Source organism: Lycium barbarum, chromosome 8 (assembly GCF_019175385.1).
Source record: "Lycium barbarum isolate Lr01 chromosome 8, ASM1917538v2, whole genome shotgun sequence".
NCBI lineage: Eukaryota > Viridiplantae > Streptophyta > Magnoliopsida > Solanales > Solanaceae > Lycium > Lycium barbarum.
Window position 1 is genome coordinate 132,450,948 of NC_083344.1, and position 65,552 is coordinate 132,516,499.

At 32.2% G+C, this 65,552-nt stretch overlaps 4 protein-coding genes across 4 annotated transcripts; 2 read left to right on the forward strand and 2 right to left on the reverse strand.

Moving 5' to 3' along the window:
* Positions 1–4,715: 4,715 nt before the first annotated feature.
* Positions 4,716–7,066, reverse strand: LOC132607566 (transcription factor bHLH106-like). The gene is made up of 2 exons (XM_060321592.1): positions 6,682–7,066; positions 4,716–5,540 (listed from the first exon to the last, which is right to left on the reverse strand). Exons 1-2 carry the CDS (start codon positions 6,967–6,969, stop codon positions 5,088–5,090), a joined length of 741 nt encoding a protein of 246 aa, XP_060177575.1. The 5' UTR covers positions 6,970–7,066; the 3' UTR covers positions 4,716–5,087.
* Positions 7,067–20,772: 13,706 nt separating this feature from the next.
* LOC132607567 (probable auxin efflux carrier component 1b) lies at positions 20,773–24,571 on the reverse strand. The gene is made up of 6 exons (XM_060321593.1): positions 23,014–24,571; positions 22,262–22,511; positions 22,097–22,182; positions 21,852–22,009; positions 21,691–21,767; positions 20,773–21,235 (listed from the first exon to the last, which is right to left on the reverse strand). The coding sequence occupies exons 1-6, from the start codon at positions 24,125–24,127 to the stop codon at positions 21,169–21,171; spliced, it is 1,752 nt and encodes a 583-aa protein (XP_060177576.1). The 5' UTR covers positions 24,128–24,571; the 3' UTR covers positions 20,773–21,168.
* Positions 24,572–40,447: 15,876 nt separating this feature from the next.
* On the forward strand, positions 40,448–45,090 carry LOC132605518 (uncharacterized). The gene is made up of 3 exons (XM_060318649.1): positions 40,448–40,862; positions 43,597–43,826; positions 44,658–45,090. Exons 1-3 carry the CDS (start codon positions 40,484–40,486, stop codon positions 44,934–44,936), a joined length of 888 nt encoding a protein of 295 aa, XP_060174632.1. The 5' UTR covers positions 40,448–40,483; the 3' UTR covers positions 44,937–45,090.
* Positions 45,091–56,069: 10,979 nt separating this feature from the next.
* Positions 56,070–58,555, forward strand: LOC132607569 (uncharacterized). The gene is made up of 3 exons (XM_060321594.1): positions 56,070–56,565; positions 57,314–57,543; positions 58,086–58,555. The coding sequence occupies exons 1-3, from the start codon at positions 56,184–56,186 to the stop codon at positions 58,362–58,364; spliced, it is 891 nt and encodes a 296-aa protein (XP_060177577.1). The 5' UTR covers positions 56,070–56,183; the 3' UTR covers positions 58,365–58,555.
* Positions 58,556–65,552: the final 6,997 nt, after the last annotated feature.

A 65,552-nucleotide genomic window follows, 5' to 3' on the forward strand; every position in this document is an offset into this window, starting at 1 on the left:
TTTCAAAGCAAGAATCAAAGTTGTATTAAATTTGTATGAATATTGTATGAGAGTTGTATATAACGTTGTTGTAGTTGTATTAGATTTCCAAAAACCTAACATGAACTTTATACAAATCTTATATAGTTATGTTCATATTTCATACCATGTTTATACAGTTTCCATACACGAAAAATGTGAGAATTCTAAGCTTTGAGCGAGATATACATACTTCATACAATTTTCATACACAAATTTTGAGCCAAATATTTAAGCCTTGGCGAGATATACACATTTCATACACAAAATTTTATGGCGATACCACTACATAATTTCTTGTGGCGAAAAGAGCCTATTTGTTTTAGAAACATGTGAAAATATTTTCTTGAATCTTCTTTAGTTTTGTAATATACTAATATTGGACAAGGTACCTTTTTTAACCTAACATGATTAAAAAAAAAGCATTTCGGTCTTTATTAAATATATATATATTTTTTAAATTATTTTTTATTACATAGCGAGGGAGGGGTAGGAGAAATAGGGGAGGAGAATACAATGTGGAGATTCGAATCCTCACCAACAAGGTGAGAGTTCAGACAGGTATTCAAAATTTTCTTTTGTTATTACTTGAACTTAATTGTGCGACACAGCAATATTCCAACCGTCTAGAAGGAATCTTGAAACAAAGCTTCAGTAATAGCGTATCTTATATGTACTCATGTTTATTTGAAATGTTTCAATTATGTTTCGATTGCTTGGGAGAAAATAATCTCTCTTTTTCTGGCAAAATAAGTGGCTCGCAAAGAATGACAAAAGGCTATATTATCAGACGTTCTGTGGGTGATGATTTACATCCTCCGAAAGGCTAAATTATCATAATAAATTTTTATTCCTTTTCTCTACTGACAGAATCTTTCTTTCAAGTCATACAGATGCTCAATGCTCGTTTTAGATCATAGACTCTTTTTCTATTTACTAGTCCAGTGAAGCCCGTGTTGAACCCGGGTCCAAAATCAAGGTAATAATGCATTTTATAGGTTTTAATTGAAAAACTAATAATTTGTGTACGTTTCTTAGGCACAACTCTTTTAAGATGATAGCTTCTTAATCATGTATTATTCATTTTTCAAGTTTTTAATAACATAATTAGATAATTTACCGAAAGAATTGTTATAGGAAAGCAAGTTTGCTAGGGAATAAACAGATATTAAAGAGACAGAGATAACTTGATGTTTAGTAATATAATTTAAAGTAGGCAAAATGATTTCAAACCGACTATAATCATAAATTGAAAAGGATATTTTAATATTTTATGATTTGTGAGCATATAATTTCTAGTTAGAGGCAGGAATAGCATATTTTGATATTTATTGATGAATTACTCATAATTTCATGTGACAATGGTTTATGCTAAAACAAATATGGTGATTAAAGTCTAGGTTTAGATGAAATTGAAAAAGAATTGAATCCATTAACACAAAGTTTAAGAATTAATTTAGTTTGTCATTGACTCATTGATGCTTTATTCTTAAAAGAAAATTCCCTTACTCAACCAATTAAGGATTACTTGATTTCTGACAATTTAAATTGTTTGTAAGAAAATAAGGATGTTATTATTATCAATATATTGAGGAGTTGATCACTTGGTAAGCATCTTTTCCTCTTTTCTATATCACTTAATTAAACAAATTGAATAAAATTTAAAGTTTTTTTTTTACTTTCCAGGATTTTAATCTATTAATGGTTAAGAAGTTTTAAAATTTATTTTCTATTGTATAATTGTATTATATCATTAAATCTAACTTTATATTTTTAGAATAATTTCTTTTTACTAAAAATAAGATCAAGAGAAATTTAGTGGTGATTAAGAATTACTAAAGAAAATTTAATCGACCAAGTGCTCTTCTAGTACCAAATGAGTTCTTCAAAGTTATTATCATCACCATTTTAGATTATTTTTGTGAAAATTTATTTTTATCAGATTACATCATCACTTTTGACAACTTTTTAAGCATTTTTAAAGGGCTCAAAATTGATTATATTTACCAAATTGATTATGTCAACCTAAGTAAAAATAAAATAAAGCAGGGGCAAAAATAAGACATAGAAAAAATATATGCTATCAAAAAGGGTTTGAATCTGGATTTAATGGAAATATAATTGGGTACTTGAAGTAATAATAGTAAATTCAAGGGTAATTTGAAAGAGCAAGTCATTTTGGTTGGGACAATCAAATAGTTACAATGTAACTAAATACTACAAAATTCATTATATTGTACCTTATATATAGTAGTAATATAAGTTCACATTTAATTAAAGGCTTAATATATTGATTGTCCCTTTAGACACTCGAACTACAACTTATTCCAATTGAGTACCTCAACACATGATAAAACTTTTATATAGACATTTTCGGTCCAAATTTTGAATTTTATTTACTCGTGTTCTGAAGCGTCTATTAGATAGTTATGTTAACCGCACAAAATATGTCATATTCGGTAATTACACACATTAGCCTCAATATTAAAACATGTTTGAGGTTTTACGGCTTATTAAGGCTAACACGTAAAATTAAAGGTGGTGACATATTTTTAAGTGGTTTAGCTTATCAATGTAATGGACAACTAAAGAATATGTACAAAATTTTTCCAAAATTTGAATAGGAAGTGTCTAATTGAGAACATGTATCATGTGTTCAGATGCTAAATTGAAACATGCAGTAATTCGAGTGTATAAATGAAATTTACTAATAAGTTTAAGATATTATCAATATATTAATCCTTAATTATATGCCATATAAATTGAACAAGAGAATACATGTTATTAGTATCATCTAAACAAACAAGCAAAAAAATGCTAAGGAGTAAGAAGCCCATCATGTGCCCTTGTAAAAAGGTCTTAAATAATTACTCCATTGTCGAAGGTGTATATTGTATGGAACACAAAGTGGCACGCATTCAGAATGTGTCAGAAAAGTGTGTTTAAAAATGAAAGAAAATTTTAGAGAATTTGGACACATAGTTATTGAGAACATTGTTGTAATAATTGTCTTTCTCAGAAAAGTAAGGCCGACAAGCAGCACGCTTAGGCGGCACTAAGCAGTGCGCGGCTACAACAGTGTACTGCTTTCTATAAGTAATAAGTGATGGCTATTTTTTTTCAATCAGAAGAGTTTTAACTCATACTACAGTATAAATAAAATTTTATATAATTACATCACCTTGAAACTTTGGGAGCAACTAAATAAAATTTTATCTTTTGTAATTTATAGGTTACGGATTTGAAGGGGAGAATTAGCCATTAATACTTACATTAGAAAGTCAAATAAAAGTTAATGGATATCCTCTTTTGTAATAGTTGTTTATTACTTGGTTTTCTTTTTATTTCTTTTATAACTTATGGATATTTTAGATCACAGTTTAAAAATCTCTTTTCATCAAATTAAAAATTTTATGAGAAAAGTTCGCAACTGTCTAAATATTTTAAATGTTATGATAAATTTAGCCTATAATCTAATGTTTTGCTGGTGAGATCGAGCAATATATGAACAAATGTTACATCCAACTCTAATGACGTTGAAATAGCAATTTCCCTAGGATTATATTTGTACAACATTTAATGTCATGATATTTCTTTAAGTTCATAAATTTTAAAAGTCTTTTTGATATGTTTTAAACTTCGTACTCAATCAAACAGATTTACATAAAATAAAATGATGGACAATTGGTTTTGGAGGTAAAAAGTAGTAGTTTATAATCAGTAGCGGATCTAGAGCATAGTTACGTTTATGAGTTTACGGAAACCCAATAATATTTGTGCATATCATGTATTTTTATTAAAAAATCCATTAAATACCTATAAATGCATGTCTATGAACTGACTTGTTTTGTTTACTAATTTGAGATCGTTATAGAAATTCATAAAATTTAAATTTTGAATCCGACCTAGCTTATATTAGTATTAATTGCTGTATAGGTTTTTCCCAACAAAAATGCTTTGCACTGTCTTAAGAATCTACGTTGATTCCCAAAAGAATGTTTACTCTCGTGAGCTTTTGTGCTGGAACTAGAATCTCATGCTGTCTACCTAGATTCTTCTAGTTTTGCTCAGTTTAAAAATCCAAAAGAAAAGAAGAACTAAACTCGAACGTAATTATAGAGTTTTGAATGCATATTTAAATTAAATAAGCATATGTCTGTGTGTTACTTTTAATAATTTAAGTTTTTAATGAAATAAATCAAACCTTCAGCAAATACGACTTATTTTATATTTTATAGTATTTATATTAGAACCAAAATAAAATTTTACAACCGCCTCATTTAGCCAAGATTTATGTATCACGATAGTATCATGCTACAACCTGCCTAAAGAAAAAAGTTGATTGAAAGAAAAAAAAAAAAAAAAAAACTCCATTAGACTGAGACTTGATAGGTTTTAGTTGTACATTATTATTTTTCACAGTGTTGGGCATAGACGAGATTAAATAATCAATGAAAACACAGGGTCAAGAAAGGAACTTGAAAGGCGCAAGGCATAATTCAAACCTCATTCATCGAAAAATTAATTACATTAATATATATATGTCAAAATTATTTTTAATTTTTATCTAATAGATGTTCAATTATCTTAACTTTTTCGCGTATAAATTACGTCTTTATATTTTAAATACTTAATGATAGTTGTGAATTTGCCAATATTTGAGGTCCTTAAAAAAACTCTTCTTCAACAATGAAGTATGAAGATATAATAAATGGCAAGCTTATCTCCCTTGCCGATCGTCATTCATAGTTATATCAAGTGAAACGATTACTTACATTTATCCTTAACCCTGGTCTAAACAAACCCTAATTAGTTGGTTACTATTACATATCCAAACTCTTAAATTACTCACGACAACATATAAAATATAACATATATAGCGCATGCATGGACCTATCCAAATAGCGCATCCATGAAAGAAAAATCAGCTGCACCCCAGGAGTGTAATATAGATAACTTATCCTGACACAAATATTAATGGCTGATTGATATCACGACTCGAACTCGTCACTTACAGATCACACTAAGGCTCCCCTTCGACAAAGCATCCATGGAAAATTAGTTGTACCCTACTCATTTCTTGTTTCTTGACCTAATACTCTTCTTCGCCTTTTAGACCGTTCACCAGTACCATAACTTGAACGTTGAACTATAGACCTCAAAGCATCTCTCAAGAACAAAAGCGACTCATCACTAGTACTATTATTACCCTTACGATCTGCAGCTAATACAATAACGTTACGAATTCTCCCTCCTAATGTGACCATTTCAGCTCTTAGAGGACTCAATCCGAGCGATTTTAGGGTTTCAATTAGGTCAGGGATCAGATTGAATCGATCCTCGCAACAAAGGGATGCCTTAATGAGTAATCTTCCATCAGCTAAAAAATCATTTGATGAGAGCACAGTGATTTCATCAGTTTCAGAAGGGAAGTTTGTTTCAAGTTGTATGATTTGTGAAGTTTGCTCTTTGAGCTCCCTCACACGTTGAACCACTTTGGCTAGTAAAGAAGCTTTATCTGTCTGTAAAATAGAAAAGAAGAGTTCAAGTTATATATACGGCAAATATTAAAAAAAAATACGTTGTCTGCAGGTAACTTCAACCTATTTATTTTCAGAATTACAGAAACTCAAACTCAAAAAAGAAGTCCCCTAGTTTAAGTCTTTTGCACTAACGGTATAAAGCATATTTACACAATCAGGTTGCTAAAAAGATAATTATAGGTTAAATTATACTTAAATTTATTACAGTACATATAACTTAAATATTAAAAATAACACTAAAAAGAGAACAAAAAAGAAGAATAAAAGAGATGCCACGTTTATTGTTTTTTTGTAGAAAAGTGAAACTACTTTCCCAATATATCCCATTTATGTACTTTAGATAGAGGCTTAAGGAATCAAGATCGAGTTTGAATATCCCTTCTTCTGTTTTTTTTTTCTTCCTTTTGGCATCTTACTACTATCATCATTTTAATTGGTGGTCATTAGAAAGACTACTGTATTCTAATAAATCAGAATCTTTAAATCAAAAAGTGAGAAAGAAAAAGAAAAAAAGAAGAAAAGCATATGAAATCATGATTTTATTGTTGTTCATATATAGCCACAACTCTTGAGATGTAGATTTTATTCAATATGAAATGAGTAGATTCGAAGGAAACTTTTGTAAAGGAATAAACTTAAAGAATATATCACCAAAAATTGCCTTTATTAATAAGGTTAGCCGAAACTTGAAATATAACAAACCAAAATATTCAAAGGGCGATTATAAAAGTTAATATCTTGAGCATAAAAACTATATAGAAAAGGAAATAGTCGAAGCTAAAAAAGGAAAATTTCTTTTTGGAAATTATCACTCAGTAATATACCAAATAAATAGATAATTTGCCCACTATTTCCACAAAAAAGAAAAAAGAAAAAGAAAACATGTTTTGTACAATTTTACACCAAACTTAGCAAGGAAAAAAAAAAGAAAGAGGAAATAAATTAACAATGGACAACTTCTGTGGCTAAATAGAAAAATCCGTTGCTAATCCTATCTTACGATTGATGGTACGAATTATAAAAAATATTGTTACATACATGTACAGGCTAATTTAAAAACAGATTAGCGATGAATTCCATAACTAATTCTTGTATAAACACGGAGATACAGAGAAATTACCTTAGAATTGCAGGAAAGTAGGGTTCTGAGCCTTTCAAGATGAGAATTAATCTTCTCTCTTCTTCTTCTTTCAGCTTCTTTATGATTCTTAGCTCTAGCCTCTGGGGTAGTACTCTCTATAGTTTCTTGAAATTCCACATGATGAGGGTAAAACGCGGAACTACAAAAGCCTTTAAGAGTTGGAATACCAAAACCATATTCTCCCATCATATTATTATTACTTGATGATATATCTTTGGCCAAATAATGGCAAAAATCCAAGTTTTCTAGCAAGTCTTCTTGTTGCATGTTGTTTTTTTGGGCGTGGGGGATGGGGTGGGGAGTGGGGTTTGTCTTCTAAAGAGAGAAAGCTTTCGGTGGGAATTTTAGATAAAACGAATAATGGAAGTGATTGGATAAGAAATATGATCATGTCTAGGGTTTTGATAGGACTTCTCTTCTTATCTTTTACTCCCTCCTTTCCATAATAAGTGTCATTTTAGCCAAATTTTTTTATCCCATAATAAGTATCACCTTAGGAAATTAAGACATAAATTGACGAGTTGTTTCTAATTTTACCCTTAGACAATAAAGTAACATCTAAATGATGATTGGAAAAGCTACATAGTAACTTGATATTGTTGGAGTCTCAATATCAAAAGGTTTAATTTTTGTGCATGCTCTAATCAAAAGGTAAAAGTAATTTATTTTTATTATATACCCGTAATTTGGTAGACTTTATATTGCATTATTGATTTTTTAATATGCGTGTTTTTTGTTAAGGTGACGCTTATTATGAGACGGAGGGAGTATTTCTTTTGTTTCATGTGTTAATTTGATTGAATACAGGGCCGTTTGTTCAAGAAAAAGTAATTTGATTGGACATAGGGCCGTTTGTTCAAGAAAAAGTTTTTCTTTTCCAAAAAAGTTTTTCAAAAAAATATTGGTTATACATTAGATTGGGTTTTTTGAACATTTTTGGAAATGAGTTTTTCAAAACAATCTTTTTGAATTACAAAATTATTATAATTTTTTTTTTCAAATTAAATGCATGTCAAACAAAAAAAAAACTTCAGGATTCAAATACTCTTTCTCAACTTAACGCCTACTTACACTAAAGGTATGAATAATATATCAAAATATCTTTAAAATTTTATTATTTTAAATATGTCATGTGGAGTATTTAGATTAAAAGGTACATTAAGTAATCAAACATACATTTTACAGATTAGAAAAATTAAAGGACATACTGAGACAGAAAAAAAATATCCTTTTGGTTGTTTCTTTTCGTTTGAGTTGTGGTCACATGAAATGATGACATGAAAGCCACGCGGTTTTATTTTACTTGAAAAGATAACTTTTTATTTTCTTCAATCTGACCAAGAAAGAGAAATTGGACTCTTATCATCGTTAACCAATGTGTTGTTTTTAATTGTGAATTGGTGTTCTCAGTTATGTTTGTAACATGCCTTCATGTTTTTTTCCGTTGTTTATGACTTGTTGGTACTGTTTGAGTTAAATTCAAATAATTTCAAGCACTTCGAATTAGTATTGAAGTTCTAGTGTCACTGCGATCGCGGAAAGGGAATCGTGAGCACGAAAAAACATGATTGGGCTTCTGGTGCGTATGTAGATAGGAGTTTGCGTTAGCAAATATTCGTCAATTCGAGCTTTCCCGTGAAAGGCGTCATGAGATTTGAAAAGAAGGACAAATTTGAACTCATAGAAGAAGGAATATCGAGAGGAAAATTCTAGAACATCTTATTTTCCGATGAAAACTGACTAAGTCCAAAATATTCAGTGTCTTAAAATGGGCTCTAAATTGGGTAACATGTATAAAAAACAAAGAATAAAACCAATACAAGTTTGGGATATATTGACAACACACTTCAAGCAAACATTTCTGAAGTTAATTTGCTTTTATAAATAATATGCCAAACTTCTTACATTTTGTCTGAAGGCTTGAGTATATGTCTGAAGTTTGTAGTTCAGACACAAATTTTACAACTTTAGTCCCGTAAGTTAGAAGTTAATTTTAAAGTGGCTAACCTTACAAAATTTATATACTTCATATATGGCTTAAATAGCGGTCCTCAAATAGGCTATCTTACATGCCTCTATTTAACTATCCGACTACCCTACCAAATTCATTTTTTTTGCGCGGATTGCCCTTCATTTGGGGTGGTCTTTAAATTTTGCCCCGCAACTTGTGGTCTTTAAATTATGCCCCTCATATTGCTGGTCTTTAATTTTTGCCCTTCGCATTGCAACCCCGAGCGTTCACGCAGAAATCATGAGGTTCTAAGTTTGAACCCTCGCTCAAGCATAAATTAAAAAAAAAAATTGCAAGGCAAGGTTTGGGTCGCGTGTATGCCGGGCACGACATATATTTGTTGAGGAATTACTACATTTATGCCGGACTCGGCATACTCATGCCTTATGGGCAGACTTGGTATAAGTATGCCGGGTCTGGTATAACTTTGGTAATTCCTTAACAAGTTTATGCCGGTGGGGGCATACTTATGGACAAACTTTTAATGGGCAAACTTTTATGCCGGACCCGGCAAAAACTTGTGAAGGAATTTCCAAAGTTATGTCGGACCCGACATACTTATGCCAAGTCTACCCATAACGCATAAGTATGCCGGGTCCGGCATAAATTTGGTTCCTTCACAAGTGTATGCTGGTGGGGGCATAGCGAAATTTAAACTCTGCCTTGCGAATTTTTTTAAAAATTTTGACTATATGGGTGTTCGAACCTAGAACCCATAGATTTTAGCCGAAAGACAAAATTTAAAGATTTCAAATATGAGGGGTAAAATTTAAAGACCAACCAAAAGAAGGGCAATTCGCTGCCCTACCAAATTTGTATGAATTGGTATTTAACAAAGGCTTCAATTTGGGCCTCTGAACTTGGGCTTGCATTCCATAACCCCAGCACCCTTCAACAGCGCCCCCCCCCCCCCCCCCCCCAAAACCCCAAACCCACCAAAACCAAACACACACACAGTGAGAAGAAACAAAAAAGAAGGGGAAATAGTAAAGTTGGGCAGAAATTATCGAATTGAACCGCGAATTTTGGCAATTCGAGATTTGGTAATTCAATATTCGGTACAATATTTGAGAGTAAAATTTTAGAATTATGGGATTGGAGGTTGAGTTTTGTATGAAATATTAATACCGTTTGTCATTCGGTGTTTTCCGAATACCGGATTATTTATTGAATGAAGGCCCACCCGATATTATAACTCATATATCAAACACTGACAAACCCATCAATAGACAATAGTCATCCTAAAGAGACCTTAGTCCTTAATTAGTCGCAAAGATCGATTTATGCAGTACCTCACGAAGTTGAGTTTTTGGAATCATGAGAAGGTGGAGGGTATTTGGTGGAAAATGCTTCTTTTGTGGATAAACCTGAGGAAGAAGACAAAGAATTGGTACATTCAGGGGAATCTAAATTGAGAATTATTAAATTGAAAGATCGAAAGAGTAAAGGAGATAGATTATTAACAAAGTGATGAATAGCTAAGTTACAGTTATGTGAACGTTGCTGAGGCCAAATGCTGGTTGTTGAGAAGAAGCAGAAGTCATTAATATTGTTATAGAATTATGGATACAAAGATGAGTCATTAAGTTTAATTTGTGTTTTTGAGTTTCTCGGTGTAATGGTGGTGCATGCCATGTTTCCAGAGTACATTAGGCTTTAACTATTATGTTTTTAAATTTATATATTGATGGAAAGATTTAGAATTTGTGTTTACAAGTTATGCTGTCCAACTTTAATACGGTATTAGCGAATACCGTATCGAACTGAAGTTTGATTTATCAATTACCGAATCGAACCTTTTTTGTTCGATATTTGATATTTACTTTCAATTATCGATTACCGAACCCGAAATTTAAAAATACCGAACCGAATACCAAACGCCCACCCCTAAAAAATAGGCAAGTGCTTTTCCTTTTTATTTCTTAAATTATTACTTTTTATAACTTATCCCTAAGCTCAATGCCAACTATATATGTGTGTGTGAGCGCGAAATCCCAAAGTTTAATTAGACAAAGAGATTATAATGAGGACATCAAATCAAGCGCATATATGGTATAAAAAGTTATCCATTTGCGCTAAATCGTTCTTGAAGTTAATCGACGTAAGAGAAGAGTCGTTTGTTGTACTCTTGATGAAAGTGGAAGTTGGCCATCCAATTGACCAAGATCTAAATGAAGTTCAGTGCATATATGTGCATGCATAGCACTAAACAAAAATGAAAAGTATAGCCAAAAGAAAATGCCTAAAAAAAGGAGGCGGTTGACTTTCATTAATTTGAGACAAAAAATTATACACTATAGTTAGGTTACATATATAAAACTTATTATGGTCATGGATCAAGTTGGATTTAAGTCATTTTAACTCATAATCATCGCTGAAAATATAACTCTTTATGAAAGTGGAAGTTGGTCGTCCAATAAACTAAGAATTTTACGAAGGTTTTATGTATTTGTCGGCAGGTATTAACATTAAACCATGAAAAAATAGCCAATTAAAAAGTTGAGAAAAGAGGAAGTGATGGCTTTCATTTGACAAAAGTGATACACTAAACAGCGTATATAACATATGGCCACAAGAAAGTTGGAGCAAATGTATAGTTTATACTATTTGTATATTTAAGTAGAGCATACATTTGCTAGGAGATAGAAACCGTTGAGTATATAACTTTCATTTTTTATTTCGGCTATTAAATTATATTATTTCCATATGCTATATATAAGCTATGTAAGAAACATGGTCTTATATTATAATCTAGTTTTAGTGTACGTGTGTATCGTATCAAGCAATAAATATATACATATATTATTGGAAAACAAAATTTGACGTTATATAAGTGCAATATCTATTTAAATGATGAAATAAATGTTCTTATATTGATAATAACTTAATTCAGTATCCTCTGAGCATGTAAATATGATTAATTTTGTTATTATTTGTATCTCACTGTGCAACTTTGTATGAGTGATGTTGTTGACTTATGTCTCTTCTGTCATTTTGACAGCTAAACATCTATTGGAGTTTCATACTTTTATAATAAAAATATAGATAGAGTTTCTAATTTATACCAAAAATAAAAAGCAGAAGAAATGTACCAAATTAGGATTAACCATTACTCCCTCTAGTCCATTATACTTGTCATGTTTGTAAAATTATTTTGCACACAATTTTTTTTTTTTTTAACTAAAAGAATAATCTAAAATTGTTCGTAAAAAAAATTGTGATGACCTCAAGTTTTTTCTCTTTCAATTTACCCTGTTCAAAGCAATCCCACTCGATGATATAACAAAAATGAAGAGTCCTAAGTCACATTTTTTTGCTCATAAATTTGGAGTAGAAAATGATTAAGATTGCATTCACTTCTGATTTATGAACTAAAATCTAAATCTGGATTAAAAATATTTTCGTTATTATATAGCTATCACAATAGAAATGAAGAGCCATAAACCAGCTCTTAAAATTTGGAATAGAAAAAAAAGATTAGGATTGAGTTCCCTTTAGATAAAAATCTAAGTGTGAATTAAAAATATTTTTGTTATTTAAAGTTTTTTTCAAGCTATTTTTTTTCATGATAGCATAAAAATCTTTACACCATTATATTATTCACTAAAGCGTAACAAAAGAAAATTTTCAAATTCTGCACACGAATAGCGTAAATAAAATCTACACAAAAATCCAATTATGTCAATTGTTAGGTCACTAAACGTAGAATTAAGCACGGATTATAAATTATTTTTTAAAGAAGACTCATAATGATACTAATATTTATTGATCAACAGCAAAGTTAAAAGCAGAGATATAAACCTCTTTGTAATATTCATCCTCTATACTATGAAAAGGATAGTACCATTTATGTAAAAACAAGTCACATGACTACTCAAGGAGTCAAGGGTGATGCTAGTAAAGCCTTATTTAGAGGCCCCAAAAAAATTTAATGATAAAAGTTATGATTTTATTTCTCGTTAACAATATTGGAGATTGTAAGAAAAATATAAAATTTGTATAAAAGAAAGAAAGAAAGAAAAAATATTTACTTTTTAACAGAAATATTGAACTTTGAACTAAACTATTCAAATCTTCAATATTAATAAATACTCTTTTTACGATTCAGGACTTAGAAAACAAGACGAGGAGTGCTAGAATTAAATTCATTTCAGTTCAGTGAATTCTCAATTTTACGCCCAATTATACGGACCGTATAAAATTATACAGGCTGTATTACCAACCGTACAAATAAATACGGACTGTACTTTTGGTCCATATCGAGGCATCAAAAAATCTCAGCTTCTAGAATTTGACAATCGAAGCACGGTCAGTTTATGCGGACCGTACATTTATGTACGGGGCGGACATAGGACCGTATGTTTATATACGGGTCGTACATTGTGCCTTTACAATTGCCGACGCGGGGAATGGTATCAATACATGCTTTCAGCCTTTTATTCTATTTTCATCATTTTAAGCCCTAGCGTAAATGTTCTCCCCTCCAATCATTCTAATACACCAAGGTAAGTCTATTCCAAGTCTTTCAAGTGAATTCTAACACATATTCATGAATTCTAAGTAGAAATCCATTGTTCCTAACTTAGGGGTTTTCAAGAAAACCCATCTCAAGGATTCAAAGCTGAAGCTTTTGGATTCTTCTTCAAGTTTAGACCTTTTCTACAAGTTTTGGAGCGATTAAGGTATGTAGGTTTTCTATCCACGTGAGAGAACATCATTGTTCTTCCCCACGCCACGTTCATCCATGAAAACAAAGTTTCATAAACCTAGGGTTTCTATTTCAATTCATGATGATCTTAAGTTAAATGTACCATGTTCGTACTAATAATTCGTTATTGTATTCTTGATATTCCATTTCGGTTATTGGGATTCCGTCTGTAATCCATGAATACCCATGCTTTGCATTCCATGGATTCTTAAATGCAAGATATGAACTATTATGCCTATCTTCATGAAAATCAACATGCTTTCCATGTTTTTATACAAGTTATATTATATACTTATATTCATGCTATATTATACTCAAGAGTCATGTTTACAAGCCATGTTTATGAATCATGTCTACAAGTCATACTTACAAGTTATGTTATATAAAACCATGGGCTCAGATGCCACCCATATCCATGTTCATGTTATTGGGAGTAGCATAGGTTTACCAAGATGGCTCAGATAGCCTGAAACTACGTATGCCAACATAGGGTAAGGGTCGATCCGCCCAGATTAGGACGACACCTTCATACAATTGAATTGGATCCTTTCGTGTCATGCTTATGTCTCATACTCTGGCAAGGTGTCGGGCTGCTCTGCTGGTCGGGCTAGGTACCAGACTCCACATACCCATGTGCTAATTCCATGTTGTCGGTTATACTACGACTTTCCCACAAGATACAGATATGCATATGTACTTAAAATGTTTTTACTCATATTATAAACTTATTCATGTCAGATGATGCTCATGTTCATGTTTAGCTTACAGTTCAGTTTCAGTTATATTATTTCACGTGGCATGTTTATTTCATTCAGTTGCTTTACATACCAGTACAATTCAAATATACTGACATCCCCTTTTATTGCCCGGAGCCTGCATTTCACAATGCAGGTATTGATTTACAGGATGACACATCAGCTTATTAGGACATTGCTCGCATCAGCTTTTGGTGAGCCTTATTCCATTTGGGGTGTTATCTTTACTTTATTTTCATATTAGTTATGCAGTCAAGGTATGCCGGGAGCCTTGTCCCGATAAACAGTTTAGCAGTCAGACTCATGTCAGAGGTTTCATTAGACTAGTCAGTTATGTCATGTCAGATGTTCAGTTGAGTTAGCCTCGTTGGCTACATTATTATATTTCCGCATTCATTATATAATTGTATTTTCAGACTTATGATTATTGAACTCCATGTTTTCACAAGTCATGCATGTTTAACTTATATTCCGCATCAGTTTATGTCCCATGTTGGCTTAGCAAGCCATGCGGTTCACTCGATCACATGCAGCAAGGCACCGAGTGCCGTGTTACATCCAGGCCTTGGTCCGGGGCATGACAGTAATGTATTAAAAACGCATCGCTAATATCTTATTAACTTGAATTAATCACTACTATTATAAATAACAATATTACTATGTGAAGTAAAAGCTAATACTACATTAAATCAACAAGTATGAAACATAGAAACAAAAAAAAAAACACACACACACACTAAATCTTTGTGTATGTATATATACTTAAGGCCTCAAATTAAATTTTGGTCTTAGGCCACTAAATTTATTGAAACACCCTTGACAAATGTTTCTGGCCATGTAGGTCCCATGTGTTTCAGATTGTTCAAGACACTAAATTTTCTTCTTAAGTAGATTGTGCAGTAATAGCACCTGCCTGAGAAGGACCAAAAGTAGAGTGTTTATCAACACATTGTGTCGTTATTCAAGTAAGATAATAATCAATTGCATTTTGTTGACAGGATGACTAGATCAAACATATCCTTCAGGTTTAAAGGGAAGGGGCAGCATAAATTGTTGACAGAATGGCCAAATCAAACAGATCATTCAGATATAAAGGGAAGGGGCAGTAGAAAGAAGTGCTGGAGAAGAACAATGAGTACTATTGTGACATCTGTGAGACTTACCCATAGGAAGTCAAAACATACATTTTGTACAGAACTCATAATTTGCAAGGGCAAGTCTACTAATTTAGGCAAGAGAAAGAAACCCGAGATTTTAAATGATTGTTGTGCCGAAATAGACACTGAATGCTGAATTACAATTTTAGTAAATAATAATAAAGAAAAAGTATCAAGTAAGAGTGATAGAAGTGAATTAACCTTAGATACTGCAATTCTTACGAACATTTTATAATAGAGGATTTGAGTAGTATCAGAGTTTGAGATAATATCTTCAAATTAATGATTATGATCAAGCTTAACGGGATATGCTAGGGGATAAGAATACGTAATTAAATCAGTTTAAGATAAACACATATACCTTACAAGTAGGACCTTTTAGTTATTTTGCACTCTGTCCATTCCAAAATAATTGAATTATTGGCGTAAGCACACCCATTAAAAAAATTTAATTAATGACATTAATTAAAGGGTCATTTGATCAAATTACCCTATGTGTTTCCCTAAACTTTTCTTTAAGTTTAAAATAATGAGTATTGAGATTTGGAAGAAACTAGTAAAAAGAAGGATAACTTTGAAAACATTTAATTAATAACCTGGACTTTGAAAAATTCACTTATTTTAGACTAAAAAAAAATCATTTATTTTGAAATGAACGGAATAATTTATAATTGAATGGATACATATTCAGTTTTTTTTCTAGGAAGGGACAGGACTAAAAGAAGAAAAAAACGAAGAACTCCTAGTATAAGATTTACCTACCCATGATTTTAGGATTTAATAACATAAAATTTAGTTAATTTTGAATTCCTAAATATTAGGAGAATAATTTAATATCTATTTCTAGATGAACATTGGGAAATTAATAATTTACAGTTTTTTCCTATTGTGAAATCTATTTTTAAAGGGTAAAACAATCTAACAACATTTCACTTAGGATTTTCGTGCTTATATTATATACTGATTAGTTAAAGATTTTAGGTTTGATGATATATAGTTCATAAAGTTAAGACCAAATAAGTGTGGTAATAGATTATTGGGCCGTACATTTTATGTGCTTGGTGAATTTAGTGTGCCGGTCATTTGCACTTTTGTCCCTATTTTGTGTTGGTCTTTAATTTTTCCTCCTCAAGGAAATAACTATTTTGCGGAATATAAATTTATATTTTTGCATCATAATAACTTATAAATTATGCTTCGCGTCCTTATAGAACTTATGATCCTCCAGGCATAACTAAGTTTGATTTTAAATGACAAAAATTAAAGACCATCCTTATAGAACTTATGATCCTCCAGGCATAACTAAGTTTGATTTTAAATGACAAAAATTAAAGACCATCCTTATAGAACTTATGATCCTCCAGGCATAACTAAGTTTGATTTTAAATGACAAAAATTAAAGACCATCCTTATAGAACTTATGATCCTCCAGGCATAACTAAGTTTGATTTTAAATGACAAAAATTAAAGACCAGACCAACAGAAATTAAGGACCAGTCCATTTGAAGGACGAACCGTGCAATATCTTCTAGTATTGACTCAGCTCAGTGAGGCCTATAATTGCCTACAAAAAGAAATAGGAAAGCGGCGTACAACTTTTGTCCCTAAATAATTACACATTAATCTCTAATCATACTTAATGATAAATTAGCAATGAATTATAAAAAAAATTATGTCCGGTACAGGCTATTTAGCAATGAATTTCGCAGGTAATTTTTATTTTTTTCAGTGAATGGAATGTCCCACTAGAGTTTCATTACTTACATCTAGGGCCCCTTTTTAGTCCTTAAATAAATACGCTATCAGACTTTTTTTCATAACATCTATTACTGCATGTGCTAATTGTCCTATTGACCGCCATATTTTGGAAGGATAATAGAGAGGAAGACCTGATCCTTTATCAATCAAAGATATGACTCAAATAGATACATAAATATCCTTATTAATCTAAATTTATTTTTGTGACTTAATATCATCTTTGATCTTAGTTTATTAAGTTAATATTCTGAAAAATTAGTGTAGATTATGACTAGTTAAATTCATCGTTTTCAAAACGTTGCAAAACTACTATTAGTGGCAGACAAACTTTTTACATCTAAACACAAATTTGTCGCGGATAAAACTTTTACGAGTTAATTACGTGATAGAAAATTATAATAAAAGAACTTCAAAAGGTGCACAATGTAGTGGCGCATGTGATATGAATAGTTTAATTATAAGTACTAGTATTATCTTTTAACTAAACAAGCTGGAATAATCATTTTGTTCACTAAGCATGATCAAGTCGAGAAGATTAATTTCAGTGTAGTACTTTAAAGCCATAAAGTGTAGTACTTTAAAGCCATAAAATCTAAGGCAAAAATAAAGATTACAATTTGTTATTAGCAACTATTGACAGCCACTTAGAATTAAACTAAGAAATAGTGTACTAAAAAGGATTTCTTTTTTGGCATTAAATAATTATTAGGATCAATAGCTTTTGTGGATATCATGTACTGTACTGTAGTTGTTTAATATGATGTCACTTTCGTATAATTAGTGTTGCATGTAGCTATGCCGGATATACTGTATGCTTTACCTGAAAACGTGGGGTGCCTTTTGATTAAACTGAAATGATGGGTGATATCGTTTGCCTTTATCTTTTTTTTAACCAATTGCCATTAATTATATATGCTGCAGCCAAAGAATATTTATTTATCATTAATCAAAGATTTTCAATTCGACATCTTAAAATAGAGTCCAAGTTAATACTCTATTATTTTTTTGTCATTTTAATAGGCGGCCTCGTAATATAATTCAGTTTTAGGTCATCAGCATTGTCAAGTCCCCTGTTCATACGTCTAAGAGACTATTAATGTTCTTTATTTATCTTTTATCTTTTTTTTTTTTTAACTGCCGCTCGATGAAAATTGTATTTCAAGGCGGTCGAGACATTCTTGCTGCAATGAGTTAGCCAGCAATACGTTCCTTTGGAGGCCAAAGGTCCCCACTGCAGGTTGGCAAACGGACGACACACGCATGTATCACTTCTTCTAGCCCGAATTCCGACTAAAAGGCGTTTACTGCACTTTTCAACCTAACAGCAACGATAAATTGTATGAATTAATAGTTTCTCTCATACTGAATTAGTATTTCGATACTATATCATCAACAGTGTAACACTAACCTACTGTCTCATGACGGTCTAAGTCTCCAAGAGACGACCAATTCAATTGCGGTGCGTGTATGCAAATTCGGCTTCCTATTTTGTGTTAATTAACTTTGATGTAGTTGTGCGATATTACAAAAGATAATAAACTTATAAAGGTATAAATGTATCAGCTCACAGATTCTCATTTCTTTGCCTAAAAACAAACATTGGTGAAGTTTGACGAACAAATTTATAAAGATTAGCTTAAGCTAGCTTGAAGTTTACAAAAAGATTGGTAAAATTACAGATAATTTTTCCTCCTTTTCCACAACATATGTCATCTATGAAGTTTGTAAAAAGCTGAGCATATGGGCACGAGTTCATTAATATGTTGGGTACTTGGGGATTATAAGCTTATTTCAAACATAATAACGTGAATAAACAATATAACTTGCATACACCAGTTTTTATTTTTATTTTTATTTTGCAGAACTTGGGACAAAATATTTGATATATTACACTTCATGAATATTTTTCATTTGCTAAAATTCAATACCTTTGTTAACATAAGAAGTAACTTATACAAGTATTTCTCATGCAACTTTACCAAGATGACCGCGTCAATTATGATACATCTTAGGCAAATTCTACATAGACAAGTATGAGATATTCCGTCCGTCCCATAATAAGTGTCACTTTAGCCAAATTTTTTTGTCCTATAACAAGTGTCACCTTTGGAAGCCAAGACATAAATTGACTAGTTTTTTTCAATTCTACCGTTGGATAATAAAGTAGTAACATCTAAATGATGATTGAAAAAGCCACATAGTAACTTAATATTGTTGAATTTCCAATGTCAAAAGCTTTACTTTTTGTGCATGTTCTAATCAAGAAGTAAAAGTAATTTATTCTTCTTATATAGGGCTAATTTGATAAATTTCACATTGCATTATTGCTTTCTTAATATGCGTGTTTTTGGCTAAAGTGCTAATTATTATGAGACGGAGGGAGTAATCAATATATAATGAAGCAAATTAAAAACTTAATGACGTGTTTTAGAGCGATACAACTTAAATTCAAAGTTAATAATATCACTAATAAATGAATTCTTACTATTTCTAGACCCTAGCCGCCAGTTGTTGGGGGCACAGTTGTTAAACTTTATTGCAAGCAACTAGTACTACAAAATAATTACTTGAACTGTCTGAAAATAGAGGTTGTTCACTTATATGGAAACATGGGGCGGTATAATATCTACAAAAAAAAAAAAAAAGAGGTAGATATGAACCCAAAAGAGAATTAAATGCACAATGAGATTTCTTTCTGATTCTTCAAGTTATGTAGTGTAACTCAGAATTCAGAGCCTCCAAAATTTAATTCTTCTGAGAAGATCCTTAACTCAAGATTCACTAGGACTGGAACAGAATTCAAAGAGAGACGAATTATGATAATATAACCATGCAAGTCTCTTTTAAAAATTCAATATTCGAAATTCATTAATCCGACTAACTAAACTAATCCACCAAAGGAATAAAACTCTCTTTTATCAAAAGGTTCACTTTCATTATCATCTAGAGTTGTATTTTCACTTAGTTTACGTTCATTCTTTTACCCTATCATTCATTGATCTAACTAACTCGACTAATCCACTAAGTATTAGAAAATAAAGATAAATTTAATAAAATAAAAATATTATTTAATAAAAAAAAAAATCATTTATAGTTGCTAATAATGGTGGAGATGCTTTTTAGTGGAGGTGGGTGGGGGATTAGTGGGTGGGGGTGAGTGGTGGTGGGAGGGTTGTGGGGGTGATGGGTGCGATGCGTGGGGGTGGTGCAATGGGTCTAGGGTAGGGTGGTGCAATGGGTGGTGGTTGCGGGTAAGGTAGATGGGTGGTGGGGGTAGGGTGGGGATGGTGAATGAGGTGGTGGTGGTAGGATCGTGGTTGGGGTGGGGTGGGGGGTTGGTATAGAGGGTTGGGTAGTGGAAGGTTGTGGTGGGTGGTGGGAGTGGGGGTGGGGTGGATCCAGTGGTAAACATTATCCATACAAAATACCTTTATCTTGTTTAATAAAGTTTTCCATTCTAGTCGCTATTATATAAATTGTTTTTCACTTAGACCTAGTTTACATCTTGTTCTTTTTCACACCAAACAAACATATAAAGCAACCGAATAAGCACACCAAACAAACATATAAAGCAACCAAATAAGCACACCAAATACAGACAGTGATATCTTTAAGCATCTTCCCACCTTTATAAGCACATTAACCATGCAAAAGAAAAAAGAACCAGAAAAAAGCATTCCGTTTTCCCACAGAAATTGTGTTTAATTAGGTTAGTAGTAGTATCTTTTTGAATCCTTCAAAATAAATGGTACACCTTAGACGATGGATGGCAACCTAAAATAGAAAAATGAACTTCACTTTTTTCAGGGAAAGGAACAAAAGACATGTAGGGCTAGGATAACACAAAAGTTCAAAAAAGGAGGAGACAACAAAAGAATTCCACTAAGACTCCTCTATTGGTTGTGCCCAAAAATTGACCATACACAATTCCACTTTGCTTTCATTCTTGTCTCTACCTCTCTTACTTTTTCTGAGAATTCATATACTGTTAGAATCCAAAATAATCCCATGCCAAAAAGGGTCTTTAGTTTTTTCCTTTACAAAAAACTTCAGTAGCTTGGTTCTTGATCATCAGGTTCAAAGCCCCAGCAAAATGTAGTAGACCAAAGTGATAGGAAGAGCTACTAACATACCAAATATAACCCTGCAAAATTATTAAAAACCAAGATTTATTAAAAAAATAACATTTCAAGTTCTTAGGCAAGAATTCTTGATTTACATTCAACAAGACCCTCAGCAAGAAAAGTAAGAAAACTAAGTTGCCGACCGGACGTGAATTGAGTGCTATTTAAAAAAGAAAAATAGTATTTGAAGTTGAACTTGTGTTTGAACATGCATTCCACTTGAAAAAAAGTTTGTAGTTTTGCGAATGGGAACAATTTGCACTTGAAAAACTGATCAAATCTTCAAAAACTAGCGAAAATATCATTCTAAACTAGCGAAAATATCATTCTAATGTGTAACCAAACATTGTTTTGAAAATACTTTTTGAGAAAAAGGACAAAATTCATGTCCAAACGACCCCTAAGAAATGTGGATTCAAAAATGTTATTATTCCACATTTCTTGATAAAACAGGAAGTGTGTTTCAGAGCCTCACCCTGTGCTCAATATATCAGGATGGACACCATATTCCTTGGCAAAGACAAACGGAACAATTCCCTGAGGTAGAGCTGCCTGAAAAATGGAATTTTTGCAAATTTATCAGTTAATATGAGTGGCAATAAAGCCCGTTTATGTTTAAGTAAAGTTCTTGTTTACCTGAACGATAGCAATATGCAAAAGGGCACCTCGAAGTCCAACAGCAATGGAGGCCGCAGCCATAACTGCAGGACCAGTAAGAAATCTCACAGCCATTGAGAAGATAGCAATCGTTTTTCCACAAGCAATGATTCTAGGCGACAATGCCATGAACAAACCTGTCGTTCCATGAAAAATAATAAGTTCAAAAACTAACATTTTCCAATAAAGATTTATTCTTTCAAATGGTTGTTTCACAAACATACCAAGACTAAACATTGCCATTCCAAGACCAGCATCAGAAAGAATCGCTATTGATTTAGCTATAATAGCAGGCATTTGAACATTCCACCTGCAAACGATTGGCATTAGTTGTGAGCCTATTTATAGCCAAAGTCATACAAACTAAGGTAGTTTTTGGTAAAACGTACCTGAACGAGACCAAGGACCAAGTAAGGCCAATGAGGCTTGAGTAAGTATTCGGGTTCCTAATAAGTTTTCGCCAAACCATAATCAAAATGAGCCTTGTCATGACACTAGCTGGTGGCATGGCAGTAGCTTTGGTCTCTTCTTGAGCAATCTTTGGACGGAGCTCGGTTGTAGAGCTCGAACGCACCACTGGACCTTCCTGGTTCTGTTTGTTTCCAAATGTGAACTCTTCTCGGCCAAATTCATCATAATCTAAGAAGAAAAAAAAATCATTCAATCAAATGAGTGGGAGCCAACTAGTTTGGATTTATGCATAGTTGATCAACTGATATACTTAAAATTACCAGACATGATGAGGGAAATGGGGAGTTACAATACAAACTCAACCAATTTCCTATGTAACATGAGAAGACAAAAGTAATACACAAGCATGTCTGTCTCATGAAAAGACAAAATATGGCCATAATTTCAGGAATTGGGTATGCACGGCTCCAAACTTATGCCTGAAATAAGAAACTACTAATAAAAGAAAACAACTAATAAGGCAAAATAACATAACAAACTCTAACCCTTCAACACTCAACAGATCTATTTCATCAAACACAAATCTGTCTATTGCATCAGATTATAAAAGTCACAAGAACAAGAAACACAATAATGTGCATTCATCCAAAATAAGACAACAAAAACCAATTAAAATTAAACAATAAATGGTGGCAACATGGTCCATTTCATAGTCCAAGAATGTAGTTACCTTTTGGGTGGGCCCCAACACCAAGCTCATTGCCATATTCACCTCCTCCTCCCCTAAAGACATGAAGCCCTCCTTCAGATACTGGTGAAGCACTTGAACTCCAAACAAACATATGAAGATCTTTTCCGCCTTCTTTACCATTAGCCTTCTTTGTTGCCGGACCGGTCGCCGGAGAAAAGATTCCAGCATTAGTAGGAGCAGGGTACCCTGCATTCCCCTGCCTCCCATATCCAGCAACTCCACTCTCCTCATCAACACCAAAATTTCCATAATTTGAATGCCTTGGACTCATATTTGCATTTTTACCATTCACCATTGAGTAAAAATCAGTATGGTTAAAGCTAGAACCTCTAGGAGTTGGATTTCTTGAAGATTGCAATGAATAAATCTCAGCATTTGTTAAGTTTGATGGTCTAGGAGTTAATGAAAGACCAGAATTATGACCCCCATGTGATCTTCTTGAAAATATTTCAGACCTTGAACTAGTTGATTTTCTAACAGTTACATGTAATTTTCCATCTTCACCAACCTCAGCTTGAGTTTCTAAAGGTTCTTTACCATCTAATGAAATAACATCAGAATCAATTTTAAATGACACAATTGACCCTCCATTATCAGGAAACTGTTCAGCAATAAGCATTTTAGCACCTCTATACTCAAACAAAAAGAGCATCAAAGTGTACCAAATAATACACTGAAGCACAACAATTTGCACCATTAAACTCCCTGATTCATTACCATACATACCTTTTAACAAAGGTATTCCCATAACTAAAGTGTTTGGTAAAGTGGAAAGTGAAAACAAAGTAATGGACCATTCAAGTGACCCTCTTGAACTAATTCTTGACCAAATGGCTAACACAAACAGGACTATGATTTTTTGAAGTGTATCAGCAGCTATAAACCTGTAGTTCATTTCATATGGATTGTTTGAAGCAATGAAATGAAAAGACAACAATGGAACAGCAAAAAGAGCAACAAATCTGTTAATACCAGAACATTGGTCAGGGGTAAATATTTTCCACCATTTTACTGAACCATAAGCTAAGATCATAGCTACATATAGTGGAACTACAGCAGTAAGAACATGGTAAAGGTCTGAAAGTGATATCATTTTTCTCTTAAAAAGATTCACTGAACAAAGTAGAGATGAAAAAATGGATTTTTGATCACAAAACTCACATGGGGTTTTGCAAGAACACAAAAAAGATCCAAACTAAAACTTCAAGAACCCATTTTTTCTTCTCTAAAGCGACTAATTTAGTGATTTCAAGATTAAACAAAAGAAAAATGAGTTACAAGAACAAAACCCCACTTTAGTTTTTCTCTTCTTCCTCACCACTAAACCATAGACTTAAATATTTGTAAGTGCTAGAAAAGAGTTACTAGCACTAGTGATTTTAAAAGGGAGAGTGAGAAGTGAAAAAACAGAGAAAGAGGTTTTTTTGTTTGTGGGAAATGAGAGAAGTGATTTAATATATTTATGGAAATTAAATGGCAGACAAAGAAGCAAAAGCTCAGGTCCTTTGAAGAAGCTTTCTTTTTAGTATACCAAGTCTTTTCACGATGAGAGAGAGAGACACACACACATTAATATTTTTTGGATAAATAGGTAAATTCTCCCTTTCTCTTAAAACCCAAGGAAGGAAAGGGATATTTTTGAAAATATTTACATCACGTGACCCGATATACAATATTATATAAATTATATTTGGGAAAAAAGCATTATACATAATGTATCATTTTTTTTGTGTGGATTGCCCTTCTTTTGGGGTTGTCATTAAATTTTGCCCCTCATATTTGTGATCTTTAAATTATGCCCCTCATATTTGTGGTCTTTAATTTTTGTCTTTCGCATTGCAACTCTGAGCGTTCACGCAGAAATCATGAGTTTCTGGGTTCGAACCCCCGCTTAAGCATAAATTAAAAAAAAAATTGCAAGGCAAGGTTTGGGTCGCGTGTATGCCGGAACCGGCATACACTTGTTAAGGAATTTACCAAAGTTATGTTGAACCCGACATACGCCTTATGGGCAGACTAGGCATAAGTATACCGGGTCCGGCATAACTTTGATAATTCCTTAACAAGTTTATGCCGGGTCCGACAAACTTTTAGTTAAGCCTTTTCCTAGTTATGCCTTATGGGGCAAACTTTTAGTTAAGGCACAACTAAAAGTATGCCCCATAAGGTATAACTAAAAGTATGCCTCGTAAGCCGAAACTTTTCCTTAAGGCATAATTAAAAATTTGTCTTATAAGACAAAGTCTATATCTTAAGAAAAAGTTATGCCTTAACTAAAAGTCTGTCCCATAAGATATAATTAGAAAAAGACTTTTAGTTAAGGTTTAACTAAAAATTTGTCCATAAGTATGCCGGACCCAGCATAAACTTGTGAAGAAATTACCAAAGTTATGCCGGATCCGGCATACTTATGCCAAGTCTGCCCATAAGGCATAAGTATGCCAGGTCCGGTATAACTTTGATAATTCCTTAACAAGTGTATGCCGGTGGGAACATAGCGATTTTTTTTTTTTTAAGCGAACCCGCTAGGCACATGCCTAGGGCTAGTTTTTTTATTAATAATAAAAGCAAACCTCAAATAGAAGAGTACAAGTAAGGGGGGCTAGACCTTACCTTACTAATCCTAATGAGGTACCGAAATTTAAAAGCATAGCAAAATTTAAATTCTGTCTTGCGAAGGGCAAAATTTAAAGATTTCAAATATGAGGGGTAAAATTTAAAGACCATCCCAAAAGAAGGGCAATTCTGCGAATTACCTTAATGTACCTTGCATAAAGTGTATAAAAGATGTTTATACATAAATATGGGCTAAATCAAATGTTTATATAGAAAGTATGAATGACATGGTGTAAATATTTTAAAAAATATACATCAAGTAGAGATAGGGAGAGAGATTTAATCAAAAAGTGTATGAGTTCCTTTGTTGCTGTCATAATATAATTTCGGGCCTCACTCAATTTTGAAAGTTAGTTGAAAAGATGAGAATTATCAAAGATAAATCTATTTCACATATCCGCATGTCCGGGCCAATCAAGTGAAAAATGGACAAGATAATATGGGGTCCAAACAAGAATTTGGTGAGCCTCCAAACAAGAATTTGGTGGGCCTAACTCGCATATTATATTAAAAATTTGGACTTCAGATTTAACTTAATCTGAAAAGTTAGCTCACTAGATAAAAATTATTCAATACTGGAGATAAATTTGCTTCTAGCCCAATAATGTGGGACAATTCAACATGTTACTATTGTGACCAATAAAAACATGTTTAATTGCGACTTTTTGTTTATCATTTTACCAATGAAAATGTATTTTTTGAGATCAGATAAAAAATTATAATAGGAAGAAAAAGAGCCCTTTCTAGTTTCTACGAAAGCAAAAAAAAAATATTTCTACCATTTCCATGATAAGCAAAGGACCAACAAGCAAATCAGAGAAAATGAAAGAAGAGAAAAGAAAAGAGCCCTTTCTACAAAAGATTCTCTCATCATTTTTTTTTTTCTTCTGTAAATTATATTAAGGATTACTTTAACTTAATTTTGGACAGCTTTATGACCGATACACCTTAGAATGTTTTCTAACTTTTACTGATGTCGGATGAAAAAACGAACCTTTTTATGAGGTATCCCATTTTCGTTTTTCCCTCTCTCTTCCTTATTCTGTCCTAGACTACAATAAATAACTAAAAGTACCTAATTACTAGCAGCAAAGTGGGTGTTTGACTGTTTGCCTCAAAGTAACTTTATGAATAAACTTTGATCTTAAATCGGCCAAAATCAACTTGAATCGGCCCGGTTAATTTAAGCATGATCGATTTTGATTTAGTCTTGAGTTAAGTCATTGCTTAACTAGGCATGTTATGTTTAAGCTGGTTAATTTTCTGGACAGAACATTTTAGACGAATTTCATATTGAAATAAAAAAAGAAGTGGAGAATTGTATACGGTATAAATGTTTAATACAAATCACATGTATGTGCGCTTTTGAGCTCAGTAATAACGAAACTCAAAGAATAAATTCATAAGATCCGTTGCACAAAAATTGACATTATGTGTCATAAACTTGAAACATGAACCTCACACGATAAAAAACCCAATTGAGACACAATTTGCACCCTTACTCAACAATTTCTTATACACCACAAAATATTCTCCACTAGTTTAGAGAAATACTCAACTTAAGATCTTACATGACTTTTACATGTATAGTTATCTAGTGTTTATACCCATTCTTTTTCTTAAAAAGAAAAATAGAAATATAATTCAACTATACATATGAGGATGAAAGTGACCTAGCTAAACAAAAGGTGGATTTAGAATATCTAATAATTGCAGGAGCAGATATTATAGATTCCCATCTTCCTTTGTGTGCTGCAGAGGATGCAGTAATCATTCTTTCCACAGAAACTATGTTTTCCTTATATTCTTTCTTGTTATATATGTCACTTTCGTTTTTATTCTTCTTTTTTCCTTTTCGTACTTTCCTTTCCCAAATCTTTTCAGGTTCTCGTGTTTATTAGCAACAGCTAGCTATTGTCCTTTTCTTCATTTGACATTAGAACCCTATTTATTTAAATTTGCGTCATTTTAGACCTATTAAGATGATAAGCAAAGATCAAGCGATTTGAGAAATATCCTATAGAACAATACGATCAAGTTTTCTTTTTCTAATCACAAATAATTGTCATGCTAGTGTTTGATCGTCTCATACATGTTTCATTACGACTTTGATCATGCACTAATTAATTGACGGTGAATTACAGAAGGAAGTGTTTTGATTACCATCTGAATAATCTTTATTAGAGTTTCCATTTTGATGTGCACGAGGATGGGTGACTGGTGTGATTATAGTAATGTCAATTAAGCATACAAGAACAAGATTATACCTATCAAATATTGACGAATGAAAGAAGCTCATTGTAGTTCCATTCTTTGCTTAAGAAAGCCTTTTCTATCAGATTTTTCTACACTCTCAAATCTAAAATCTCTAATTAAAGGTGGAGGCTTATCCATCTCATCACTATTCTCGATGGTTGTCCTTTTCTTCATAGATGCGTATGAGTCCTTCCACATTAGTATTAATAACAACCGTAAATACTCTATCAATTCTAAGTTGTAGTGTGATAATTCTATATGAGAACCTTTTCAAGAACTAGATTTACCCAGATTGAAAATAATTTTATAGTGAGTTTGAAAAATAATTGAAAAACTCAAAGACTGCCTTTACATATTAATCATATTTAACAGATAAAGGAAACAAAATGTTTTTGAGTTTGTGATTGCATGGACAATTCAAGCATACGGATTGGGCCATTGGCCTTGTTCTTTTCCAGTTAGTAACGGTCCAGCAGATTTGAGCTTAACAAATTAGCCCATGGGCCTTAAATTTCCTCAAAGAGAAAACCTCAACGACATTAGTAGGGGTGTACAAAGCAAACCGACAAACCGCACCAAACCGATAATCCGAACCAAACCGAGAAAAAAACCCGACTAGTGGTTTGGTTTGACTTGATTTGGTTTTAAAAAGAAAAACCCGAACACTATTGGTTTAGTTTGGTTTTAGCTAAAAAAAGTCAAACCGAATCAAACCAACCCGACATTACATTTATAAAATTTCAAACATATTTTATACATAAAAATATTTATTTATAATGTAATTTATAAATGTTTCTTTAATTTTTTTCATAGTTTTTTATCTTTTAACATATTATTTCAAGCTTGGAATTAGAATTTTGAATGGTTTAATAAGTTTTATCGCTTAATGATATTATTAACTCAAATAAAACTCAACAAAAATCAAATCAATACTAATGCTAACAGAAGAAATTCATATGTAGCACTGGAATGACAATAATTTTGATATCTATTCTTTAGTTTTATATTAGTTTAGAAAGTGAAAATACATAACTTAATTTTATTTTTTTCTTTAATATCTAGTCATGTAATTAATACTTATTAGCCGTACTTATTTTAGCATGACTTAGTACTTTAAGGGGTCATTTAGTATGAAGGATAAACATAAATAGTCCTGGGATAAGAATTTAGCAATTTCTTATCCCTCGTTTGGTTAGTAATCATGGGATAAGTTATCCCAGGAGTAAAAATAGTGCTGGGATAACTTATACTTGCCACAGGGTGGAATAAGTTATCCCAGGATAAGTTATCAAGGGATAAGGAAGAAACCTCTTCTTTTTAGAAATTATCCAATGTATAATACTTTTAGTTCAACATACCAAACAGTCAATAAAAAATAACTCCAGAATAACTAATCCCAGCATAACTTATCCCAACGTAATTAATCCCAGCATAACTTATCCCAGCGTAATTTATTTTTGAACCAAACGACCCCTAAGATTATGATCATTTTCTACATGCCTTATAAATTAGTTGTATTTATTGTAGCATGACTTAGTACTTTTAGATTATGAAAATTTTATTTTATGCAATTTCATAATTTTTTTCGTTGAATATTTTAGTACAATGTCATCTCTCATCACGTTTTGTGTTATTTTCTTAATAAATATCTTAATTAGATAGTCGTATCTTACTAGGACTAAAGAAATATTTGAAGTACAAGTTATATGTTTTGTATGAAGACTTTACCGGAAAAAACCCGAAAAACTCGAAAAAACCAAGAAAACCCGAGGTTGAAAAACCCGACTTTTATTGGTTTGATTTGGTGTATAGATTTAAAAACCCGATGCAATTGGTTTGGTTTGGTCTTTAAAAAATCCGAACCAACCCGGTCCATGTATACCCCTAGACATTACCCTATTGGATTATGAGCCTATTTGGATGAGCTTATGACTTTTGGCTTATAAGACATAAGTCATCAGTTAGGAATTCAAACATATAACTTTTGGCTTATTTTTGCTCTTTTGGATTAAAAATAAATGCTTAAAAACATCTTTTTATCTCATTCATACATTATAAAAGTGATTAAAAAGCTATTTTGGCTTTAAAGCATTTAAAATAAGCCAATCCAACTGGCTCTATATTTTGGTGTTTGGTAGACAAACCCTTTTTTTTTTTGTGTCATTTGCACCTTTATCCCTATTTTGTGATGGTCTTTAATTTTGTCCTTCAAACGGGTTGGTCTTTTATTTTTGCATTCAAAATAAAACTTACGCCTAAATGGGCATAAGTTACACATTATAATATCCACAAGTTATGGCAACTTCCTTAAAGAACTTATCCCCCGCTAGCATAAATTCTGATTTGAAGCGCAAAAATAAAAGATCGACCCATTTGAAGGGCAATAGTTAAAGACTAGTCCATTTGATTAGCCTAAAGCTGTACCACTATGGCCCATTTAGTACTGTGGTTTGGGCTCGAAATTTATCTCGTTCTTGCCAGGACATATGATGTGGCATTTGGATTAATTCCATTTAGGCCACTATTTAAATTGTATATTCCCCTTAATTTAGTGGACTAATTATGTTTACAAAAAGGAAAATTATCTAGTTAGACAAAATTTAACTCACTAGATTAACGAGATTAATAATGTACAGAATATTATGCAATAAATAATAATGTAGTTTATGTGGTGAATGATAATACATAGATTGTTATGGATTATTTTTCGTTGTTGGTCTTTTTTCTTTCTTATTTTGGTTATTTATTGGTCGACGCAGGGGCGGACGCGGCCTATTAGGAGGGGGTCACATATCCCCCTAACCTCGGGAATATCCTGTATATATATATGGTGTATATACCTTAAAGAATGTATATGTATTTAAAAAGATCCCTGAGAGATATTCATTCCTTTGGTGCATTTGGTTGTTGTGCCTCTTAGGTCCTTATATGACACCTAGGTTCGAGTCTGGCTTGCAGTACCTATTTCTATTTTTTGTTGGGTTTGTTTTGTTTCCGTTCTAAACCTATTTTCATTTCGTTCAATTTTGAAGTTTATACGTTATACTACTACTTTACCAATAACTTAGCATAATTATTAAATTTTCAAAGGGTTGCACGCCAAATTTTCACATAATAAGTGACATATCTATATTAAGGTAGTAATCATTGGTGTCCCCTTTGCGTCAAAATTCTGGATCCGCCTCGGGGTCCACGTTAGTTATACGCATGAAATACATACACTTTGTCCAACTCAACTGTAAGCTGTCACTAGGATCAGCAATGGTCAAGACGCGTAAGAGATTATTTTTTAAAATCAAGTTAAGGTGCAGTTTGAGTAAAATTTCGTAAATTAGGATGGGGATAACAAAACAGTACAAAAAGAAGCGTTTATTCGGCTATTCAGTCATCTCATTGTTGAGCTAAACTTGTTTAATTTTTTTTTTACCATAATGCGATATTGTCCGCTTTAAGTTAAGCTCACATGACTTTTCTCGAAACAAAATTCACACTATTAAAAGCATCTATCTCTCTATAAATAATAGTTTTTTTTCCTTCTTTTAATGCTTTTCATACTTTTTCATACATACTAACACTCTTTAAGGCGTGAACGTAATATGAGTAGTATAATATTATTGCTACTTCTTTGCAAGAAAATAACTTCCGTCCCATGCATGCAAAAATATAATTTTTAGAAGGAAAACTACAATCTTCTCATAATTATCTTAAGCAATCGATCCAAAATTCTAATTTTAACAGATGTGGCCAGTTTAGCAAATCTTTACATTTCCACCTTCTAGGAAATGAAGAATTTGCAAGAAATAATTTAAACGTGTTTCTTTTTACATTTTTTTTAAAACGAAAACAATGGTCAAATGGAGTAATTGTTTTTGCCACCTACCCTGGCTCACAATAACTTTTCAGAAAATAACTTCAATTTTGACCCATCTAGCACTGTCCCGATCCATTTAAATTAGAATCCGCGATTTTTGTAGGACAAAAATATAAAAAAAAAGTTGAACCAAACTAACACAAAAAAAAAAAACATAAGTAGATTTCACGTACTAATTCCTTTCACGCATGAAATTCATGCGTGAATGAGGCCAACAAAAAATCATGCGTGAATAGTGTACTACTCCTGCTCTGACAGCAATTGACTTTAATCTTTGGTCCTTTTTTGAATAGTGAATACTGTACTACTCCTGCTTGAGCCCATCATAATTGGTGTGCATTGTATTTTGTTCAAGGATTTCTTCTTGGCCTTTACGTACATTAGATTTATTTTTTTGCGCGAATTGCCATGCTTTTGGCGTGGTCTTTAGATTTTGCCCCTTATATTTGTGGTCTTTAAGTTTTACCCTTTGGCAGAAAGCAAGATTAAATAGTCTAACAGTCTTACATCTAAAATCTATTCGGAGCCACTGCATTTTGAGTTAGCTTCCACCTTCAGCCTACAGTCTAGCATTGTTACGTCTACGCGAAGGGTAAAACAGGTTTTACCCGAATAGATTTTAGACGTAAGAGTATTAGACTATTGAATCTTGCTTTCTGCCAAAGGATAAAACTTAAAGACCACAAATATAAGGGGCAAAATCTAAAGACCACGCCAAAAGCAGGGCAATTCGCGCAAACAAATGAATCTAATGTACGTAAAGGCCAAGAAGAAATCCTTGAACAAAATACAATGCACACCAATTATGATGGGCCCAAGCAGGAGTAGTACACTATTCACTATTCAGAAATGGACCAAAGATTAAAGCCAATTGCTGCTAGAGCAGGAGTAGTATACTATTCATGCATGAGCGTTTGTTGGCCTCATTCACGCAGGAATTTCGTGCGTGAAAGGCCAAACTTTTATTTTTCCAGTTTGGTCCTTTCACGCACTAAATTAGTGCGTGAAACCTACTTATGTTTTTTTTTTTGTGTTAATTTGGTTCAACTTTTTTTTTTTGTCCTACAAAAGTTGCGGATTCTTTAAATTGTTGTCCTGACATGTCAATATACCTTTAGAGTAGTTTGGTGCACAGTATTAGCTGGGATATCCAACACTAACTATGGGAGTACTAAATAAAGAATATAGTGCATTCCAAATTTAAAGATGATATATCCATCTTATCCCATTAATCCTGGGATAATTTTGTCTACCTACTAAACGACTACTTAATTACCACCAAAGGATATGGAGGGAGAATAGTGAGCTAAGATTTGAAACTAGTATATACTAAGTTGGCGTTTGGCCATGAAAATCAAATATTTTTCACTTTATTTGTTTTTTTAGAGCTGGAGTTCAGTGCTTTCTTTTGTGATGATCATAGGATATTTAGTGCTTCCTTCTTCTTATTTTTTACATGCATGTTAGTTAGTAGAGTTTTTTTACGCCTTAATAGGATTAGTAAGGTAAGCTTAGTCTCCTTACTTGTACTTTTCCTTTGGTTTCGCTTTTATTATATAAATAAAAAAATAGCCTTAGGCACCTCGCCTAGTGGATTTGCTAAAAAAAAAAAAAAGAGTTGGAATTGTGTTTGATTATAGTTTTTGCAAAGAATATTTAGTTGTTTGAATGTATTGAAAGTGAAAAAAATGAAAAACAAGTTTTTGTTTTTCCAAATTCCAAATACAACTTCAAATTGTATCTAGAATTTTTGTGGCCAAACACCATCAAGTGAAAAAAGTGAAAAAATATTCCGAAAAAAGGTGAATAATTCTCATGGACAAACGGGCCCTAAATCATTTTATTGATATAATATAATAAAGAGTTTGGGCCAAAACTGCAACAACTCAGTCTCAATACAAATTCTCCTTAACGTGATAGTCTTAATATTGTTGATTATTCTGGCAATATGCCTTTAATCTAAAGGTACTTAAATCAAAACCAGAGAAACCAACTGAGATCTTCGTGGCAATCAACAAAACACCAAGCAAGAAAAGATTTACGAACCAAGAAATTTGTATCTGGTTGAGACTCAAAAACTCCTGATCATAGGAAACACTTATCCTTCTATATGCCCTATAGGATTCAAATTTGAATTAGTCGAGCCAATAAAGTACCAAATTTTATATGATTATATAAGAACAAAGATTAAAGCACGACCATGCCAATTGTCATAGTCGTTATACTTGTCCTATCCCGTTGTCATCCCTAAGTTTACTACTACTACTTCATTGTCTTGTTAGATCTCAACAAGTACTCGTCCATAGCTAGTGGTATCCAAGAGGCACAAAATATTTATCAGTAGGCGTTTGGCCCAAAAAAATATGTAATATTTTGAAAATAATACTCGACAAAAAAGTTGAAAAAGGATATTTGGAAGTTGAAGTTGTGTTTAACATGCATTTAACTTCAAAAGAAAAGTGAATTTTTTTTAGTGAAAAAATAAATTCATTTGAAAAAACTGGTCAAAATCACTTTTTAAAACCTGAAACTCAACTTTAAAAATTTCCAAGAAATAAATTCAATGTATAATCAAATATTCTTTTGAGATAATGGTAAAAAAACACACCTCAAGTATCACATTTCTTTTAAATTTTCTACTTGAACTATAAGGTGTGAGAGTTTACTATCTAAACTATCACCAACTAGTTTGCAAAACACACCACAACAAGAGTTCGGAACCAAAATGCCCCCTAAAAAAACATTTTGAACCAAAATACCCCAACAAAAAAAAAAGTTACCAAAGTACCCATAGCGCAGTAAAATACTGCGCTATAGCACTAACGGAGACGGAGCCGTTAAGTGCTATAGCGCAGTATTTTACTACGTTATAGAAAAAAAATATTTTTTTTTGGTACTTCTATAACGCAGTAAAATACTGCGTTATAGAAGTACCATTTTTTTTTGTATAACGCAGTAAAATACCGCGTTATATAAACAGTACAAAAAAAAAATTGGCCAACTTTATTTTTTGCAACACTTAGTGTTATTTTCCATACTTTGACCAATAATTAGTCGTGTGTCAAGATTCCGAAACGTCAATATTTTATATAGAACCTGATATTTTTTTCTGCGTACAATAATGTAGGCTCAATACATCAAGGATACGTAGACGTTCGGATCGTCATTTTAGGGGTTGAAAAGGTGCCCGAAGTAAGTTTTGTTTGAAAAAACTTAGTGTTTTTTTCATACTTTGACCAATGATTAGTCGTGTGTCAAGACTCCGAAACGTCAATATTTTATATAGAACCTGATATTTTTTTTCTGCGTACAATAATGTAGGCCCAATACATCAAGGATACGTAGACGTTCGGATCGTCATTTTAGGGGTTGAAAAGGTGCCCGAAGTAAGTTTTGTTTGAAAAAACTTAGTGTTTTTTCCATACTTTGACCAATGATTAGTCATGTGTCAAGACTCCAAATATTTTATATAGAACCTGATATTTTTTTCTGCGTACAATAATGTAGGTCCAATACATCAAGGATACGTAGACGGTCGGATCGTCATTTTAGGGGTTGAAAAGGTGCCCGAAGTAAGTTTTGTTTGAAAAAACTTAGTGTTTTTTCCATACTTTGACCAATGATTAGTCGTGTGTCAAGACTTCGAAACGTCAATATTTTATATAGAACCTGATATTTTTTTCTGAGTACAATAATGTAGGCTGAATACATCAAGGATACGTAGACGTTCGGATAGTCATTTTAGGGATTGAAAAGGTACCCGAAGTAAGTTTTGTTTGGAAACTTTAGGGTGTTTTATTTTTTAAGATTTTGATTTAAGCGTGTTATTTTTCAATCAAGACATAACTTTATTTTGAATATAAATATAATTCTAAAAAATATAGGGACAAAAACTAGTTGTAAAGTCGTCAAACTTTAGATGGTCATAACTTTGCGCTCGGACGTCCGTTTTACGCGTTTTTTTTTTGAACTTGCATATTTTTTCGAGATCTATGCTGACAAACCACAATAAGGGAGTTTGGCCGAGCCAATTTTTTAAAAAAATGCCTTTTATACCATTCAATTTCGATTTTCCCCCAAATTGACATGAAATTTTCAGTTTTATTTACTTATAAGATGGTGATACGCAATAAATTTCAACGTAAAAATCCTGGGGTAATGTAGCTGTGAATGTCAATTTCACCTCTACGGTTTCAATTTTTGAAAATAAAGCTGACTAATTTTCTCGACACCTAAAGTTGACTAAACTAACCTTACAGTCAAACACTAAGTTTTATCAAACAAAACTTACTCGGGTACCTTTTCAACCCCTAAAATGACGATCCGAACGTCTACGTATCCTTGATGTATTGGGCCTACATTATTGTACGCAGAAAAAAATATCAGGTTCTATATAAAATATTGACATTTTGGAGTCTTGACACACGACTAATCATTGGTCAAAGTATGGAAAAAATACTAAGTTTTTTCAAACAAAACTTACTTCGGGTACCTTTTCAACCCCTAAAATGACGATCCGAACGTTTACGTATCCTTGATGTATTGAGCCTACATTATTGTAAGCAAAAAAAAAAAATATCAGGTTCTATATAAAATATTGACGTTTCGGAATCTTGACACACGACTAATTATTGGCCAAAGTATGAAAAATAACACTAAGTGTTGCAAAAAATAAAGTTGGCCAATTTTTTTTTTGTACTGTTTATATAACGCAGTATTTTACTGTGTTATACAAAAAAAAATGGTACTTCTATAACGCAGTATTTTACTGCGTTATAGAAATATTTTTTTTTTGGTACTTCTATAACGCAGTATTTTACTGCGTTATAACGCAGTATTTTACTGCGTTATACAAAAAAAAAATGGTACTTCTATAACGCAGTATTTTACTGCGTTATAGAAATATATTTTTTTTTGGTACTTCTATAACGCAGTATTTTACTGCGTTATAGAAGTACCAAAAAAATTAATTTTTTTCTATAACGCAGTAAAATACTGCGCTATAGCACTTAACGGCTCCGTCTCCGTTAGTGCTATAGCGCAGTATTTTACTGCGCTATGAGTACTTTGGTAACTTTTTTTTTTATTGGGGTATTTTGGTTCGAAATGTTTTTTTTTGGGGGCATTTTGGTTTCGGACCCCCACAACTATCAGTTGTTAACTTTTTGTAGTTGAACTATTACCAACTAGTTTTCAAAACACACCTCACCTATCACACCTGATAGTTCAAGTAGAAAACTAAAAAAAAAGGTGATAGTTGAGATGTGTTTTTGACCCTATTATTTATTTATTTATTTTAAAAGAAAAAACTATTCATGTCCTGATCACGTACATATATATATATATATATATTAATGGCGAGCAAACTTTTTGAGCAAAAAATGAAAAAAAGCTGCTGGTTTTGTCGTTGAGTATTTTACTGAAGAACGACTGATTTGTAGATTTCACAAGGATTCTGTCATAAATTTTCTTTCACTTTTTGACCGAACGCACACAACCATATTAACTCTCCTCATTGTTCTATTTTTCATTTGAATTATACAAAATTTTCTGCATTTATTTTAAAGTGAAATTTCTTACACATTATAATACGTTACAACTTATATATTTCTCTATTCAAAAGTACTTCTAGTACGGGTCAAAGTTTATTTTTTCTTTATTAAACTTTATTTTCAGTCAAATAACTCCATAGAAAATGAATCAGAGAAAGTATTACCATTTTCAGTAAGTTAGAAGATATCAATATACACAAAGTATATGTGTAAAATTAAATGCGGTACTCGATCTCTCTGTTTCATTTCATAGTATTTCGGTTATTTGATGGGGTCGAAGTTTAAAAAAGAAACGAATGGTGTGGATATTGAATGCATATATATTTAACCAATAAGGCTACTACTAGTCTGTATAGCTAGTGAGTAGCTAGTCTGAGCAAAGCAGCAACTATTTAATTTAATTCGTTGTAACATTTTTTTTTATTACTAGCAGTTTTAATACTTTTATATGATCATGTAAGTGCTTAGTTTTAATAAAATTATATGTTAACACTCAATAAGTGATTATATGGAAGAGACTAATTCTCTAATGTAGAGAAAGTGATGGTTCTGGCCTAACAAAGAAAAAAAACTCATAAATATACGTAAAGCAAGAAAATGTACAACGATTTATTAAATCTCCAGCAACGTAAAGCAGCAACGTAAATCGTTGTCTTATAATAAGTAGATAAGAAGAATTAATTAACGTTGTTGTTCCTCCCAAAAGGAGATTAAAAAAAAAACTATGGTGTCAGCTCATTAATCTCCAGGGACGTTACTGTCTTAAACTCTTAATTAGTGGCCGTTTGGCCATAGGATTTGAGATCTCAGTTTCATATTTTGATTTGAATATCAGCGTTTGTTTATGAAATTTTTATAAAAAATTTTAATTTCAACCTTAAATCATAATTTCAAATCTCAAATTCTCCAAAAAGTTTGATTTCAAATTCCAAGTTGTGATATCAATTTTTTTAAATGTATAACTTGACCCATAAATTTATATTTTATTTGAAAAGATCCATAAAAATATCTGCCATCATATTTACTCCGACCAACCATATTTATATTAACTCTGATCGAGAAATGCATGTTCGGCATGACGGGATTGTTCATACCATGTGAAGAATTATATTAAAGAGTAGTTACGCTACAACTCGTGTTCAATTTTCTTTTATTGAACTAAAGTTCGATCAATAAATGTTGTATTTTATAGAAAGGTCTTCTTGTAGAGATTTATGCTTTTTTTATAAACAATGATTTGCTCATTTGGTAAGACTGTATAATTAGAATTAGAGAACTTTTGATAGTTTTCACAAATTATGAATTTTTCATATTTATGAGAAAAAATACAACTTAAACAATCTAAATTGCAAGTCCAAACCAACCTTAGCATATTTACTTTGCTAAATACTCAACTTAAAAGGCTTTAGCCCTTTGTTCACGTCTATTTTATGATGCTAATTATCCATACTTCTTTTGCTCTTCCATTTGAAGCTTATAGGGTGGGGATGGGATGGGGGTGGTGTGGGGCTTGGGGGGTTCTTATTTTGAAATATAAAACCAAAAGAAATCAGTGTTTGTATGTTTACCTGTCAACCTTGCCGCAGCGGGATGCAGCTCCCCTCCAGTGGACTTTGTGTCCAGTTTGTCCAGTGGAGTTCTAATCTGATTACACATGTACACTAATAAATCTAAGGGTCATAATCTGCTTACCTAAAACACCTCTTAAACCATGGTTACACTAAGAATTCTGTATTTTATTCTTCTTCTTTTTTATTGGCAGCATATTTGAAGGCTAAATTCTTGCAGCCATCAGTTAGCTCTTTCCTTTTTCTCTGCGACCAATTCTCCCTTTTTTTCTTTTTATTATTTTCATGAATTTTTTGTTCAATTATAGTCATTGTTCAAGTCAATTATCCAGAAAATTGATAAACTTTCACCTCCAAATCCCAAAGCTCGTTCAAATTAAATACTTTCCGTCTCAAAAATACTTGTTACGTTATATTTTTTAGAATCAAATTACATGAACTTTAATAAGTAATTTTGTATATTTTCATCGTATTGATATGGGAAAGATTACAACTTATAATACTTTCGTATAGTTCAAATATATACATTTTAATTTTAAAATTTAAAATTAATCCAATCCAATTATTAAACTAGCATTACAGAAGGAAAAAAACTAAGGGTAGAACATTATTTTCCAATCTTTTTCCGGATACAAATCCCCACATCAATATTTTCGGATGTTGCTATATCTTGCCATACTGTAGTGGTATAAATTGGGATATTCCAGCACTAATTTTTTACACCATATTTGATAGGAGGTATAAATTTATCCTGGGATAAATTTATATCTTGTACCAAACAAAGCACAAAATGTATCCTGGGATAAAAAATGGGATATCCCATTTTATCCACTTATACTGAGATTATTTTATCCCATCCAAAAGATGGAATAAAATAATCCCATCCAAAAGATGGAATAAAATAATCCCAACTCTTGGGCTAAATTAATCCCGAAATTACAATCCGAGAATAATTTTAACTATCTACCAAACGACCACTTAGATTTAATAACGCACATTTGTAATTAGATTACGACTCCACTGGACGAACTGGGCGCAAAGTCCACTGGAGGGGAGCCACATCCGCCGCCGCGTACCTATCAACCCATAGAACGTTAGACAGCAAATATAATTATAACATGTTATATGACATCTATATGTTAAAACCAGACCAATTCTGCATCATAGACATCTGGAAAAACGTACACGTCTCAATTCAATTTTGAAAATAATTATTCTCCCCCCTTCTCGATTTTCCAAGGACTTCCACACTCCACAGTACAAATTAATGTGGTACCTTGGAGACGTTCAGACACAACTTTTTTCATATTTCTACGTACTTTTTTTAAATATTTTAAATTATTAATTATTGTGATTAATATTATTTTTACGTAATTTTAATTTTAAAATACTTAAAGATTTCATATTCGAATTTACGTTAAAATTTTAAAATTTAACTCTCAAAGTTTAAATAATACCATATAAATTGAGACAGAGGGAGTAATATTTACACCTTTGATCCTATAAATATACGCGTTTAGATTAGAACCATCACATGCATAATAGCAAACACCTAAAAAAACTCCTAGCAAGTCCCATAGCCCAATATGACAACACAAATACCAGAATATGTTGAGCCTAAGACTCCAAAAAAGAGCAAGGTGGCTGACCATTTGGAACCATGGATACAATTGGAAGGCAAAGTGGTGTTTGTCACCGGTGCATCGTCGGGGATCGGCCGTGAATTCTGCCTTGACCTAGCTAGGTCAGGTTGCAGAGTCATTGCGGCCGCTCGCCGGGTGGACCGATTGAAGTCCCTTTGTCATGAAATTAATACAACGGCTAGTTCAAATTCACATCTTGTTAGAGCTGTGGCTATTGAACTTGATGTTACTGCTGATGGTCCAACTATTGAAGCATCAGCAAAGAAAGCTTGGGAAGCTTTTGGCCACATTGATGCTCTTATTAACAATGCTGGTGTTAGAGGTACGTACAGACAATGATTGATATATATATATATATATATATATATATATATATATATATATACTAGCAAACTATGCTCATGTGATGCACGGGGCCCAACATGATTAATTTGATTACTCACTTTAGTTAGTTTTTATGATTTGTATATTGTGCAAATGATACTGCGATTCTCCTTTATGAGTATTCATTTTTTTTACTTTTCCTCTTATTTTTCCCCTTAATTTCTCAATTGTTGTTAAAATTTGTCTTATTTTTGTTATTTTCGTCTCTTTTTATATTTAGTAAGTTGACAATTTAAATATCCTATATGTCAAGCTTATAATCACAAGATTCAAAGAATATTTTATTATATTATATACATTTTTAATTTAGAACTATAAGATTCAAAAGTCTATTTTATTTCTTAAATTCCATGTCTAGTCAAACATAGACACTTAAATTAAGACAGATGGAGTATATGCCAAATGAAGGAAATGAAAGAACAATTGAGACACTGTGGACACATTGGGTCTTAAAATAAACACACAAGAGGTAGTATTAATGTTAAACTTCTGAAATGTATATATGTTAGTCCCAGTTTAGATTACAATTTTAGTTGCTTTTTGTACAACTTATTGTTGCTATGTTCGTCCACCTTGGGCATTTGTTGTTAAATAAATAAAAAAATGTCTTATTTTGGTTATATCCGCCACTTTTTATATTTAGTAAGTTGACAATTCAAATATCATACATGTCAAGTTTATAATTACAAGATTCGAAGGATGTTTTATTATATGACACATATTTTTAATTTAGAACTATAAGATTCGAAAGTTTATCTTTATTTCTTAAACTCCGTGTCTAGTCAAACATAGACACTAATATTGACACAGAGGGAGTATATGCCAAATGAAGAAAATGAAAGGACAATTAAGACACTGCGGACTCGTGGGGACTTAAAAAGTAAACATACAAGAGGTAGAATTAATGTTCAACTTCTGATATGTACACATATTAGTCCCTGCTTAGAGTACAATTTCAGTTGCTTTTTGTACATCTTATTATTACTGTGTTCGTCCACTTTGGGCGTTTATAGAAAATATAACATATATTAGAAATAAAAAAATTGTCTTATTTTGGTTATGTCTGCCTCTTTTTATATTTAGTAAGTTGACAATTCAAATATCTTACATGTCAAGTTTATAATCACAAGATTCAAAGGATATTTTATTATATTATTCAGATTGTTAATTTAGAACCACACGATTTGAAAGTCTATCTTTATTTGTTAAACTCTGTATCTAGTTAAATGTAGGCACTTAAATTGAGATAGAGGGAGTATATGTCAAACAAAGGAAATAAAGGACAATTAAGACACTGCGGACGCGTGGGGACTTCAAAAAGTAAATACACAAGAGGTAGAATTAATGTTCAACTTCTAAATTCAGTTGCTTTTTGTACAACTTATTGTTGTTGTGTTTGTCCACCTTGGGTGTTTATTATACATAAGAAAAATATAGAATAGAAAAATAGACATATATTTTTAGTAATGCAGCCAAGTAATATGGGACGAAGGGAGTACTTCATTTATTAATTCTTAAAGAACGTGAAAAGTCAAGTATAGTAATGTGGCCAAGTAATATGAGATGAAGGGAGTACTTCATTTATTAACTGTTAAAGCCAAGTAATATGGGACGGAGGGAGTACTTCATTTATTAATTCTTTAAGAACGTGAAAGTCAAAAGTGAATAAATAAAAGTGCACGGAGGAAATAAATATGTGTCGGAGAATTAAAATTGAATCTTTTTGTACAAACGCGTGTCCATTCATCATTAATGAAATTGACAAAATTTATAGTACAATCTAACGTGTCCTTCACGTACAACATGGAATGCTCTATGTACAATGTGTTAATGCTATGTTGGTCCTCCTTTAACACTTATATATAATGGCAAAATATATATAAAATAGAAATATATATATAATAGAATATAATAGAAATAGATGTGTACAACATGGAATGCTCTATGTACAATTTGTTAATGCTATGTTTGTTCTCAATTTGTTAATGCTATGTTATAATATATAAAATAGAAATATATATAATAGAATATAATAGAAATGGATAGGTACAACATGGAATGCTCTATGTACAATTTGTTAATGCTATGTTGGTCCTCCTTTGGCACTTATATATATATATATATATATTTCTATTGTGTGTGTGTATATTAATGGTAATTTTTAATCTATATATTTAGTTATATTTTTTATATACACTATAATTTTCTGACAAAGGATTTTCAACTGAAGACCCTTCATTTGCATGTAGCCACGCCATTGCACGGACCTAGATTTTTAGGAGTGAATCATTGATGTATATGCCATAAACTCTTAAAAGTAGTATAAACATTAAATTTTGAACCCGTATTTAAAAAAAAACTCAAGACGTTAAACTCATTAAGTTTAAATTCCGAATGGTCTCAATATAGGTTAGCTCTAAATGTTCGTAGAATAGGAGGAAACGCAATGCTTCTTCATCCCAACTCATGATAAAGAATAACTAGTGAACTTTAGGTCCCTCAGTTATTGGTTCTTGCATGTGATATATGACTCGACACATTTAACTTTCAATTAATCAAACTACGTGCTTTTGATCCTTTTATGTAGGAAGTATGTTAAATTTAGACTATCGATAAATTTTAGAGGCTGCTTTAACTACTTTATGAATTAACCCTACTTTTTTAATATATAGGTGGAACAAAATCAGCATTGGATATTTCGGAGGAAGAGTGGTGTAAAACTTATAAGACGAATTTGACAGGAGCTTGGCTAGTTTCCAAGTATATTGGAAGATACATGAAAACTGCAAATAAGGGAGGTTCCATTATTAATATTTCATCTGCTATTGGTTTGGGTAGAGTATTAGTGCCTGGGGTTACAGCCTATAGTTCCTCCAAGGCTGCCATGGATTCCATGACTAAGGTAACCTACTTCCAAAATATATGTTGACGAATGCTTTAACTTTTTTGAAATGGAAAAAAATGAAATATAATCATGCATATTATTGGGTGTTCGAATAAAATTCAACGTTGATAGTTGAAAAGATCGAGAGGCTATATATAAGGTATAAGGATACTCTTAATGGTGTTAGCGAACAAAAGATCGAGAAGCTATATATATAAGGTATAAGAATGCTCTTAATGGTGTTAGCGAACAAACACTTTGTTAAGCGTGTCTTGGGGCCAGTTGAGCCTAACAATTGGTATCAAAGCCAATATGATTCGACGAGATGAGTATGGAGATGACGGAGTGATGTCGTCAGGCTCAGTTTAGTACCTTTATCATTCCAAAGGTAGCTTGGAGATGTTCACGCACATGAAGCACAACTCTAGATTTCAGCCATAAATTTTTGGTCAAGTGGGGGCACACAGTTAATCTCTGAATAATTGTGGTAATGAGCTACTTTGAACTTAGTATGAGAGGGAGAGTTATAGATCGTCGTGATGGGCCGGGGAGAATATCTGAATAAAGTCCCTTGATGGTTTCAGGCATTTTGAAAAAAATCGTACAAGCTTGACTAAAGAAGATAATATCTGACCATGTTAAGAGTATTTTCAGGTTGATTGAGCCATGACACATGTTAACTCTTCATGAATTTTTCAATCCCATTTAGATTTTTTCCTTCTTTTTGACCATCACATTCGATGCTTCTAATTAATTTCTTTAAGAAAGGTATCTATCCTAATGAAATATTATATCTTGCTTTCCATCTTAAGAGATCTCATACATTGACATTTTTATGAAAAATTGCAGATAATGGCATTAGAGTTGGGAAAAGAAAACATTAGAGTGAATGCAATAGCTCCAGGGCTTTTCAAATCAGAGATTACTGAGAAATTACTGCAAAAGGATTGGCTAAAAAATGTAGCAAAAAGAACTCTTCCACTGAAAGCTTCTGGTACAACAGATCCAGCATTAACTTCACTAGTCAGATATTTGGTCCATGATTCTTCCAATTATGTAACTGGCAACATATTTATTGTTGATGCTGGTTATACTCTACCTGGATTCCCCATATTTTCTTCTCTATAAGTTATGCCACTTGATGAAGAATAGTTTATTATATTAGTTATTGACCAAGTATTTTTTGTTGTTGTAGTGGTCGTTAGTTTTATTTAGTGGGAATATGGTATATGTATACATTCTATAATATGTACCTACTCTTGAAATAGAATTGCCTTTTAATGCGAAGAAATTCAAGAATCACATTTTTGAGTAGTTGCTTTAAATCTCAAAATGAAAAGATGAGAAAATTCAATAATCTCATGGTTAAATTCATATTTTATTCCACTTATTGAATTAAGGGATAATAACACTTCTGGTCATTTAGTTATTCATACATTATTATTTTGGTCCTTGTGATATTTGACTAAACATATTTAGTCTTCAAGTAATACAGATATGCGATTTTGGTCCCTTTATGCAAGAAATGTGCTATATTAAGAATACATTTGAAACTATATTGCCCTCAAATTATTGAGTAACAAACTAACAATGCATACTAATATTATATATAATCAATTAAATAGCCTAATGGTTGATAATTCAGTAAACTTGGAAAGGGTCACAAGCAGAAAGATGAAAAGTGTTTGCACTTTAACAAAAAACAGGTTGGATATGCTTAATTAGATATCACAAGGATACAACAACAACAAGCCCAGTATAATCCCACTATGTGGGGTCTGGGGAGGGTTGAGTGTACGCAGACCTAACCCCCACCTTGAAAGGTAGGGCGGCTGTTTCCGAAAGACCCTCGGCTCAAGAGAGAAAAAGAGAGGAAAAGACAAAAGGTTAGATATGATCAAGCGTATCGAAAACAATATGAAAACAAGAAATAACAAAACAAGAAAGTCATGATAAAAGGAGTATCAACTGCTATAGATAACTATGAAAATGAAACAGTGGAAGTAAATAAATCATTCGAAACCAACAGAAATCAAGGATAAAACATGACTTTCTTGAGATATCACAAGGATAAAAACAAAATTTGCTGATAATTGAGATACCAAATTTAAGACAGTAGAGCAACCACATGCATGTATCCTCCAACTTTAATTTTGCCAACGTAAAGCACAATCTTTAACATAAATAGAGCTGGGCCAAAATAATAAAAACAAAATATATTAGCTATATGACTAACATTTTCAGTTTAATCAAAACTGCAACAGCAAAAACCAAACCATATTATTGAAACATTATTTTGAAATCAAGATGTACCCACGTGTTATATTTTTTCCTCTTCAAAGTTTTCGTAAATTCCAACCGTCAGAGTATGTTCGATATTTGACGAAAATTAAAAGTGTTTGTTTTTGACAAATTTAACTGAAATCAAAAGCGTTCATTTTTAGCAAATTTAAAGGACCAAAACTACTAATAAAATATTTAAAGGGTTATTTTAAAGGAAAAAGGGTCAAATTTACCCCTGTACTTTGAACTAAGGGGCAAATTTACCCCTAATACTTTTAAACTTTTCACCCCTAACCCTATCATTATTAAACTTGGCAAAAATATGCCCAGCCCTAACGGCATGCTGACTGACTGCCCAGGTGACTTGCCATGTTAGCCACCTAGGCAGCCAGTCAGCATGCCACGTGGAAAATAATTTTTTCAAATAAAAAATATTTTTTAAAAAATAAAAAATGTATTTGTATAATTCTTTTTAAGAAAAGTATGTTTTTTATAGGTACCTATCATCATTTTGTCTTCTCTATACCATGATTTTTCTGTACAAATTTAATATGTTTTCTTCATTTTTATAGTAGAATGAATCAAAATGTAGGGGAAAAAAATTAATGCCTAATAACTAAATATTTGATAAATAATTGAATTCCCTTTAAGGAGTGTCGTACCCCATTTTAACCGGGTTAAATTAAGGGTACAACATATTGGAGATTCCTAAATTGTTTTGTTTTAAGAAGTCGCCACCTAATTAATTTAACGGTGAATTAGGACACCTAGAGGTTAACTAAGGCAAAGTTAAAACTAAACCTCAATTAATAGTCTGCTTAACCAATGTGATTCTAGGTAAGAGCTCTATATTATCCTAAAGGAAAGGGGTTAGGCATCCTTTAGAATCCGTTAACTTACGATTATCCGACCAAACTTAGGTTAATTAATTAGATTAAATATAATGCTTAACTCTTAAGAAAAAATAGGTTGTAAATGTTAGTGAGGTTTTAAAAGGAAAATATAATGACGCTATTTAAACTGACTTGAAGAAATGCATGGTAGTCCACTTAAAATAAAATTTATAAATGTTGTTGAGTTTAAACCAATAATTTTATTGTAAAAATGAGACTTGCAAAATATAGTGATTTGTATATAGATAGAAGCTTTTAAGAGAAATCTAGACTTATCTTTTTAATAAAATGCAAAAGGTAACGAGTTTTCTTCCTCTTTTTATTATTTCTCATTAATTATACTTAGCTAAAATATGCATGATTGATTCAAACTTGAAGAGTTATTTATAAAATATACTTAAGTTTATACTTGCATATTAGTGACGTTTTGAAATGTTTAAGATAAAAAGATATGATTCCCTTTTACTTAAAATGCATAGTCATGCCATTTGCAAATCAATTATTCCAAATAATAAATACTATGAATAATTTTAACATAAAAGAAAATGAAACTTATGGTATTAATTGAGTTTCTCTCTTAAATTTAATACTTATTATACTAAAGCTAACCCACTAAATTCGCTAAAGTTTGTTGACACCCAATTTTGTCCCTGCTCTCTTCCAAAATACCTATTTACGCTTCTAATATTTTTAGAAAAATTAAAAATATATATATATATAGTTATTTTTTACTAAATTATTAGCCTCTTATCAATACCGACACTTCATTATTCTATTACAGTTACTATTATTATTATTATTATTATTATTATTATTATTATTATTATTTATTATTATTATTATTATTCACAATTTTTATCATTTCGGCATTTTACCAACTTACGCACACGCATCGCATTTATCTTTGCATAATTAAATAATAGTATTTATTTTACTGTGGATTTTCAAAAAATATTATTGCACGTCTATTATAACACCATATAATTTTATTACCCGAGTCCTAATAATCACACATTTTGTATTAAACAATATTTTGTCACCCTCGGTATATCGTTAATTAAAATGGGTCTTTTATTCAAATTTAAAAAAAAGCCAAACTATTTCTTGCACTCAGTCCGTATTTTTGATTTATCGGATTCCAAATCAAAGTCCAATCAACTCATAAATATTTTTTGACCAGCCTATATTTTTACCCTAATTTTTAGACCAGTCCGTGTTTTAATTCGCTAGCCCATTCTTTAAATACCCGGTCTAAAAATTGACCCAGTCCACAAATGGACCGGGTCTGACCCATTTCATTCAAAATAAGGGAAACCCTTTTTAGGGTTTCCCCTCATTTTCCTCCTCCTTCTCCGCCGCACACCACCTTTCCCTCTTTCTCCTCCCTCCGCCTCTTTCTCTCCTCTCATCGCCACCCCCTTCCGCCGTCTTCCTTTTCCCCTCTTCTCTCTTCCCTCTCTCTCTTCATCATCGTTCTCTTCCTCCCCTTCACCCTAAACCCTAGCCGCCACACACCCCCCACTGTTTTTCTCCACCACGCTCCTCCATCCCACGCGTCTGACACCACCCCCACGTTATCCCCACTTCTCCTCCTCTCTGACACCTCCACTATCTCCATCACACCTCCACTACACCATGTTACTCCCTCTGACACCATCCACCATGCCCTGTTCCCTACGCCTTTGTCCCCTCTCCTCTCAAACTCCAACCCTAAATCAGTCTATAAGTATTCATTTTTTTTTATCATCCAGGGAGGAGGATTTTTTTGGGAGATCAGATCGAAATACGAAGAAAAAAGGAAAAAAAAGAAAAGAGGGGGAAAATTGCCAGAAAAGAGATTTTTGGTTCAGAAAATTCCCTAATAACTGATTTTCAGTTCAAGAAATCCCCTTGCAAAAAATATTTCTTTTACTGTCACAATATTACCTAGTACCAATTCGAAAAGAAAACATTTTGTTGTTCATTTCTTTCTGTTGGTTGTCCCGAATCCGAGAGGATATCGATTTAAAATTTAGTGGCGCTCGAGGGTAGATCTGAAAAGCTCGAATCCCACTACGCTGCACCCCGAAAAGGTCAGTACAATTCTTTTCCCTTTTTTTTAGTTTTCAATTTGATTTGGTGTATTGGTGATCCCTTGTTGGTGTGTAGTCTTTTTGATTGAGATTCCTCGAATACGGTCTTTCCAAATCTGTTTCGTTGACATTTTCGTGAGAAAATTGCAACACCAGTAATGTAGATCAGCTTATTCTCATTATTAGCCTCTTTGGTGTTTTAGTACCAAGAACCTTTATATTAGACTAATCACAGTTATATAATCAAATGAATAAAAATATGAGTTTTTTGAAATATGTTCTGTCTGTTTTAGATGGCTGTTCAGTTTCAGTTGTTCGGCACAGGTTAGGTATTATTGGTTTTAAATCTTATCAAATATATGTTTAGTTTCAAATCAGTTGAATCTGGCTGTATGTTTATTTAAGTAATGGATTAAAATCGATCTGTGTATGCTCCTGTTTGGACCCGTGTTAGTTCATGTAAAGTGTAGAATAATGTGTTTGTTTTCTGCTCCTGTATTAGCATACCGCTATTAGGGATTTGTATACTTGCACTAGTGAATGGTTTGATTTCATTATGCTGGTTTGGAAGCTTTGTTCAGTCAAAGTGCTGATGATGGCTACCTGATTCATATGGAACCTATGTGTGTTTGTTTTCTGTTCATGCCTTTATTTAGATCTTTTAGAACATTTGTGCTCCAAATTGAGTATTTGAACTCTTGGAAATGGACTGACATGAACATTAAAGAATCTGTTGAATCAAATCTGTTGCATCCTCAATTCAATTCTAATTCTGTTTATTGCGGTATCTTGTTCAAGTTTGGTTTATGTTCGGTTTAGCTTAGCTTAGTAGCTCTAGGCATATTCCTGTTCTCGTTTAGCTCAGTTTAATTTTTTTAGTAGTTAAAATGTTCAGATATGTATGTTTAAGACAGTTTAGGTTCCAGACTGGTAGTTAACAGAATCTATCTGTCCACAGTCAGTTCAGATGATTTTAGCCCTACTAGCATGTCTCTGTTCATATGTGGCTCATTTGGATATACTGAATGCTCATTGTCTCTGTATGACTGAAATGCCTATGTATGATTGAAATGTACATACCTATTTTTGGTTTCCTTGCCCTTACCCCTGGTAAGTAGGTAATTTTAATGTTTGAATATTTTGTTGGAAGTCTTAAATGAATGAAAATCCAGTAATGGCTTGAAACATGTTTCCATTTAGGAACGAGAGGTACCTTGGCAGTGCATGAATTTCCTCTTCTCTGGTTTTGCATTTTTGTTGAAATCTGCCATGTTGACTGTTTTCCTTCTATTCCTCATCTAGTTTTGGTTTGTGGTGTGATATACCTCGAAGTATACACATTACATGAGCCTTAGTATACACCGAGTGTATACCAGGGTTGCACGTTAGTGTATATCTTTCAGGTATATCAAGTGTACTCTGAACATTATAAGTATACCAGCCTTCGCATAGGTTCCAAATCCTATACACGCCTGAGAACAATGAGTGCTACGTTATTTGATTCTGTCCATGTTTGAGTGTTATATGTTTATATGTGTGTGGTGGCTAATCTATGTAAGCATGGATCATATTTAAATGTACATCATATATTTATAGTCTGCTGATTTGTTTTCTTTGGAGTTTATTTTCATATGTTTAACATTATTTATTAATCATATACTAATACTTCTCCTTTTCTTTCGTTTTATGCATGACCATCACATACGAGCCCGAGGGGCTCTTCATTCTTCCACATCCGGCGTTGGGTTAAAAACCCAACTAAATTTCCCTTCCCGAGTCAGCCCACCCGCAGCAAAAGAACCAAAAAATTAGCTGGGCCGAGGCCCACATAGCAGGAACAGTGTTCGTAGCAGTGGCCCAAATGGGCCAGATCCATTTAACAGCAGCCCTTCTTAAAATATGGGCTGAGCCCATTTTTAATTATCTCTCCTTTATTTATTTTGTGCATTTAATTTGTATATTAACCATTTTGTTTATTTTTATTTAGTTCATATAAACCTTAATGAGTTAACAAATTTAGTAATGGGTAGTTAGTTTAAAGAAGACTAATAATTAATCGCATAAGTTTCATTTTCTTCTTTTCACATTAAAGTTATTTATGGAATTTATAATATTTACTTCTAAAATAATTGATAGTATAGATTAATATCTTTTTTTAGTTAAAGGAATCATCTTTTATCCCTCGTTATCTTAATTTCAAAAACACCACTAAGACGCAATTATAAATTCAAACATATTTTAAACAACTCTTCGAATTTTGAGTCAATCACGCATTTTTTAATTAAGCATAGTAGATAAAGATAATAAAAACGGATAAAAGAAAATCTATTAACTCCTTCATGTTTTATTCGTATTTCTAAAATTTAAGTTTAATTAATACCTCATTGTTTAGTTCGTTCAAATATTTATCGTGTAAGTTCGCATCTTCTTCTATTTTTATGTAAATCATCATATTTTGCAAACTTCATCTTCATGCCACTTCCTTTGAAACTATTATTAACGATTATAAATTTTATTTAAAATAGCATCCTAAGATTCCCCTTTATACAAATATTAGTCTTACTTTCAAATAGTCTCTTATGTAAAGTCTTAATAACCTTTATAAGTCTTATTCTAAAATGGCATTTAAAGTTTCTTTATACGAATTATTATCTCTTTTCTGTAAATATTACTTTAATTAACATGATTTTCTTCTTAAAACTTTAGCAATATTTCAAGGTCATTTTCTAAAACATTTAACCCTACATTTAATTTAATTAATTAACCTAAGTTTGGTCGGATAACCGTAAGTTAACGGATTCTAAAGGATGCCTAACCCCTTTTCTTTAGGATAATATAGAGCTCTTACCTAGAATCACACTGGTTAAGCAGACTATTAATTGAGGTTTAGTTTTAACTTTCCCTTAGTTAATCTCTAGGTGTCCTAATTCACCGTTAAATTAATTAGGTGGCGACTCCTTAAAACAAGATAAATAGGAATCACCAATATGTCATACTCCCTAAGTCAACCCGGTTAAAATGGGGTGTGACAAAGTTCACCTAAATAAAACAAAAAATAAAACTTAGTCACTTAATACAAGTTAAATGCAACAACATAAAACAAATGTGTAAAAAGAAAAAGAAAGGTAACGAGATGGGCTTAGCCCATTTTGGGGCTGCTGCGAACAGTGGCGCAGCCCATTTTGGACTGCTGAGAGCTGTTCATTCTATTGGGCCTTGGCCCAGAATTCCCGTTCCTTTTTGTTTTGCTGTGGATAAAGGCTGACAAGGCTGACTCGAGAGAATTATGTTGGGCTTTAGCCCATCGTTGAATGCGGAAGAAGACGAGTCCCTCGGACTCGTATGCGATGGTCATGCACAAAAACGAAAGAAAAGGATTAGCATACACTCAACGAATAAGGTAAAACATGTAAAATATACACCCAAAATAGATCAATAGATGATACATAATGTGTATTTTAAGTATACTTCATGTATACACAGTTATATGACTTCATTGCTTCAACAACATTAGAGTGTTTATAACATAATAATGTACGCAATTTGCCCAGCTGTGCAGTGGGCATCGCAAGAAACAACTACACAATACATCAAGGCAAATAGCATCTACACAGCGATAACAGTTAACTTCATAAAACTACCTAACACAACATATGCTAAGGTATAGAAATCTGCCCAGCAGTGGCAGTGAACTTCGCAAGCTGATCATAACAAAATGCTTAAGACATAAAATCAGTATAGCCAGGACAGTGGCAAGGGTCTGCAGATTATGGGTAATTTCTGAATCATGCAGTACCACACGCGAGCATACAAACAACGAAAAACGAGGCGGGATGTTAAATTCCTTGGATAACCAGTCACATAAAGTTAAGCAAAAATGAAACTAAATGGTATTCATGTGTGATAGAATCAGCAAGCTCAATGTTTCCAACAACCTCAATTATATATGATAAGGCATTCAAATAAAGCCACAATTTCCTAACTTGAAACAGGGCAAACATTTAGCACAGAAGACTCTGATGTTTTAGCCTCAAATAAACTGCCGAAGAGTCAAAACAAGTATGAAGTAGTTCAAACAACACGTAGGAGCAAACCACACCTTCAACTACCATTGATGTATCATAAACCATGAAGACATCAAATAAGTGCACAGATGTTAATTAATCGTTTGAATTTGAGGCAGTTTTATGCTTAACTCCAGATTGACATAAGATAAGGGATATAAAATGTTTTGTTAAGAGACTAAGGCATATTATCTTAATATGAAACAACTCAATGCAATTTATATATCAAATTGGATGAACATAAGTTTGAATAATCATACTAGAGTCTTAAATATTAGGCAAAAGGTCTTAATTAAATATACCACTAAATTGCAGGTGATTCACCATACGAATTTGGACACAAAGACCAATTTAGAGTGACATATGCGAACTCGATTGGACTAGGCAAAATCCTCTACATTATTGAAGTTTAAACTAACCATGTTTTCACAAATCATGAGTCAATGATTCAATACAGAATCCTGATTCAGTTAACAAAACCAAACAACATCCCTAGGCTACTTCAATATCAAACAAAATCTACGGACTATACTAATAGCATGTCTAATCATACTGATTTCATTTCAACAAATGATAGGTGACCGAAACTAATTAAAACTGAGCATAAACAAGTATCGATGAATCTCCGAGGATTATGCTAACCTACCTTATTACTATGACATTATTAAACCACATTGAACAAAACTTATAGAGGTATTCTTCGTTAATATAATCAGAAGTAAAACAGAAATCAGCCACAGATTCGACTACTAATCGTGCCTGACCTAACAACAACCCTTAAACGAGTTCGAATATCCTACTGACTAATTAACCAAATTTGTATAACAATACGCAATTTAAACCAACTAACATGATTAACCCATACATTTGAATCAATTAAAGCCCAGTTATCACACCTAATACATGTAATTACACAAACAGAGCCAAGCTCGATAATCAAACCATCATACCAAACAAATTAAGTATGAATTACTATCAACATGCAAACAAACTATTTAAACTGAGCTAATCAACTCTAACTAAACAGCATATAGAATAGCAACTGAAGGATGCAAAACAAGTAGAAAAGGGGAATTACCTTCTCCGGGTGCAGCGAAGTGAGGCGAAGGTCTCGAATCTACCTCGAATACTATCGAATCCGAATTTACGATGCTCGGATTTGCAACAACACAAAGAAAATATAAGCAGAAAACAAAAAAAACAAATGTTCTAGAATTTTGACTCGATATTTTGAGACTACGATTTGCTAAAGAAACTGATTTTTTATGGAGACTTTGAGGCGGCTAATGAACTGGTATTATTTAGGTGATTTTTTCACTGAAAGAAAACTTATTTCTTGCTTTAGGGGGGTTTTGGGGTTCAAGAACTGTTTTCATAAAAGGATTCTCGCCTCCCTTTTTCTTTTTCCCCCTTTCTTCAATCAACTTCCCCCGATCATTTATAGGTCTACTATTTTACTTTTGTGTTGAAGAAAGAGAAAGGGAGCGGGGAACAACGAGGAGTGGGGTGACAGAGGAAACGTGGGGGGAACAGACGCGTGGGGGACAAGACGGAGTGGGGTGGCAGTGGGAAAGAGAGAGGGAGGGAGATGAAGAAGATGAGAGGAAGGGAAAGAGAGGCGGAAAAGAGAAGAGGAAAAAATGAAGGGGAAACCCTTAGGGTTTCCCTTATCACGAAAAGGAATGGGCCGAACCCGGTCCCTTGTGGACTGGGTCAATTTCTTTTGGACCGGTATTAAAAGAATGGGCTAGTGAATTAAAGCATGGACTGGTCCTAAAAATTGGGGTCAAAAATATGGGCTGGTCCAAAAATATTTATGAATTGATTGGACTTTGATTTGGGGTCGATAAATCAAAAATACGGACTGAATGCAAGGAGCAGTTTGGCTTCTAAGTTTAAATAAAAAGCCTATTTTAATCAAACATATACTGAGTGTGACAAATATTACAAAATATGTAATTATTAGGACTCGGGTAATAAAATTATATGATGTTGTAATAGCCGTGCAATAGTATTTTAAAAATAAACGTTACCATTTAACTGTGCGAAATAAATGCGATGCGTGGGTGTAAGCTGGTAAAATGCCGAAATGATAAAAATTGTGAATTATAATAATAATAATAATAATAATAATAATAATAATAATAATAATAACTGTAATAGAATAATAAAAAGTGGGTATTAATAAGAGGCTAATAATTATAGTAAAATATAAATATATATTTTTTAATTTTTCAAAAAATATTAGAAGCGTAAATAGGTATTTCGGAGGAGAGGCGGGACAAAATTGGGTGTCAACAAGGAGATATTGAATTTTCGGAAGGACAAAGTACGTATATATATACATATTAAGGAGAAATATTTACGAAACGTGACGATAGTTTTTCTATTTACAAAACATAAGATTACAAATCCTATAAAAAAAGTACTTTTTTAAAAGTACATGCGATTTCATCTCAAGAGATGAAATCCCAAATCATCCAAAAAGTCATGATTTAGGATTCCAAATTGTAATTTCAAAAATTTTAAATGTAAAAGTTGACCCATAAGTTTATATTTTATAAAAATAGATCCATAAGTTGGTATATATATTTACCGATCATGCATGTTTACCAACCATTTATATCAAATATTAAAAGATTTACAAGTTGGTAGTATATTTATAGCAGATTTACTCTTATTAGCCATGTGGAAAGATTATATTAAAGAATAGTTACATTAGAGCTCATATTCAATTTTTCATTTTGTTTCAGTAAAAAAACTAACAGTGTATAGCACACGGGGCCTTTATTTGGGAAAAAACTAAACAAGAACTGTACCAGTTTTATGTATTACCTTACAACCTTGCTAGAACCTATCAACCACATATATAAGGATCACACTACCTAATAGTACGAATTATAGCTTCATCATATGAAACACGTTTTTCTAGTTTATTTAATCAGCAGAAAATGTATGGCCTCTATTCAATTTTTACACCTGAATTATATAAATGTACACCTCTTTGATCACAACCCATCATATACAATAAACACCTAAAATTTCCCAGCAAGTCCGAAAGCAATGAAAGCTACTAAAGTACAAGAAAATGTTGAGCCATCTCTTCAAAAAAAGAGCAAGGTGGCTGATCAATTGGAGCCATGGCTACAATTGGAAGGCAAAGTGGTGTTTGTCACCGGAGCATCGGCGGGGCTCGGCCGCGAATTCTGCCTTGACCTAGCTAGGGCCGGCTGTAAAGTCGTGGCAGCTGCTCGTCGGGTGGACCGGTTGAAATCACTTTGTGATGAAATTAATACAATGGCAAGTTCAAATTCTCATGTTGTTAGAGCTGTGGCTATTGAACTTGATGTTACTGCTGATGGTCCAACAATTGAAGCATCTGTGAAAAAAGCTTGGGATGCTTTTGGTCACATTGATACTCTTATTAACAATGCTGGTGTTAGAGGTATGTACAAAATGCATGTTTTCTTGGTTAGTAAAAGCACGAGTTTTGATAGGCTAGAGTACTGATATTATAAGTACGACAAAAACCTTAATTAACGAGAAATGAAAGAAATTTTTAATCTAATTCGTTTTTTTTTTTTTTTTGCTTTTAAACAAAATAAATTGATTAGTTCCGTGGGAGATTCATAAAACATTCATATCTGACACTTGTGGCAGAGCCAAAAATTCATATAATGGAATTTCAAAAAATATTAAAATGGCACACCTAAGATTTGAACCTGTAACCTAAAACAATTTTTGAATCCCTTCGCACTAAAATAAAATCTCCCCTTACGTCAAAGGGGATTAAACTGTTTATACATAATCAAAAAAGAATTATTAGTTGTACTATTTATACCTGTGTTCTTTTTTATCTTAGTATTTATTTGGAGAGCTGCTGTAATTAGATTTCTGTGAGATCCTTGATAATATCCTAGAAAATTCATGATTTTGCTCCTCATTCTAGAGATCTCAAATGAGAGAACCCTGGGAGAGTTGCAGACTCTATAGCTACCATCCATATATGACCCATATTAGATATGAACCGTCTATCCTACCTCGTCTATGTTCTTGACATGCATCTTTATCTCAGTAGATTGTCTAGCTAGACTCAAGAACGTTGATTCCAACATACTTCTAACACATGTTCTATATATGCAGTATATTTTTTTGACAACTCTACATATAATGTGAATATACTTTGTTAATAGGTGGAATAAAATCAGCAGTGGATCTTTCTGAGAAAGAGTGGAATAACACTTTGAGGACAAATTTGACAGGATCTTGGTTGGTATCTAAATATGTTGGAATATACATGCAAGCTGCAAAAAGAGGAGGCTCCATTATAAATATTTCATCAATTTCTGGTTTAAATAGAGCTTTAATGCGTGGGTGTGTTGCTTATAGTTCCTCCAAAGCTGGCATGGATTCTATGACGAAGGTTATAACCTAACATAATTTGAAAAATCATCTTACCCAAGGAAAAAAAATTATAAGATAAATTGCTAACTAGATGCCTTTGGTACGAAAGAAAATATTTTTCAGAATATAAGTTAATTTTTGGTGTTTTGGTTGCTAGAGATTTTTTTTTTTTTTACTAAAAGGGGAAAATGACTTTCCTCACTTTTGGGCGGAAGTCATTTTTCTTGTCAATCATCTTTAGGTGTCACTTCATATCAATGCTTTAACCAACACGTAAGACATTATTATCAAGTTTTAATACTCAAAATTTTTAATCAAACTGTATCCAATTTGCTAATATTATTATCAATCTTTAACGGATGATTTTTTAGATATATTTTCGGGTCTTCAACTAGAGCACCGAAATACATCTTCTAGGAAAAATATTTTTCAGAAAATAAGCCATTTTCTGAAAAAGATTTTATGAAGGATAATGTCCGGCATACCAAAAACACCCTTAATCCTTTAAAAATTTATGGAATGAGGAAGTTGAAATCATACTACTCTTTATGAAATTTGCAGATAATGGCATTAGAATTGGGGGAAGACAACATTAGAGTGAATGCAATAGCTCCAGGGCTTTTCAAATCAGAGATCACTGAGCAATTAGTGCAAAAAGATTGGCTAAAAAATGTTGCAACAGGAACTGTTCCTCTGAAAACTTTTGGCACTACAGATCCTGCATTAACTTCACTAGTGCGATATTTGGTCCATGATTCTTCCAATTATGTATCTGGCAATATATTCATTGTTGATGCTGGTTACACTCTACCTGGCCTCCCTATTTTTTCTTCTCTGTAATTTATGCCACTTGATGAACACTAGTAAGTTAGACCTTTCTATAATAGCATTTCTGCCTATAGTGGTCAAAAAATATCCGGACAAATGACAACATTATAAACAAAGTTATATTGTGCACTATATTTGTACTTTACTAATTTTTTTTTTTTTGTAACTATTTCAAATAAATCATTATGAAATGTTTCCCTCTATGTACCGATTCTTGAAATGGGATGGCAAGTAGTGAATTGTGTTTTAATGTGAAGGAAGGAACTCAGGAATCTCATTTTCCTTCTGGGGAAAGAACATTAATGTCTATTACACAAAATAATTACTCTTTCATGTCCCTTTTACTTTCATACCATCAAAACTATTTACTCTTTCTTTCTACCATTATACTCCCTCCGTCCTATTAATGTGATATAGTTTGACTAGGCACGGAGTTTAAAAAATAAAGAAGACTTTTGAATCTTATGATCTAAAATAAATCAAAGATATTTGTGTGGTTGTAGATCATCTCATAAAGCATAAAAGGTAAAGTTTAAAGTTAAATTATTGCCAAATTAAATAAGGAAATGTAATATTATTTTTGGGGACAGACTAAAAAGGAAAGTGTATCACATAAATTGGGATAGGGATAGTAGCTTTTGTAGGTATTTGTCTCTGTTTTCTTCTTTTTTCTTTTATTTCTCTACTTCTTATCTTCTTTCTTTCTTTTTTTCGTTTCTTTTTTCTCCTTTTTTGTTCATTTATTTTTTCCCAAATCATACTATTTTTTATTTTCTTTTTCACCATAATTTGATTCCATATTTAATTCATAGCTCTTTTCTTTTCATTTTTTTCTATTTTTTAATTTCTTGTTCCTTTTTTAATTTCATTTATTTCTTTTCTTTTCTCTTTATTATCTCCATAATCTAATTTCATCACCTTTTTTGTAATTTTTATTTATTCTTCTTTTTTAATTTCTGGTGATTTTCATTTACTTTTTTTTCTAATTTCATTTTTTTTTCAAATTATCTTCTTCTTTATTTACTGTTTTTTTTTCATAATCTAATTCTACAAACCTTTTGACTTCTTTATTTTTCTATATCAATAAAAAAGGATAACTACTATGTTATTTTTTTTTTAATTTCTCAAAAAATAATTTATTCTAGCATATAGTATATCAAATCAGTAGCAGTTGGAGTATACTGTTGCAGTATACTATGATATCCGTATGGTATATATCATATACTAATAGGGTATCATACATGACTGATCGTTCACTTCTTTATGAAAAACACTCAGTTCTCTATATACCAACCTGGTATACATCATATGGTGATAGAGTATCATAGATGACTGATTCATCCCAGAAAAACATAATTGAATCCTCTATGATACCTACATGGTATATATCATATACTGACAGGGTATCATAGAAGATTGATTCATTCCTTCAAAAATACTACTCAGTCCTCTATAATAGTCACATGGTATATCATATACTGACAAGATTCATAGAGGACTGACAGTTTATTCCTCCAAGAAAAACACTCAGTCCTTTATGATACCTTCCTCGTATATATCATATACTGATAGGGTATCATAGATGGCAGATTCACTGCAATATTACTCAGTCTTTTATGATCTCCACACAGTATATATCATATATTGATAGGATATCATAGAGGACTAATTCATTTCTTCAAGAAAAACACTCCTCAATCCTCTATGATATCCACATGGTATATATCATCCTGACAAGGTATCATAGAGGATTGGCTCATTCCTTCGAGAAAAACACAACTCAATCTTCTATGATACCCACATGGTATATATCATATATTGACTGGGTATCGTGGATCACTGACCTACATGATATATCATATACTCGTAAGATATCATAGAAGACTGATTCATTCCTTCAAAGGAGCTCAGTCATCTATGATACCCGCATGGTATATATTATATGCTGACAAGGTATCATAAAAGACTAGTTCATTCCTTAGGAAAACATTTTTGAATCCTCTATGATATCAACCTAGTATATATCAATTTTGAGTTATATTTTGTAAAAAGGATTAATTTTTATATTATTTTTAGCAAATTTTACTTGTGATAAAAATAAAAAACAGAGTCATATTTTAGATGAAAATATATTTTCTATTATTTTAGATTATAATACATAAGTTAATGATTTTAGTATTTTCTTTAATATTCTTGTTATAGTTTAATTATTTAGTTTTCATATTTGTATTAGTCTAAAAATAGTTAGCTAATATGTTTATCTTTGTATCTCATTTTTATCTTAGAAAATAGACCAAAAAAATAAAATAAAAAACTAAGTTAAGAAAAAGACAAAAAGACAAAAAGACCAAAAAAAAAAAAAAAAAAAGGTACGAAAGCACTATAATGCACAGCACATTCAATCGGCGCCGATGGAACCTACATTTTGGGAATAGAATTACGAAGGGATACACGGGTAATTAGCTATAACCGTATGGGTAGTTTATGTTATTTATTTAGGAGGGGCCACAACAGGGTAGATAGTTTCTTTTGAATGTATTTGGGAAAAAAACTTAAGTAGACAATAATATGATATTATTTACATATTTTTAGCAGGTAAATACAATTAACATTCTATGACATATTAATTAACAGTTCTATTATAGAACAAATTACCCTCACCAAGAAGTTAAAGTGCTTAAAGATCCCAACAAATTTCCCTGATCTTATGCACAATGGAATTATCTTTCTCTCCTTTCTAAAGAATTTTGTAACACAAATGATTATTTTATTGACAGTGGTAATTTTAACTTCTTTCTCTTATTTCAACCTTCTCTCTCTCTCTCTCTCTCTCTCTCTCTCTCTATATATATATATATATATATATATATATATATATTTCATCTTTGTTTTATTATTATTGTTATTATACTCATAATATTACTGGTATAATTAGTAATATACATTATTATAATCATAATATTATTGGTATAATTATTAATATTTTTTATTATGATTATAATACTACTGGATAATCGGTAATATCCATTATTATAATTATACTCATAATATTACTGGTATAATTATTAGTATACATTATTATATTCATAATATTACTGGTATAATTAGAAATGTACATGATTATGACTATACTCATATTATTGGTATAATTATTAAAATACATTATTATACTCATAATATTACTAGTATATCACTAATATAAATTATTTGTGTATATCACAAAATCCATAGCCAAATAGCATATGAAGACTGAAGTTAGGAATAAATGATGAGTATTCAGTGTAAATCATGTACTCCGTATGATTAATCAAGTATGTTATTTTCAACTCCAATGGCTTTTTGTGTGAAAAAAATCAAGATCCCTTAAATCTCCTGATATGCTCAAGAAAGATCAATTAAAAGTCAAAACTTTTGTTAAAACAATAAAATCACAGATCAAATTTTGCTGTTAGCCATAAACCAACACAAGAACTAAAGTCTAATTGGAACCCAAATATAATCACCTTACGATTACATATTTTCTTTATAAATTTTTGGCATGAGAATTGAAAATATCTGGCTTTATTCCTGTTCCATGCGTTTTTGGAGCCAGCTAATAAATGGGGTGTATTGGTTGAAGAGAGAGGGAAGAGAGGAAATTGTGGGTTTATCGTTTAAAGAAGATAGGAATGATAAAAAAGAAAGAGAATAAAATTAAATCCCTATTTCAGTGGGATTATTAACGCATTTTTTTAATGAATATGTCAACAAAATCTGTTATTTTTGAAGAGTTTTAAAAGTTGTGCTAATAATGTTCTTAAATTAAAACCGTGACCTATCGCGTTTTTCCTTTCCTTCTTGGTGATAGTGAATGTTGGGCTGCTAAGCCCAATACATATTCATCATATGAGTATGCGGTTTTTGCATGGAGTGTTCTTCAAACGCACTGGTCTTTAATTTTTGGCCCTCATATTTGTGGTCTTTAATTTTTGGAAAACAACCTAATTGCCCATATCATTTTATATAGAAAAGATATTTTTCTCTTTTTTTGTGTTTAGCTAACCTACAATATGAAGATTGTAAAATAGTCATTTTTTTTTATTTTCACAAATATCCTAACCAGTATACTACCAACACACTAATAGGAGGGACTTTACAGTCTGATTCTCTTTTTCCCTAGTCTTTGCTATCTTTCTTGTGTGTGTGGTGGTGGTGGTGGTGGTGGTGGGGGGAGGGGAGAGGATTAGCTAACCTACAATATTTTTCTATTTAAATTAGAAGAAAAATTATGTCCCACTCAATTAACTTTTCCAAAATTCACACATTGAATCCTATATATAAATGTACACCTCTTAGATTAGGCACAATAATAACACCTAAATATTCCTACCAAGTCCCAAAGCAATGACAACTCAAGTACAACAATATGCTGAGTCATCTCTTAAAAAAGATTTACCAAAAAAGAGCAAGGTGGCTGACCATTTGGAACCATGGCTATAATTGGAAGTCAAGGTGGTGTTTGTCACCGGTGCATCCGCGGAGTTGTGGCACTTGTGGCAGTGGAGTCAAAAATTCATACAAGGAGATTAAAAAGATTAAAATAACGCACACAAGATATGAACTTGTAACTTAAAGCAGTCATAGGAAATTCAACAGCTTATACATAAATAATAATAAAAAATCTTTTACTATTTATAATACTTGTGTGTTCCTTTTTCTCTTAGCCTTTATTTGGCACGCTACGGTAAGTTTCCATGAAATCCTTAATAACGTCCTAGAAAATTCATGATTTATTCTTGATCCTCTTCCCAGGGATCTCAAATGTGGGGACCCTAAGAGAGTTGCCAACTCCAGTTTCCATGTACGATCCATATTAGATCTAACTAACTGTCCATTCTACGTCTTCTACTATACGATCTTGACCACTTATCTTTATCTCAGTAGAGTCTAGATCTCCATTCAATCAATCCAAACACACTTTTAACACATATTCTATGCAGTATAATTTTCCGGCAGAGGTTGCTTTAACTCTATATATACATAATATTAATCTATTTTGTGTTTATATAGTTGGAACAAAATCAGCAGTGGATCTTGCTGAGGAAGAGTGGAATAACACTATAAGGACAAATTTGACAGGATCTTGGTTTTCTAAGTGCATTGTAAGACACATGCAAGCTGCAAAAAGAGGAGGCTCAATAAAAAAAACATTGTTTAAAAAATGACGTTCGTTGTACCAAATACACCCCTAATCCATTAAATTGTTTAAATCATACTAATTCTTTATGAAATTTGCAGATGATGGCATTAGAATTAGGGGAGCACAACATTAAAGTGAATGCAATGGCTCCAGGCCTTTTCAAATCAGAGATCACTGAGAAATTAGTGTAAAAAGATTGGCTAAAAAATGTAGCCAAAAGAACTGTTCCACTGAAAACCTTTGGTACCACAGATCCTGCATTAACTGCACTAGTGAGATATTTGATCCATGATTCTTCCAATTATGTATCTGGCAATTGCTGATGCTGGTTACACTCTACCTGGCTTCCCTATCTTTTCTTCTCTATAAGTTATGCTACTTGAAGAAAAAGAATATATTATTGATTAAGCAAATATCTTTGTATTATATATATATATATATATATATATATATATATATATATATATATTGTATTTATATATTTCAAGGAGTGTCGTTTAATATTTTTGTTCTCTTTTAGGTGGAATAAAAAAACAGTAAGGAGAAGCAGCCGTGTTTGGCAAATTTTAAATAATTTGCAAATACTGGTTATATTTTAAATAGTAGCTCGAAAGAGAAGTATACTAAAGTTGCTAAAAGAAAAAGGTGTACAAGCTAATCACATATATTAAGCAATGGATGTTTTTAGAGCAAGAGATCTATGCAAGATCAATATAAATGTTTGATGATCTTTCAATCAATCTGTTGAATTTAATAATCTATCAAAAAATTTATAATTTGTTTAGATGGAAAGAACATCATTTTAGTATTATTAGTGTACTTTTAAATTTTGTATTCAAAATATGATATAGTTTGTGCTATTAATACAACTCCTTATGCCACTTGCAAAATTCACAAAATGATGTAATAGTAAATGGTAAGTTTTTAGCTTCTTACTATCACGTGGAGTACCTGCTTACCTCTCATATAAGTATTAGACAACTATATCCAACACGATTTAGAAAGAATTTACTACCTTTGCTATGACTCCAACATTTTTCCCCAAAATTTATCACTTTAATGCTTCGACCGCTATGTCACCTCCTTGGAGAAAGGATGACTTAAAACACTATACAAAGCCATTTACATTAACACAAAGCATGGCATGAATTAGCAGCTACACAAGCTGCTTGATAAAACAATAGCTGCATAAGTCCAACTTTTGTATTCCTTTCATATTTGAATCATCTGTATACAAAAAGGTTCAGCCTCATGAAAATGCACTTATTCTGTGCAAATTGCAAGTCAGGACATTTCTATGGGAAAAAAGAAGGTTAATATTCAAAAAACAGTCATTGAAAACGGGGGAACAGATGAAGAAATTCAGACCAAATGTGCCAAATCTTGTTCTGTATTTTCAGGAAAATGACTAGTTAAGGATTCACCAACTTAGACAAGATCGATCTCAAAATTCGTGCCTCTCCTAATTTCGGGTGGCCTATCTAAGAGGTCAGCTAGACGAGATCCACTATATCTTGAACTCTTCCACAAGATTGGCTGGCAAAGGTGAAGAAATGACTCACCGACGCCTATTTACCAAATGCCTATTATGGTTACCCGGTCTCATATGAGGATTTCTATGGCCAGGACCTTGCTTGTGGAGGCCCCGCTTGGGAATGGTGTGCAACTCCATAATCTGAATCGTCCGCTGCCTCTTGGCTGAAGGACTATAACCAAATACTAGTGCATCAGTCTTTTAGTTACTACACATTATAAGAAACAAAATGAAGATTATCTATCAATCAGCATTAAAAGTACACACTAATATCAGAAACAAACTTAACCTTTTCAGCTTCTTGGTAACGCTCCTAGCTTTCTCTGTCGCCTCAAGTTTCACACGAGCTGCGTCCTCATCCTGAGATTTCAATTTCTAATACAATGAAATTAGATCAAAACTCTACATGAACCAGAAACTGAATCCCTTCAAATACTCACATTTGTTGAGTAGCAACATGCCTCTTTTGAACTGTGCTTGTCAGATT

What these genes read in the sequence shown, in the direction of transcription:
- LOC132607567 (XM_060321593.1), bottom strand. Translation starts at nt 24,127, where the DNA reads ATGATATCACTTTCAGACCTTTACCATGTTCTTACTGCTGTAGTTCCA. An exon ending in TGTTGGGGCCCACCCAAAAG is followed by an intron (nt 22,512 to 23,013) that starts GTAACTACATTC and finishes TTTTCTTCTTAG; the next exon opens with ATTATGATGAATTTGGCCGA. An exon ending in CCTGATATATTGAGCACAGG is followed by an intron (nt 21,236 to 21,690) that starts GTGAGGCTCTGA and finishes ATAATTTTGCAG; the next exon opens with GGTTATATTTGGTATGTTAG.
- LOC132607566 (XM_060321592.1), bottom strand. Translation starts at nt 6,969, where the DNA reads ATGCAACAAGAAGACTTGCTAGAAAACTTGGATTTTTGCCATTATTTG. An exon ending in TACTTTCCTGCAATTCTAAG is followed by an intron (nt 5,541 to 6,681) that starts GTAATTTCTCTG and finishes TCTATTTTACAG; the next exon opens with ACAGATAAAGCTTCTTTACT.
- LOC132607569 (XM_060321594.1), top strand. Translation starts at nt 56,184, where the DNA reads ATGAAAGCTACTAAAGTACAAGAAAATGTTGAGCCATCTCTTCAAAAA. An exon ending in TAACAATGCTGGTGTTAGAG is followed by an intron (nt 56,566 to 57,313) that starts GTATGTACAAAA and finishes CTTTGTTAATAG; the next exon opens with GTGGAATAAAATCAGCAGTG. An exon ending in GCATGGATTCTATGACGAAG is followed by an intron (nt 57,544 to 58,085) that starts GTTATAACCTAA and finishes TGAAATTTGCAG; the next exon opens with ATAATGGCATTAGAATTGGG.
- LOC132605518 (XM_060318649.1), top strand. Translation starts at nt 40,484, where the DNA reads ATGACAACACAAATACCAGAATATGTTGAGCCTAAGACTCCAAAAAAG. An exon ending in TAACAATGCTGGTGTTAGAG is followed by an intron (nt 40,863 to 43,596) that starts GTACGTACAGAC and finishes TTTAATATATAG; the next exon opens with GTGGAACAAAATCAGCATTG. An exon ending in CCATGGATTCCATGACTAAG is followed by an intron (nt 43,827 to 44,657) that starts GTAACCTACTTC and finishes GAAAAATTGCAG; the next exon opens with ATAATGGCATTAGAGTTGGG.